General features: G+C 42.8%; 1 protein-coding gene across 1 annotated transcript; it reads right to left on the bottom strand.

Moving 5' to 3' along the window:
* Positions 1 to 31,027: 31,027 nt before the first annotated feature.
* Positions 31,028 to 71,685, bottom strand: C3H8orf89 (chromosome 3 C8orf89 homolog). The gene is made up of 5 exons (XM_066372738.1): positions 71,521 to 71,685; positions 49,870 to 50,033; positions 46,996 to 47,149; positions 43,906 to 43,961; positions 31,028 to 31,215 (listed from the first exon to the last, which is right to left on the bottom strand). Exons 2-5 carry the CDS (start codon positions 50,030 to 50,032, stop codon positions 31,028 to 31,030), a joined length of 561 nt encoding a protein of 186 aa, XP_066228835.1. The 5' UTR covers position 50,033; positions 71,521 to 71,685.
* Positions 71,686 to 72,089: the final 404 nt, after the last annotated feature.

The raw sequence follows: 72,089 nt of genomic DNA, 5'->3' as shown, positions 1-72,089 counted from the left end.
CATAAGAACCACGCTGTGGAGTAAGAGAAACATTGCTTGTTTTCCTGGCTCTGAGTTCCAGGGGACTGGAGAAGCGGCACCCACAAGGAAGAATCTTCTGAGAGATAGTCATCTGAGACCATGTGGAGGAAGTGGTTGAGTTTTTTAACCTGGGAACTGGGGGTCTAACAAGTATAAAAGGAGTCACCCTGGGGGGGGGGAGCCATGGGATATTGGGTCAGATGGACATGAGGGTCTGGAAGATTTGGGCAGATTGGGGAGAAAACTTCAGAATGTGGTGGGAATCAGTTTTAGAAATTGGACCATCTAGTCATGGTGAGACAAAGAGCCAGGGGTAACCTTGAGCCTCATCCCCTCAGGATAGAGCTGGACCTGTTTAAGTCTTTACTGACTCAGGACATGATTGGACTGGGAAGCCAAGTGGGGCTGGGCTCCCAGGTGGCAGATGGGACAGAGGATGTCAGGCAGGCAACAGACTAGGCCTGACACCGTCTCCGCAAGGAAGGCTCTAAAGAGTCCCAAGAGGCCAGTGACCTCAGTAGAATCTTCAAGAACAGAATCTCTCCCCTACTCCCCACCGTCCTCTGTCCTGCAGCCCTCACTCCTCTTGTGAGGGGTCATAAATTGGGGGCAGGGCTCAGCCTTTATTGTAACTGCTGGTCTCATCACGAGTCCCACCTTGGATGTGAGCTCCGTGAGACCAAGGAACAAATCTATTTCTATAGAACAATTTCCAACACAATGCTGTCATTCAATAGACATGTGATGAACGAATGAATAACTGTGGCAGAAAGCATTATCATGCTCAACTGTCCACTTCCTCCTTCCCTATAACACTTTCCTTTGGGTTTGGCCATGTGACTTGCCTCAGCCAGTGAAATACAAGTAGGTATAAGGTAGCCATCTCTGAGCAGCAGGGAAATGAGACTGCAGACATGGCTCAGCTTCTGCTATCTGCCACAAGGTTTCAGGCTGCAGGTTGCAGGTGGGGAGGGCACCTGTGGCTTGAGTCCTAGAACAAGAGGCTGGGAGAAGCTGACTCAGAGTTCACCCATAGCCTGGATCATAGCCGTGACCAATCCACTGCTCTCAAGTAGCATTATGGGCAAATGAATGATCGCTGGTGGAAGCCACTTGGACTTGGGAGTTGTTTGTTTTCGTGGCAAAAGCCCCAAGAGGAATGAGGCATCTCCCACTGAATTTATGCACATGCTGGCACAGCTGCCTCCAGCTCCTCCATCTCGCCAGCAATGGAGCATGTGGCAAACCCGGCTGCCTCGCCATCCTGCCATTGAGTAAGTGGTCTTTCTGCTCGCCTTTCCGAGAGAACACTCAGAGCTTCCTCCAGGCAAGAGAAACCTAATGGTTAACTGTCAAGGCTGCTTACAGTGAAGAGCAAGTTTACATATCATATTTTAAACATTTACACCACGTTAAAACAAATACAAGCCCAAAGCTGGCTCCAGTCCCCTCTCTCCCTCCACCTGCCAGGGAAGCACATTCTCTTCAGTCCTTCAAGAAGCCAGGCTGTAACTCAAGTGAGGGAGCATTGTCTAGAATCTGCCAATGAGCTGATTGGCATATCAAGGCTGTCTCCCTCTGCACCAGTGTCTGATTGATTTTGGGAAGAACCTTGAGGATTAGATGTGCATGGACTTTGTATGCCGATCAAAACAAATCTGTAGTCTTTGCATTCTCTGCTCAGTTCCGCATTACTTCCGAAAGCTGTCTGTATGAATTTCAGCTTTTTTTTTTTTGTATTTTTCCGAAGCTGGAAACGGGGAGAGACAGTCAGACAGACTCCTGCATGCACCCGACCGGGATCCACCCGGCACGCCCACCAGAGGGCAACGCTCTGCCCACCAGGGGGCGATGCTCTGCCCCTTCGGGGTGTCGCTCTGTTGCGACCAGAGCCACTCCAGTGCCTGGGGCAGAGGCCGAGGAGCCATCCCCAGCGCCCGGGCCATCTTTGCTCCAATGGAGCCTCGCTGCAGGAGGGGAAGAGAGAGACAGAGAGGAAGGAGAGGGGGAGGGGTGGAGAAGCAGATGGGCGCTTCTCCTGTGTGCCCTGGCCGGGAATCGAACCCGGGACCCCTTGCATGCCAGGCTGATGCTCTACCACTGAGCCAACCGGCCAGGGCTGAATTTCAGCTTTTGATGAAAGGTGAAAAAAATGCAGACAAATCTATGAGACACCAAAGAGCCAAACATTTGTCAAAAACAAAATGGTTCATATTCTTATCAGAGTCTGTACTGACATCCACCCTCAAGGTCTCAGCCTCCATCAATGGACTGCTAATTCCAAATTCTACATTTACATTTGCAACCTTGACTTTGCTCACAAGGGGCAGATCCTTATAGTCACTTGATTGTCTACATACTTCAAACATCACATATTTAAAATTAAACATTGCTTAACCCTCTAGAGCAGGGGTAGTCAACCTTTTTATACCTACCGCCCACTTTTGTATCTCTGTTAGTAGTAAAATTTTCTAACCACCCACCAGTTCCACAGTGATGGTGATTTATAAAGTAGGCAAGTAACTTTACTTTATAAAATTTATAAAGTAGAATTATAGCAAGTTAAAGCATATAATAATAATTACTTACCAAGTACTTTATGTCGGATTTTAGCTAAGTTTGGCAGAATAAATCTTTATAAAACAACTTACTATAGTTAAATCTATCCTTTTATTTATACTTTGGTTGCTCCGCTACCGCCCACCATGAAAGCTGGAATGCCCACTAGTGGACGGTAGGGACCAGGTTGACTGCCACTGCTCCAGAGCATGGGCCCCTTTCCTTTCATGTCCCTTACTGATCGATAGCACCCCGTCCATTGTAAGGACAAGCCCAAGAGTGGGAATGTTGCTGGGTGCTCTCCTGTCCCTCAACCCCCACATTCATCTGATTAGCAAGCCCTGCAGTGCAACCCCAAACCCTTGGTGGAGGAAAGCTGGCTGTGAACAGTTCATACTTACATATATAAATAAAGGTTCCATTTACAGGACCTCAGAACTTCCCCTAACACTGCTTTCCTCCACCCCCCATCCCACTCAGCAGTCCCACCCTCACCCTCTCGGTTCCCCTCCACCATGGCCAGGACCTTCTAATGGGGCTTTGCATCCAGTGTAGTCACTGCCCAACAACCCACAGTACATCCTTCAGGCCAGAGTTCTTCTCTTCCTAAAGTACAAATCTGATGATGCCGTTCCCTTCCAGATTAGCCCACTGTGGCTTTCCACCAGTTGTAGAATAAAGCTCCAACTTGGCCTGGCCTCTGGGGATTTTCTAGGTTTGACTCCCACAGTGCCCAAACCCTGAGCACTTTGAACACGCTGTGTTCTTCTCCCCTGGGAGCACAGTGTTTGGTGAGGGGATCACTGCTCATCCTCTGTGACTCGGCCCTAGGACCCTGTCCTCTGTGAAGGCTGCTCTGATGCCCCCACACTCCACTGTCCAGAGCTCCGTCAGCCCCAACAGCATTGCTTCTCATGGTGTGTTTACCTGCTTGTCCCTCTATCAAACCGTGAGCGATGTAGGGGTGGCAGCCCTACCTGAGTTACCTCTCTCACCGCAGGACCAGGCACATTACATACACTCTTTCAACATCATTCAATACATGGAAGAATGAATATTGGAATGAATTCTCTAACCATAGCTCAAGTATCCTTAAGTGGATAAAAGACAGTATATGAATTTTCCTATTTGTAAATGGAAACCAGAATGAGAATCAAAAAGTGAGTTTTTTTTTAAAGCAATGCTTTTCTGAATAGAAGGACAAAAATTTATGCTCTCCCAGTATTATTTCTGTAAGGACAATAACATCTGCTTCAAAACTGGAACATGAGAATACTGCTATGTAGACCAGTAGCACAGACATCCCCTGTAGCAGTGTAAATGAGGGGTATTAGGGAGGAAAGTGTTTAGAAGCTCAGCTGTTTCCTTTGCAATGAGAAAGCATAAAAGTTTGGTGGGCAGAGCTCTCCGACTTCTCTTTTGCGGACAGCAGTGACAAGCAGCATGAACTTTGGAGCCAAAACCTAAGGTTTGAATCTCAGCTCCAGCACTTACTAGCTCTGTGACTGTAGGCAAGTAACTCAGCTTCTGTGAGCCTCAATGTTCCTGTCTGAGAAGTTAGTATGTTAAGAGCACTCAACTCATAAGATATTAAAGTTATTATAAGGATTAACTGAATTAATGCACTTAAGACAATACCTGGTATAACATAAGAGCTTGTTAAGCTTTATATTTCCCCAAAATATTAGGATATATTTTCTATATATCAGAGATAGTTAGATCCACTTTACATGGCATTTCTCCTACAGAATCAAGCATGTATGTATTGCTCTGTTTCCTCATCATTAATTACTGCCCAACATTTTACAAAAGCCACACAGTTTTCACAATGTGTATACTAAAGATTAAGAGAGACAGACCCAAGATACAGAGCTGTAGGAAGTTTGTTCCTAGCCCCCTGCCTTGACCATCCCCCAGCTTTTGTTCAGGGACCATCAAGCCAGCAAGGGTGAGTCCAGAAGACCCCAAGCGGCCTCATAATATGTGTACCCAATGTCACTGTGCCATCTAGTGGACACAGGGCTTCGCCACCATTTGAAGCTCTCTCACAACACCACCCCATTCTGTGTATCAGCAAGGCCGGAAATCCCTCTTACAAGCTGACAGCTCTACCGTGAACGCAGCCTGCCCAGCCAGCCTCCATCATAGCCATCAATAGCCGTCATTGCAGAGGCAGGCAGAGAAGAAAGGAATGAAAGTGGATACAACAGTACCTATTAAAATGGGAAGAAGCTGGCCAACATTTACCTATGTTCTAATAAGAATACACCAAACAAGCCAGCCAGCAAGACCTGCCAACCCTTAATGACTTTTTGACCTCCGTTTCTGGCTTCAGTGCATCTTGGCCCAAAGAAGCCTGGAGCTGACAAGAGCTGAGCCGATCGAGGGCCCAGTACCTCTTTATGGAAGTGTTTTTAAGGGAGGCCAACTGCTCTTTGTAGGTGATTAAAAGTTGATCCCCAGAAGGCGAGTAAACACTTCCCCACCAATAACTGAGCTCTGGCAAGCAGGGAAAGGGGTACCGAGTACCATAACACGGAGACAGTGTCCATATAAAACCCAATCAAAGGCAAGGTTTGCCTTGGATGGATGCTTGGAGGCCAATAACCCACCTCGTCTTTATTTTCTATTCAGAATCCTTGGCCACAGTGACCAGGCGGACCAATATTAAACTTGAAGGACAAGGGGTTTGGAGTCAACAACTAACTGAAATCATTTGCTTGGGCCTCTGTTCAATACATTCTGGCAACAGACATATTCACCAATAAGATGGCAACAAGTTTAACCGCATCTTGTCCAAAACACAGGTTCCTTGGGAGATCCGTTTCTTTCTTTCTTTCATTTTTATTTTTTTATTTTTTAAAATCTTCTACACTGCATTTGGAACTGACAAAACATTTAGAAAAAATAAAGTCTCTAGGATACTATTTGTCCCAGACACTTAAGTTTTAATGAAAAGAAAAAATCTAAATGAGGAAGAGAATCCAAGTAGAAAAGATCTAAAAATGTTTCAGAATAAAAGTCTTTTAAGCAAAGCAGTGAGGAGCAAGACTTAGAGTGTGAGGAGAAAGTCTAAACGTGCAAGCAAAATCATATTTCCTTCCCTCTTTGCTAGTTCCTAAATCACAGAGTTCAAGCCTTGTTCTTTTTAGAGGCTAATTAGAGAAAATACACTGAGTCAAGATACTATTTTATTTTTAAAATTGGCAGGAGAAGCAGCTACTGAACGGTCTGGTTTATATGGCAGAGGTTCACAGGAAGGAGATACATGTCATCCCATGTCTTTGGTGACCAGCTGTCCTGAGCCAGGAAGCTGCATTTACGTCAGTAGATGGCCCTATGTGGACACACGTCCTTGAGAGTCTAGAGCTTGGAGAGCAGGATGGCAGGTCACACACCCCAACCCCCAACACTTCACCTCCACCCAACAATGCAGCACCAGAGAGGTCAAGGTCACTTGGCTAGTGACACAGAGCTGGGATTCAAGATTCAAAAGCTCATGTTTGTTCTTCGTGTCACTGCTTCAGCAATCATAACCCACCCATTTTGGGAATTGAATTTACTTATTCATTCATTTATTCTTTCACTTCATTCAAAAAATAACTTTTGAACTCCCACATAATGTAAATAAAATACAGTCCTGCCCCCAATGAGTCTGTCATCCAGCAGAAAGAATAAACAAGAACATCAGCAGTCACAAAGCAGTGTGGTCAGATGCTACAAGTGCATGACAGAGGGCGTCCAAGTCAGTTAAAAAATTTGACACTGGCTTGACCAGACAGTGGCACAGTGGATAGAGCGATGGACTAGGACACAGAGGACCCAGGGTCAAAACCCCGGGGTCGCCGGCTTGAGCATGGGCTCATCCAGCTTGAGCACAGGCTCACCAGTTTGAGTATGGGGTCGCTGACTTGAGCATGGGATCATAGACATGACCCATGGTCGCTGGCTTGAGCCCAGAAGTCACTGGCTTGAAGCCCAAAGTCACTGGTTTGAGCAAGGGGTCACTTGCTCTGCTGTAGCTCTCCAGTCAAGGTATATATGAGAAAGCAGTGAACAACTAAGATGCTGCAATGAAGAATTAATGCTTCTCATCTCACTCTCTCCCTTCTTGCCTGTCTGTCCCTATCAGTTCCTCTTCCTGACTCTCTCTGTCTCTGTCAAAAAGGAAGGAAGGAAGGAAGGAAGGAAGGAAGGAAGGAAGGAAGGAAGGAAGGAAGGAAGGAAGGAAGGAAGGAAGGAAGGAAGGAAAAGAAATTTGACACTGAATCCTAACAACTAAGTAGGAGTTGATCAGAAGACAAAGAGAAAGGTGTTCTAGAGAGGCCTCCTGATAAGGGAGAATATGATAATTTAAGGAACTGCAAATTTTCAATGTGGTTAAAGCAAAGGGTGCCTATATGCACATTGTGTGTGTATGTGTGCACATGCGCACACATGTGGACACTGTGTGGGGAAGGGAGGAGTCAGAGGGGAAGAGATGATGAATCCAATCAGACAGGCTGAAGGCAGATCATAAAGGTATTGAAAGCCATGCTGGGGAGTTTGATTTCAGCCTGAAGGGGGTGGAAAGACCTGCAAGGTTTTATGTTGATGTGATTTTATATGCATTTGCCAAGAGAACGCTAGCAGCAGTGTGGAACTTGAATTGATGGGGAACAGGGTAAAATTGTGAATGGTTTCAAAACAATAGCTTTGTTCCCCGAACTGAAATAGTTTCTCTAAATACTATTATTAGATGTCTTTTATGGGAACAGGGAGAAACGAGGTAAATGGAACCAGCAAACCCTCTTGAGAGCCACACAGCCTCAATGGTGCCAGAGGGTCTTCCCCATGGGCACCCCACTGATGCCAGTGACAACTCATTGCACCAGGGGCAGCATCTGATCTGAACCATGTATCCAGGACCTACAGTGCCACCTGGTTTGTAGTTTGTGGCCAAATTGCCCATCAGAGCCCTGGCTAGTGATACAGTGGATAGAGCATTGCCCTGGAGCACGGGAGCCGCAGGTTCAAACCCAGGGTTGCTGGCTTGAGCCTGAAAGTGCCAGCTTGACTGCAAGGTCGCCAGTTCAAGCCCCACATGAAAAACAATCACATATGAGAAGCACATATGAGAAACAATCAACAGCACAACTGAGCAGAACAATGAGTTGCTGCTTCTCTTTCTCTCTCTTTTCCTTTCTCTTCCTCTTTTCCTCTCTCTCTCTCTCTCTCTCTCTCTCTCTCAAAAACAAACAAACAAAACCCTGCCCATCAGGAATGACATTAGCTGAAAGAGCAGAAGTTGAAAAAAATGGTTCAAATTAAGACAGAGACCGTCTGGTACCAGGGTGAGGGGGCACTAGAAAGAGCTAGGTCTTTCTCTTCCCAAAGCACATCCATCTGGGTGAGCCCAGGTCCTCATGGGTGCTCAACAGACTGGGCCCGAGGGCAGGGGTCTTTTCTTTGTCCTTGTCTCTGTGGTATCTTGACAACATTCTGTTAAGTCAGTGAGTGCCCTTCTGCTCCTGGTAACCACGATGGGTGACAAACACTGGTATCCAGGAGCCAGGCCAAGGCTGAGACTAGCTGCTGCAAACTCAGACTCATCAGCATTTAGGGACTGCTATTTAATCCCCCACTGCGCAGTTTCTAGTCCTGTCTTTGGGAAGAGAGTTATAGGGTCCAGAAGTCCTCATCCTGGCTGACAAGTTTATGGAAAGTGTCACAGAATCACCCTGAGCCAGCTCAGGAAAACTTAGAGCCCATTATAAGCACCAGGGAGGCCACCTGTTGATGCCAGAAACAATAGTCTCCACCCCAGTAACCTCCCTTGGGGCTGTGTGACCTGTTTCAAGGCCACAGGGTGGGGCCTTGCATCTCCTAGGTGTCAGTCTCACTATCTTTATTTTATTTTATATATACTTTTTTATTTTAGTGAGAGGAGGGGAGGCAAGACAGACTCTTGCATGCACCCCAACCGGGTCCACCTGGCAAGCCCACTAGGGGGCGATGCTCTGCCCATCTTGGGCCTTTGCTCCATTGTTACAGGAGCCATTTTTTAGCACCTAAGGCAGAGGCCATGCAGCCATCCTTAGCACCTGGGGCCAACTCATTCTAATCGAGCCATGACTGCAAGAAGAGAGGAGAAGAGAGAGAGAGAGAGAGAGAGAAGCAAGAGGGGAAGGCTAGAGAAGCAGATGGGCACTTCTTCTGTGTGCCCTGACCGGAAATTGAACCCGGGACTTCCACACATTGGGCCAAAGCTCTACCACTGAACCAACCACTCAGGGCCCTATTTTACTTTTATTTATTCATTTTTAGAGAGGAGAGAGAGAGAGAGAGAGAGAGAGAGAGAGAGAGAGAGAGAGAGAAAAGGGGGGCAGACGCAGTAAGCATCAACTTCCATATGTGCCTCCACCGGGCAAGCCAGGGGTTTCAAACTGGCGACCTCGGCCTTCCAGATCGATGCTTTATCTGCTGTGCCACCACAGGCCAGGTTCACCATTTTTCAGTTTCATCGCACTCACTGAGTGTGTACTAGGTGTAGATAGTGCAGAGAAACCATGGAGATGTGCTAAAGAGCTGGAGGCACTTTGTGGAGATGATGGAGACTCAGGAAACACTGCCAACATGTGAGGGTCAAACAAGCATCTGTCGGCACCTATGCTTTTCCAGGCCCTGCTCCAGACCTCTAGCCCCAACCACAGCCCTACGGGGCAGGTATTATAGTACCATTTTACAATCAACAGCAGAGTCTGAGAAGTGAGTTAATTTTTCCTGAATCAAAAACCAATGAGGGTGATTCCAAGATGGTGATGGAGTAGGTGGGCGTTTCAACTGCCACCTCCCAGGACCAAATTGGATTGCAACTAAATTTAAGAATAATCATCTTGAAAAACCAACTCTGGACTAAATGAAGAGGAGTCTACAACCAAGGTTCATAGAAGAAACCACATAGAAGCTGGCAGAAAGGGCTGCCTTGCTCCCAGGAGTGAGCAATAGCAGAGGATCCAGAGGGACTCTCACTGTGGGGTGGTTTGCTCTAAGAAGGGAGGGTCCCGAGTCCCAGGCCGGTGCCCCAGTCTAAAGCCCCAGAGCTTAGAAGAAGTCCCCACACGGCATCTGACAATGGATGCCAAGGTTTCTGTCTGCAAGAAAGAGGTGGAGTTTTCAAAGACCCAAGCTCCATCTTAAAGGACCAGCATAGAAAATCTCATTCACACCCACTTACCTGGGGATCCAGTGGAGCAAGAGCTGAGAGGACTGGAGTTGCAGGAGGAGAGAGTAAAGTCGGAGGCCCAGGGAGAGACACTGTGGAGTACAGCCACCGGAACCCCTATGCTTAGTCATTCTCCAATATTGCAGTTGCCGTCTTTCTTGGGTGGAACAGTCACCTCTGAGAGGCATCAGCCTGGTGAAAAGCAACTGCCCAGCCCTCAGGAATCCCTCTTTCCCTACCCTATGGAGACTGGCTTTTCTGAGAAGTCAGCCAGGAAGCAGGGGGTGCGTCAGTGACTCAGTTTTCTGGCATTGAGGCCAGAGCTTTCCTCACACTCTCCTGAATCTAAGACTGGTGCTTCCACCTCACAGGAGACTCAGAAGAGCTTGTCCATACTGTGGGCAGACCACACCTCTGTGTCTCAGAGGCCACACCCACCGGACTCCTGGGGCCTCACCCTACTGAGGTCTGTAAAAAAAGTCTGGACAGACTGACACCTGGGGCCAAGAGGCAAAGCCACACCCACCACCCTTCTTAATTCCTGAATTGCCACAGGCGCTAGACTATAGCAGAGGTTTTTTCAGTGGCCGAGCCCAACAAGTAACCAGCAGACAGAGGCTACAAGAGGTGGGGCTTAGGGAACCTTGGCCTTTTGCAGACCTTCCACCAGGCCCAGTGTGGATAAAAGCCAGCCTAGGTGTGCAGCTTGGTATTTTCATGTGCACCTGGGCCCAGCAAACGTAGCTACAAATTCTGAATTGCTTGTGCCTCCAAGAAGTTTGCTGAAGGCCATTCATGGGAAGTGTTCTCCACTGGCCTGCACCAAGTTACCTCCAGGGAGTCCCAGGGCCAGCAAATCCAGTGACCAATTTCAGAGAGCATCAGTTCAGGACCTAATGACCCTTGTTGGCAGCAATTCCAAAGAGAGGACTCGTTGGACACTGGGCCCCACTGAGGTGAGCTCTGCTTTCTGTGATCAGCACCAGCGCAGTGGCTCATGCACCCATTAGACAGGGTGGAGCTTCATACTCAGCCAGCCTAGGTCCCAGATAACCTGTCCCACTGGTCTAGGTTCCACAGTAGGAAGAGAGAGAGGCTTGGAGCACGGACATTCAAGGTGTAGGTGTCCTGGAGCCTATTGATGGGTCTGGTTGAGGGACTTAGCCACTTTCTTGTGGGGGGCACAATTAACCCCAGTGGAGGACTCTCTCAGTCTTCCTCCTTGCAACCAGGGGCTCCCCAGTTGGAAGAACTTCTTGCAGAGGAGACTGTCGACCCCACCCAGTCTTAACCTGTTGTTCATCTTGTTGAGGAGAAATAAAATTGGAGTATCCAGCAGTGTCTGAGGGATTAGGCTCTGGAGTAGTGGCCACTTAACCCATACTGAGCTCCTGACCAACAGACCCCTGAAGTAGGGAGTCTCACTAACATTGTATCCCCAACCTCAGTTGCCCTAACACACCAAGCTTGAAACCTGCAGAGAGGTTGGTGGGGTGAGGCCAGTTTGAGCCCACACTATAGTCTTTCTACAGAAGACTTGATAGGAAGAGCAAGCAGTTGCTAGAGGAGGTGGAGCAGCTAAAGAGTGGAGGCAAACATTACAGACCTTGGGTCCATCTATGGAGGTGCTGTCAGCTCTAAGCAGGAGACAGCTGATCCTTATACACAGGTTAGCCCTTCCCACACTACCCTGACACAGAAAACACAGATACAAACAGCAAACAGAGAAAAAGCTCTAGGCAGGTAACCCATGGCAGGTAACAAGCAATGGCTGATGCCAACCCATGCCCAAACCCCTCCCAAGAGGACCCAGAACCAACACAACCAGTAGTGGGTAGCATACTGCAACAATGCTAGACTCAGCTATCTACACAAGCAGCATGGCCAAAAAGGAATCCAACAGGAACCAGACATTGCAGAGAATAAATGCACCCAACAGGATAGACACTGCACAGCATCTAATAAATGTGATCAAGGTTAACTCTTAGCGCTAGCCAGCCTGAAGGGATAACCCCCCATAAAAGGGCCAACTGCATTTAAGACCCACATACAGCAGGGGGGTAACTATAGCCCTCAGGAAGCATTCCTAGAGCAAGGAACTCAGGCAGCCTGGAAGTTGGTATCACTGAGACCATCTTAGTCATAAAGATGTCACAACAAATTTGAAAGTCAGAGCAAAGCTACCTAATACACAGACAAAATGAGAAGACAAAGAAATATGACCCAAATTAATCAACAAAAGAAATCCCCAGTAAAAGAACTAAATGAAATGGAAATAACCAAACTACCAGATGCAGAGTTTAAAATAGTGATTATTAGGATGCTCAAGGATCTTAGAACAACAATGGATGGACATAATGAGCACCTAAATAAAGAGATAGCAAACATCAAAAAGGACATTGAAATTATAAAAAAGAACCAGTCAGAAATGACAAATACAATATCAGAAATAAAGACTGCACTAGAAGGAATTAATAGCAGGCTGGATGAAGCAAAGGATTGACTCAGTGATTTAGAGGACAAGATAAACAAAAGCACAGAAGCAGAGCAGCAAAAAGAAAAGAGGCTCAAAAAGGACTGAGGAAAATTTAAGAGAGCTCTGTGACAACGTGAAGAGAAATAACATCCATATCATAGAGGTTCCTGAAGGAGAAGAGAACAAACAAGAGATAGAGAATTGGTTTGAAGAAATCATAGCTGAAAACTTTCCTAAACTGATGAAGGAGAAAGTCACAGAAGTTCAAGAAGCACGGAGAGTTCCATTAAAGAGGAATTCAAAGAGGCCTACACTAAGACACACCATAATTAAAATGCCAAAGTTAAGGGACAGAGAAAGAATACTAAAAGCTGCAAGAAAAAGCAGTTAACTACCTACAGAGGAGCCACCATAAGGATGACATCCGACTTCTCAATAGAAACACTTGAGGCCAGAAAGGAATGGCAAGAAATATTCAAAGTGATGAAAAACAAGACCCTACAACCATGACTGTTTTATCCAGCAAGGCTATCATTTAAAATTGAAGGAGAAATAAAGAGCTTCCCAGACCAAAAAAAAGTCTCAAGGAGTTCATTACCACCAAACCAGTATGGCAACAAATGTTAAAAGGACTATGATAAGAGGAAAGGAAAGAGAGAGAGAGAGAGAGAGAAAATAAATAAATAAAAAGAAACAGGATTATAGGTTTAAAGAATAAAATGGCAATAAATAAATATATATCAATAATAACCTTAAATGGGAAAAGAAGAAATAAAATTGTCATTAGTTGCTGACAAACATGATACTGTACATAGAAAACCCTAGAGTTTCTGCCAAAAATACTACTAGATCTAATAAATAAATTTGGCTAAGTGGCAGGATACAAAATTAATATTCAGAAATCAGTGGCATTTTTATACACTAACATTAAACTGGCAGAAAGAGAAATTAAGGAAACAATCCCCTTCACTATTACAACAGAAAAATAAAGTACCTATGAATAAATTTAACCAAGGAGGTAAAAGACTTGTACTCAGAAAATGATAAGATGTTGAAAAAAGAAATTGAGGAAGATACAAACAAGTGGTAGCATATACCATGCTCATAAATAGGAAGAATTAACATCATTAAAATGTCCATACTACCCAAAGCAATCTATAGATTCAATGCAAATCCTATTAAAATACCAATGGTGCCCTGGCCGGATAGCTCCATTGGTGGGAGCATCATTCTGATATGTAAAGGTTGCTGGTTTGATCCCCAGTCAGGGCACATACAGAAACAAATCAATGTTTCTCTCTCTCTCTCTCTCTCTCTTCCTTCCTCTCTCTTTGAAATCAATAAATAAAAACTATAAAAAAATACTAGTGGCATACTTCACATATCTAGAACTAATATTCCAAAAATTTATATGGAATCAAAAAGAACCTGAATAGTCTCAGCAATCTTGAAAATGAAGAACAAAACGGGAGATATCACACTTTCTGATATCAAGTTACACTACAAGATCACTTAATCAAAACAGCTTGGGGCCCTGGCCGGTTGGCTCAGTGGTAGAGCATTGGCCTGGCATGCAGAAGACCCAGGTTCGATTCCCGGCCAGGGCACACAGGAGAAGCGCCCATCTGCTTCTCCACCCCTCCCCCTCTCCTTCCTCTCTGTCTCTCTCTTCCCCTCCCGCAGCCGAGGCTCCACTGGAGCAAAGATGGCCTGGGCACTGGGGATGGCTCCTCGGCCTCTGCCCCAGGCGCTAGAGTGGCTCTGGTCTCAACAGAGCGACGCCCCGAGGGGCAGAGCATCGCCCCCTGGTGGGCAGAGCGTCGCCCCCTGGTAGGCGTGCCGGGTGGATCCTGGTCGGGCGCATGCGGGAGTCTGTCTGACTGTCTCTCCCCGTTTCTGGCTTCAGAAAAATACAGGAAAAAAAAAAAAAAAAAAAGCTTGGTATTGGCATAAGAACAGGCATACAGATCAATGAAACACAACAAACAGAGAACCCAGAAATAAACCCTGCCTTTGTGGTCAATTAATATTTGACAAAGGAGGCAAGGATATACAATAGAGTAAACACTGTCTCTTTAATAAATGATTTTGGGAAAATTAGACAGGTACATGAAAAAAAATAAAACTGGACTACCAATTTACCCCATTCACAAAAACAAACTCAAAATGGGGAAAAGAGTTAAATGTAAGTTGCAAAACCATAAAAATCTTGGAAGAAAACATAGGCAGTAGATTCCAATATCTCTTGTAGCAGCAACATTTTTGCCTATATATCTCCATAGGCAGGTGAAATAAAGGACAAAATAAATAAATGGGACTATATCAAACTAAAAAGCTCTTGCACAAGAAAAGACACCATTAACAAAATAAAAAGACAATCACTCAATGGGAGAACATATTCGCTGATACATCTGATAAAGGGTTAATAACCAAAATTTACAAAGAACTATTAAAACTCAACACCAGGAAGGTAAACAAACCAATTAAAAATTGGGCAAAGAGGACATACACATGGTCAATAAGCATATGAAAAAATGCTCAACATCAGTTATTATCAGAGATATGCAAACTAAAACCACAAGTTATCTCACACCAGTCAGAATGGTGCTCACTAACACATCAACACACAGCAAGTGCTGGCGAGGGTGTGGAGAAAAGGGATCCCTCCTGCACTGCTGATGGGAATGCAGACTGGTGCAGCTACTGTGGAAAACAGTATGACGTTTCCTCAAAAAAACTAAAAATGAACTGCCTTATAACCCAGCTATCCCACTTTTAGGAATATATTCCAAAAATCCCAAAACACTAATTCAAAAGAATATATGCACCCCTATGTTTATTGCAGCACTGTTTACAATAGCCAAGATCTGAAAACAGCCCTAGTGTCTGTCAGTGGATGAGTGGATTAAAAAGCTGTGGTACAGCCTGACCTGTGGTGGCGCAGTGGATAAGGCGTTGACCTGGAAAGCTGAGGTCGCCGGTTCAAAATCCTGGGTTTGCCTGGTCAGGGCACATATGAGAGTTGATGCTTCCTGCTTCTCCCCCCTTGTGTCTCCCTTATGTCTCTCTTCTCTCTCTCTCTCTCTCTCTCTCTCTCTCTCTTTCTCCTCTCTTAAATGAATAAATAAAATCTTTTTTAAAAAAGCTGTGGTTCATATACACAATGGAATATTATGTGGCCATGAAAAAGAAGGAAATCTTACCTTTTGCAATGTCATGGATGGACCTGGAGATTATTACGCTAAGTGAAAAAAGCCAGGCAGAGAAAGACAAATATCTTATGATCTCACTTATATGTAGAATTTAATAAAAGTAAACTGAGGAACAAATTAGAAACAGAGGCGGGATCACAAGGAACAGATGGAAAACTGTCAGAGGGAAGGGGGATGAGGGAACGGGATCAAAGAAGGTTAAGTGATTAGCCAAATTATATATACATAACACATAGATATATAAATAGATAACAGGGTAGCAAGTCCCAGAGGGAAAGAGGGTATGGAAGTAGGGCGAGGGGGGCAAAGGGGGTGAAGTGGGAATGGAAAGCGACTTTGCATGGGCATGGGGCAATGATGCAGGGGGTTGAGAGTGTTATATTGAGTGGGACACTTGAAACCATGTTAACACAATAAATTTAAAATAAATAAATTTTCTAAAAAGATGATATGAACAGAAAAGTCTAGGCCAAAGATATCTAGGTATTCATTCATTGAAGTATTTTTAACTTTTCTGTATGTTTAAACAATTTTTAAATGGAAGGTTATGAGAAAAATAAAGAGTAAGAAATCCACGCAAATTTTCTTCAAACTGTTTCTCTGGCTGCCAGCACCAACTCTCGGAGTTTTGATTCCGGTGTTTTCTTGATCTCACCAGATGGATGTCCACAGAGGTTCTCAGACAACAATCATGATACATATTCCTTCCCTTGAATGTCCTCAGGGGTTTGCTCACTAAAGCATCAGTGGTTGCAGCTTTCCAGGCATGTGCCAAGAAATAACCAAATTTGGCTGTTTGCAGGCAACGGCAACTATGTCAGAGCTGCTGTCTGGCTTATGGCCGTTGTAAAAGGAATCCCTGTGTCAAAAGCACTTTAAGATTGGACAGTTGACAGATGTGTGCCACTTGGAAGTTACAGGTCTCCTTGTGGACTGACAGGTTAGGAATCTTGTTCTGTGTCGGCCTTTGTGAACTCAGCGAGCAAGAGTCCTCCCTTGGCCTGCTCAGTTTCTGAAATGGACCATGTGACCCCTTCCAAGGTGCCACCCATCTGGGTGATCCTGCTTGAGTACCAGAGGGTTTTTTTTCCCATTGGCATTTCTGTTGGTTGTCCCTGAAGGTGGCAGGGACCAGCATTGTCTAAACAGAGAGGCGCCAGCCTTGCTGAAAGGGATGTCACACAGCGCATATCCCTTGTAATGCAATGGTAAAGAAGAACAGGAGGCCTCATCCCGATTCTGGTTACACCTTAACGTACCTGGTAGCTGAGAGTGACAATGTCTGCATTGCCTTCTGTTATCTTCAATCCATATTAAGATGAACAATAAAAAAAAAAGTATGAAATTCTATTATTATAAAAACAAAGGTAGCCCTGGCCGGTTGGCTCAGTGGTAGAGCGATGGCCTGGCGTGCAGAAGTCCCGGGTTCGATTCCTATCCAAGGCACACAGGAGAAGCGCCCATCTGCTTCTCCACCCCTCCCCCTCTCCTTCCTCTCTGTCTCTCTCTTCCCCTCCCGCAGCCAAGGCTCCACTGGAGCAAAGTTTTCCCGGGTGCTGAGGATGGCTCTGTGGCCTCTGCCTCAGGTGCTAGAATGGCTCTGATTGCAGCAGAGCGATGCCCCAAGATGGGCAGAGCATCGCCTCCTGGTGGGCATGCTGGGTGGATCCCAGTCGGGCGCATGCAGGAGTCTGTCTGATTGCCTCCCCATTTCCAGCTTCGGAAAAATACAAAAAAAACCAAAAAACACCTAAAAACAAACAAACAAACAAAAAACCCACAAAGGTGTTTGAAAGGACAGATTAGAATAATGATCCCAAAACACCAAAGGAGAAAGGTTGAATTGCAACCGTCTTTCTCTTATTCCAGAAGCTTCTTTTTTCTTGAGGACCCAGTACTAGACAGAACTCACCCTCTGGGAGAGGCTCAGAGACCCCAACCTGAAATTAAAGCTCCAAATTGCTCAAACTCTGTGAGGAGGTGTCCTAAGGGCGGCAGGACCCCTGTTGTTATTTCACCCAGTAATTGTTACCCCAAATTCTGTTCTCAGAATATATATATATATATATATATATATATATATATATATATATATATATATATAAAATAGAGCTATAGTTTCTAACACGCCTAAGCTGTCCTATTACTGGGGTGTCACCTGTGAATTATGAAATGTGTCAAGTACCTTTGGACGTTTGAAGTTCATTATCAAGGTCCATTTGAAAGTTTCCAATTATAAAATCGAGCAACCGTGTAAATAGCTACAAATAATTCTCCAGTGGATTCTTTGCCCAGCACACAATTATTTCATTGTAGTTATGTGGATGATGAGAGTAAAGGAACAAAAACTTACGTGGTTTTACTCTTTTCCCTATTTATTTTATCTTGACAGGTTTTCTTAATTTTTTTATTGTAAGATCAAGAAAATATTCAAAATTCCCACCCTGACCTGCCAGAGACACTTCTTAAGCCACACTAAGTTATCACCAATCTTGTTCTCCCTCATTGTAAAAGGACTATTTCTAGGGTTCTGCTTTAAAAGGGAACTCACTGTCCCAAAATTGACCATGGCCCAAAGGAGTTATTTTGCTCTTGAATATTTGGAAATGTGAACCTTTCTCTAGAAAGAATGGTCATGAAAATTATACTGCAGTGCTTTATTTCCCACTTCTATCATTAAGAAACAGGAAGAGATCGGCCGCATATCTTTGTTATAAACCCTGTTTATGGGGCCTCGACCTTCCTGCTTCTCCACATACGACATCTGAATCTCCATTCACAGATTTCTCACTTTTTGCCGTAACAACACACATGCTCACACCTCCAGGCCATCCTGTTCCCTGGGCTTGAAATGACCCTTTTTTCTCTTGTCTGCTTAGCAAAGCCTCCTGCAAGGAGGAGAAGGTCCTGCAAGTCTCTCAGCACATTAACCCCTCGAATGTCTGTGCTCCCACAGAACCTTCCACCCCCTTCCATTTCTCTATGCATGGACCGCAGTGTTAGAATCAGTTGCCTGTGGGTCTGTCCTTCTCTCAATAAAGAGCCGAAGGGACAGGTCTCTGCATTCCTAATTTGTACCCCAGGGCTTGTCCTGTTATCTTCCATAACACAGCTAGTGGCAAATAGTTCCCTGATGGGAATAAATCAGCAATAACTGGGCCCATGACTTTGCCGCCCCTGGAGAATCTATTCTTCATTCAGTAAAAATGTTGGGATTTGTCTGTGACATCTCACAAGCCAAATCACTCCCTCGTGCCCAGCACACCCTGTCCCAGGCCTCCTCCTCACCTGGTGGTATTACACACCAAGTTCGTCCTTTGTGTTTACAGAGTGGATGGTCACGTCCCCACATAATTACCTTTGGGGAAAGCGTGTCTAAGCCACACAATGGGATGTGAATCTACTAGTGTGACTGGCTCTCCCTCGGATGACAAAGTCAGAGGTTTGGTAAAGCAATGGTGAAACTGCGTTCAAGCTCAGCACCGAGAGACACACCATCCAGTTTGTTCTCAGCTGGAAGCTGCTTGAGAAGAGGGCCTGTCTCCTCTGTAAGCCCACCAAGGGCCCCTGGCCAGAGCGTAGCACAGTGGTTAAGAGCACAGGCTCTGGTGTAAGACAGACAGGGGTTCAAATCTCAATTCTGCCATTATTTAGGGAACCTCAAGAATGATACCTAATCTCTCTGAGCCTCATTGAAAAATGAGGATAATAATGATAACAATAATACCTGAGTCACTGGGCTGTTGTGAGAAATAAATGAAATATTGTTTGTTGACTGCTTAGGACGTGACGTAAATCAGGCAGATGACAATGGTAGTTACTAATCTGTGCCTCTTCTAAATGTCACCTGCTGTGAACCCATCCTCATCTCACAGGTCTGCATGGAAATGTCACATTCCGTCTTAGCAACCTAACAACTCCTATGTTTTACTGGTCTCAGAGTTCTAGTGCTACTTCGTGGACAGCTGGGTGGGGGGTAGACAGTGAAAGTTGCTGTTTTCAAGATGGAGGCAGAATATAGTAAGTTATTCACTGAGGGCTGATTTTGTGTGCTGTGCTCTGTGTGTGTGTGGGGGGGTGTCTCATGCATCGGTGTTAATCATTGGACAGTAAGTCTGAATGAAACACTCAGAGGAAGCAGAAAACCATGGTGGGACTGGCAGAAAGGGTGTAGGAGAGAATCCTAGATTCTGTGCTATTTTCTGGAATCAAAATAGTAAGTACAAGAGTTGAATATTGATGTCCTTTACTTAAAAAGTGAAGGGGAAAGGAATGGGCTAGTGTAAAAATTTATTTAAGAAAACATAGCAATATTTAAACACTAGCATGACCCTTGACTTATTATCTTTCAAAAATAGAGCTAAGGACATACTCATTTTTCTCTAACTCAAAATTGTAAGCTGTCACTACACAATATAAGAAATCAGACCTACTGCCTGGCAGGACAGAGCTCAGAGGACTCAGAAGAGTCCTTCTGAACATACTTGCACCACCACCCCAGGTGAACTTTGGCAGTTATAAAGACTCCCGGCCCGTTTTCTGATGTCTCTGAGGGAAAGCCAAGTCTCGGTGGAGTGCCCCAGGGTGGTCCTTTCACTGTGTGTGGAGTCTGTCATCCAAACCTCAGGTGACCCAGAGACGGCACGGACACACCGTGGTCCCCGTGATTTTGTCGGGAGCTCGCAAGCCCCCTTTCATCTTATTAAAACTATAACTTTTTCTGCTCAGATTGAAAAGAGCACCAGGAACTGATCATTGTGTCCCGCCCAGCCTCCTCCACACTGGGGGACAGCAGCTGCTCAGCGCTTCTCAGGTCACAGTTTAGTCCATGTCCATGAAGGACTTGTGTTTCCTGCACCACCCGACAAGCCAAGGCTTTTGCCTGGAGCTGGGAACCATCCTGAAGGGTTAAAATAACAGAATAAGCACCTGTGGCAGACACATTATTTTGTTCACCTTTCCCAACACCTCCAAGAAGTAGGTGTCGTTATTATTATTCTTTTAAATATCCATGTTCCAGATGACACGTGGGAAGGCAAAGAAACCTGACCACAATCACACAGCTATCACGTTTCAGGGTGGGCATTTCATCGCAAGCAGCCTGGCATCAGAGCTCACGCAGTAAACCTGTGTTCTAGCACGAACTCCTTATAGCCCGGTAAATATACTCACCACGTCACATCACTGTGTTGCTGGAAGATCCATAATAATTCCACATCCACAATTGCTCCGAGAGAGACAGATGTGGGACTTGGCAACCAGCCGATCAGGTAGGGCTACATACTGGAGCCCAAGGTCACCCTCCTTACCTCTGGATTGGATCTCAGGCCATAGCCACACTCCTTGGTCTTCCCAAGTCATGGACAAGCTGGTCTGGGATAAACTTGCCCAGAAATAGGATGGGGCACACGAGGTCAGCTGTAGGGTGGGTGACTGTTTTCAGGCAACTGAGAAGACAGAAGCTGTGTGTTGAGTTTTCATGTCAGTATATGCATAAGACTCTATTTGCTTTCAGCCCTATCCAGGAATTGTTTCAAGTGTGTGTGCCAAATCTTCTGATGGGCAAGTAAGTCAACTTGTGAATATTTTGGATCTGCGAAAATACATTTACATTATACGAAATTGACTTGTCATGAACCAAAGCTGTCTTTTCTTTTTCTTTTTTTCATTGTGGCCAAAACAGCACTCTAGAAGCACAGATGTTAAGTGTGTCAGGTCCTTCAGAAATTGTTCGTTTTAGGGTAAATTCCCTGGTGGCATGATTTCACTAGATCCGGGTTTTGAAAGGTAGGGTTTTGGTCTGTCATCATGTGTGCATGATCTCAGATTATATACTCAGGTTTGTAGAATTGTAGAAAATTAGACTGATATTTCTTCAGTTTCAGACCAAAACATGCACAAGCCACAACACTCTCCGTGAACTGAAAGCATCCTTCTCCTCACCTCTCTATTTCGTGTAGGTATCAGCTTGCCTTCCAAGGAAAGTCAGTTGTGCCCCTAGCTGTGTACTCACACATTTTCTGTGTTTAGTTGAATGTGTTGGAGGAATCACGAGATCCTCGTGGCCATTTCTATACTTCTTTAAACATAAGCATCAATCAGGCTACAGATTGTAAGCATTTTGCAAAAGCCATACATTAAGAGGCAAGAACTGCTGGAGGAATCACAAATATTTATTCTACAGTAGGTCTCAGTTCAGCCTTCCTCTGACTTGGGGCTGTCTGCTGACATCAGTCATTGATTCAACACCCCATCCCTGTTCCAGGAGGAGCCAGCTCCTCATAATTCCCATTGGCAGGCCTCCCTTATTTTCAAGGGAGAAAAATCCAGATAGAAGGCCCTGGCTGGTTGGCTCAGTGGTAGAGTGTCGGCCTGGCGTGCAGAAGTCTCGGGTTCGATTCCCAGCCAGGACACACAGGAGAGGCGCCCATCTGCTTCTCCACCCCTCCCCTTCTCCTTCCTCTCTGTCTCTCTCTTCCCCTCCCACAGCCGAGGCTCCACTGGAGCAAAGATGGCCCGGGCGCTGGGGATGGCTCCTTGGCCTCTGCCCCAGGTGCTAGAGTGGCTCTGGTCGCGGCAGAGCGACACCCTGAAGGGGCAGAGCATCGCCCCCTGGTGGACAGAGCGTTGCCCCAGGTGGGCGTGCCGGGTGGATCCCGGTTGGGCGCATGCGGGAGCCTGTCTGACTGTCTCTCCCCGTTTCCAGCTTCAGAAAAATACAAAAAAAAAAAAAAATCCAGATAGAAAAACCAAATAACTGATAAGCACCTGAAATCATATGGCTGATTATATGAGTTTGCTGTGGACCTCAAGGAGGGACAGGGTGCTGTGGGGAGCTGTCTCTCAGTAACCACGTGGCACCCAAGGGCCCACTTGACTTGGGAGCCCTCTGTTGTCCTTGTGTGTGAAGTAAGTCGTCCATCTGTAACATCCCCAAGTAACCTCATCTTCCAAGGCTCAGATGAAATAGTGTGAGTGAAAGGGCTTGGTAATCCATAAATCACTTTATAGATGTCGGTCATTATGCAGTTTAATTTCCTCCCCCTGAAGCTTCAGGCCCTATCTGGGGTGAAGGAGGAGGAATGAATGACAATTGACTTTGTATCCACAGCTCTGCTCTGTGGCCAACACAACAGCCCATCAGTTAAATGCTGCAGATGGACAAGCCCGAGCAGGGCAGGCGAGGGCCTCTCACGAGCCAGAAACACACTTTTCATACCGAAAGGACATAGCAAGGACATTGTACGTGACAGAGGGCACAGGACTCGAGATTCAGGCAACCCCAGATTCAAACCACATTTCTTTTTATCAGGGGTGGATTTAATGGCGGGCGTACCAGGCGCACGCCCTGGGCCCCGACTTCTGAAGGGCCCCACAAAACCCCAACTTTATACTTTTTTCTAATGACATCAAGTTTGGTCTCATATGTACAATTTTAACATTAATAGTACAAAATATTTTTTATTTAATTAAAAATATGGTTAACGCGTGTTTTTATTTTCCCTGTCTCTCCCTTTTTTTTTTAAGGGGCCCAATATTTTCTTATGTGCCCGGGGCCTCAACCGACCTTAATCTGCCTCTGCTTTTTCTATAAAATGGGAAAAATAAGATCTTCACCTTATTGATCACGGTGAGGATTAAAAACAAGGCTTACATGTAAAGCGTTCGTTTGTGTTCCTGGGGCCACCGAGAGAACGGGGTGGTTTAAAACAGGGACTTACTGCTTCACGGCTCCAGAGAGCGGGAGGCTGAAGTCGAGCGTCCACAGGGCTGCCTCCCTCCAAGGCTCCAGGGAAGAATCGCTGCTGGCCTCCCCGGGCTTCCGCTGGCTCCGGGCCATCCTTGGAGTGTGGCCGCAGAACTCCAGTCTCTGCTCCGATATTCTTTCTCTTGGCGGTCTTCTCTTATGTCACTCTGTATCTGTTATAAGGACCTTTGTCACTGGATTTAGGGCCCCCCCATGGGATAACCAAGGATGATCTCATCTTGAGGTCCTTAAATTAATGGTACCTACAAAGACCCTTTTTCCAAATAATGTCACCTTCACAGGATCCAGGGATGAGGACATGGACATAGCTTTGGGGAGAGGGTGGCCAGCGTTACACACTACAGCATCTAATGCGTACCTGTGTAGAGCAGCCACTCAGTATCAGAGCCACTAGAATAACAGTTGTTATTACTATTTCCAGGGAGGAAGGAGAGATCTTTCATTCTCCCTCTCCCCTTCCTCCCTAGCCTCACTCAGGGTGGGGAGGCGACTGGATCTAAATGACACATCAAAGCAGTGCTATGGGAGTGGTCACATTTACTAAGAGGGCTGTGTCTTGCAGGTGCTCCTCTGTGAAAAACCTAAGAGACCCAGTCTGCTTCCAAAGAGGAATGTTCACAAGCCGCTACCTTCTCATCTTCTCAGGGAAAACACTTGGAGAGGCTTACACTCCCACTCCTAGGAGCAAGCCAAGACAGGGAAGGGCAGAGCTGGGCTGCAGGGATCAAACAGAGAGAAAGGGGCTCCGGTGAGACAGGCGTTCCCAGATGTCCGAATCAAGCCGATGGATGGGAAAAGGAACAAATAAAATTCACCACTGTCATTTGGACTCCATGCGTGTTCATTATCAGACGCTGGTGATTTCTAGGTGACGGGTCATGACCGCCGACCCTGGCATCATCCCCATCCCATCCAACTCCCTCAGTTTAAGGGATCCTGCTCCCACCTTTCCCCTCCTGACATCTCACAGGCTTTCCAGGCTGCCTTCCTCAAGTTCAGCTGTCCAAGTGCCACTCTGGGAGAAGATCTGGTCCTCCACCCAGCTCTGGTGCTGGGACCACCTCGGTAGTGGGAACTGAACAAAAGCAGCAGGGCTTGGTGGGAGCGGAAACGGGTCAGATGGCCTTAGTTCTGTTTGGTGGAGTTCGTGCTTTCTTGGGCTTTCCATTACCCTCCACGCCTTCTTTCCCACTGGCCCTTCCATCGGGACCATTGGCTCCAACTTTTGTTCAACTTTGCCCCTGTACTGAGGGTACAAGCCTCACAGCAGCAACCTACCCAAAACTCAGTTCCATCCCAGGCTCTAGGTCAGCAACAGGCTTGGTCAGTAGAAATGTCCGGAAGGCAGGGCAGAGCAGCTGTTACTCTTTGCCCCAAGTTCTAATCCCTGGAGAGTTTTGATCGTATGTCCTTCTCTGGTGGTTCTCCATTTGATTCCCCCGGATCCACTCTGTTCTCCCTGCTCTGAGCCAAGAGGCTGCCTCCTGGAGACTGCGTCACCGGGCTCTGTTAGCGACTGGCCTTCAGCAGGGTTGGCCGACACGGGACAGTGGGGAGGTGGACAGTGATGGTAAAAAGGGGTTGGGGACTTATCGTGGTGTATCTGCTGGTGTCCCCCATGACTACAGCTCCTGTCCCCACTGGGCTCAGGTGACACTGTTTTCCTCCCTCGTTCTTTGAGTCTCAAAGGTGATGACAGCCGTCCTTGACCCTGCCCATGAAGCCCCGTCACTTGAACTGTTTCTTGGCAGAGCCTCATCAGCACATGCTCGGGGCGCCCTCTTGCTCCACTCCTGGGTGCTGGCCTTCCGTCCCTACCTGGTACTTGGGTTCCCCTGGGGGGAGGGGTAGTGGACACTGTGGTGTGCCATCCAGATCTCCCTGTTGGCCCACAGCACTCATCCCCCAGCTCCGGGGGTGGTCATGGGGACACTGCTCTCAGCTGAGTGCTGCAGGCTTTCCCTCCGCAGGACAGCCCTGTGCCCGGGGCCACAGCCCTTCCCAACCACGGCTCACCACCAGCAATGGACTGACCAGTGGGGAGAGAGGTGGAGCTAAGAGAGGTGAAATCTCCCTGCTGCAGGTTTGACCACTGCGCTCTGCAGCTGCAGCTCCATGTGCGTTGGCCGAGGCCTTCCCTGACACGGCGCTGCTGTCCAGTTCCTGCGCCCATGCCTGGGCTCTCCCTCCCTCCTCGGGCCTCTCCTGACAGCACCACCCGTCAACCCTCATGCTCGCTTCCATCTCACTGTGCTTTTTGAGGATTTGTCCTGAGACAATGAGCTCATCACCAACCAGGCTATTGACTTCAGGCTGCTAGCTTTGAAGACAGGGCCCACTGAACTAGACCCGGTTTCTGTCTCTCAGGTGCTAACCAAGTTTGCCACTCACTTGTCAAGATCTCCTGCCTGTTCCCACTCCTCAGAAGTCTTGTCGGTGATCCTGTCTCCCCTTTGTTGATGAAAAAGTCCAATGGCTCTGCTCTGAACCGTCTCATCATCAACTGACCTCTAGCTCTGCATTCTTTCTTACAAAATGATCAAGTGTTTCTGGGGTCCTGTGACGTGCGGGGCACAGTGCCAGCTACCAGGGTGGTAGAATGGATAAGGAGTTCTGCCTCTAAGGTGCAAATCCCAGATATGCCACTGCACTAGCTGTCTGACCTTGTCCAGGAGACCGAAAAGTGGCTGGCACAGTTGTGAGAGGAGACGCATGAAGAGGCGGGTCATAAGAGGCGGCGTGTGGGTGTGAGACAGGAGATTCTGCAGCAAGCTTTTATGCTGGTGGGATAATTGCATCAAGTGGAAACATGGTGGTTTGGGGTTCCATCTGCTGGAATGAGAGGAGACAGAGCTGCATCTGTGCACAGTGGGGGCTGCTCTCAGGGGAATGGCAGGAGGTACAGGAGCACAGAGCAAAGCAGGTTCTCACAGGACTGGATGCAAGTTCTCCTCTGACGGAGCCTATACTCTCCAGGAAACAAGGAGGAAGGCCATTAGCTAAAAGGGAGAGGCTGGGAAAGGCACCGAAAAACTGAAGAGGAAAGAAAAGGTATGTTGTCTCCCAGGAGAATGGAGTGAGAATAAGCTGACAAGAGGTTGTCAAGTTGGGTTGTTGGAATGATTCAATAAGATATTAGATGAGCCTGACCTGTGGTGGTGCAGTAGATGAAGTGTCGACTTGGAACACTGAGGTCACCAGTTTAAAACCCTGGGCTTGCCTGGTCAAGGCATATACAAGAAGCAACTGCTATGAGTTGATGTTTCCCATTCCTCACCCCACCCTGCTTCTCTCTAAAATCAATAAATAAAATCTTTTAAAAATATATATTAGATGAAAAGCGTTTAGCACAGTGCCCTGTGCATAGTGAACATGTAAACAATTCAGTTATTATTGTCATCCAGGGAAGGAATCTGCTCTTTGCTGACTTATCTACTCAGGAATCTAAATTCCATATTAGAGGCTTGTCTGATGAGCTTAGAATTAGAGAAGACAGTGAGTCTTAGAAAACTTCTTTGAAGCTATTCATCCTTCACTGAAGTAACTACACAGTAAAGAACTGTTTTCTCATCCTAAAATCAGGACTCAGTCTTACTATCCTAAATATTTATCATAAGGTACAGTTTCTCAAAATTATGATTGATGTGACTTACACAGGTGGCATGTCTAAATTACAGATGCAAAAAGATCATTTCTGGCAAGACTGTCTTTAACCCCAAACATAAATCTAATATCCTTGGCAGCTATAGCATCAGAACTTGGCACTTCATCCTTATCTCCTCATTGTGGGTTTATCTAACTGGGGGTGATCTGAGCCTTCTGTGTACTAAACGCATGCTGCTTTTTTCTAAAAAGTCCACAAGGAACAAAAAGAGTAAGTACAATGCAAGAAAGTGGAGCTTGTGGGTTAAAAAAAAAAAAAGATTTAATGAAAAACATAAGTTAAATTAAATTTAACCCAAGGCTAAAAAGGTGATTAATTATTGTCAGCATATCTCATTTATTAAACAGAAATAAACATTCCAATCCTTTCTTGAATTGACTTCAGTTGAACTGCTTCATGGGGGGATGGGGGAGGGGTGCTTTCTGTTCTACTGCTATAAATGCTCCAAGATGTGTTGGCATCATGAGTCAGGAACTCAACGTTATGAGATATTTTCCTCTGTGCAAATACTACCCTCCCCTAAATTTTAAGTAACTAAACCATTGTAAGGCCAGTGGCTGCCGCCGTGGCCATGTAGATACAGGTTCTCATTGGATTTGGGCAGACAGTAAAGGAACAGTGGAGCCAGAAATTGGTGAGCCATTCTGTTTATTCAAGTCTCCTAACGGAGGACGAGCAAACAGGCAGGGTTCCCAAGCCCCTCAGCATTCTGGACTCACGCGGACTCACAGGCCCCCGCCGGCCTCAGCACTCCCCAGCCAACAGGCTGGTCTGAACTCTCAGGGATCCCAAGCCCCTCAGTGCTTTTGCTAGCGTGCTCTCTCTCTCTCTCTCTCTCTCTCTCTGTATCTCCCCCCCCCCCCCAAAAAAAATGGCTGGGGGAAAAAACCCTTCTCTGGCAAACAATAGCAAACAATGGCCCCTCCCCAAGCAGGGAGGCAGTCTGCAATTCGCAATCTGCCACCCTGAGGGCCAGCACCGCAGCCTTCCACAGACCACATGCACATGGGGCTGCCCCACACAAGCGAGCAAACCAGGCAGTGGTGCAGTGGATGGAGCAGGGGTCCCCAAACTATGGCCCCGCGGGCCGCATGCGGCCCCCTGAGACCATTTATCCGGCCCCCACCGCACTTCCAGAAGGGGCATCTCTTTCATTGGTGGTCAGTTAGAGGAGCATAGTTCCCATTGAAATATTGGTCTGTTTGTTGATTTAAATTTACTTGTTCTTTATTTTAAATATTGTATTTGTTCCTGTTTTGTTTTTTTACTTTAAAATAAGATATGTGCAGTGTGCATAGGGATTTGTTCATAGTTTTTTTTATAGTCCGGCCCTCCAATGGTCTGAGGGACAGCGAACTGGCCCCATGTGTAAAAAGTTTGGGGACCCCTGGGACAGAGCATTGGACTAGGACACAGAGGACCCAGGTTCAAAACCCCAAGCTCGCTGGCCCAAGCGCGGGCTCATCTGGTTTGAACACAGCTCACCAACTTGAACCCAAGGTGGCTGGCTTGAGCAAGGGGTTACTCGCTCTGCTGTAGCCTCCCAGTCAAGGCACATGAGAAAGTAATCAATGAACAACTAAGGTGCTGCAACAAAGAATTGATGCTTCTCATCTCTCTCCCTTTCTGTCTGTCTGTCCCTCTCTCTGTCTCTGTCACAAAAAGGAAAAAGAAACAAACACTTGTTTACCCAACAACCATAATGTATCAACTAAGCTCATGTTTTTAAAAAGTTATTATTCCAGTAAGTTTATATACATGGGCTTCACAGCTTAGTGGGTGAAACTTTTGTTCTCCTATTTTCTAGCTCAAGACCCAGTGTAAAATGAAGACCCTTTGTTTACTTCATTTATAAAGCAGGAATAATGTCACCTACTGACTTTTTAGGGTGCTTGCAAGGTTTACAAATAATGTTAAATGTTGAGAGTATACAGTAGGAGCTTACTAGATGGAACTCATTTGACAAAGGTATTTAGAAGTGCTCATGAAATATAGACTTCATCAAATTTTTGAGAGGAACTTTTCTCCTGTTTCCCATTTCTTAAATCACTGACCATACTCAGAGTGGGCAGCTAGAAGAGAGAAAAGATCTGGGTACTATCTAAACTATTCTCAACCAAAATTCAGATGTAAGTTTATATGATTACACCCTAGGAATTAATGCATTGTGATAATGCATTCAAATGCATACATATTAATAGTGTATTTTATACATGAACATAAAGCATGCAAAAACATGAAATGTGTTCATTCCCTTATATCTGTGATGCTATTTTTTTCTTCTTCTGCCTTTGTCTTCTTCCTATTTCCTCCCTTCTCTTATGAATCTGGGCTCTCTTCTTTCTCTACATTTTTAACAGAAAACCTCAGCCTTTGCAATGCACATTTTTCCAAGTTCTCAGTCTAGTCAAGTACCTTTCCCCGGAACTGTACACCTCCTTTCAACTACCTGTTTGGCATCTCTGTATGGATGGACCTCCTGGTGGTGCCTTAAACTGAATGTACTCAAAGTTGACGTCACCCTGTTATTTCACAAAACTAGCATCTCCTCCTCAGACTCTCGTGTCTAAAACTGGACATGAGCTGGTTTTGATTCTCCCTATCTTGACATCCTATGTCCAGTCAGTTGACCTTAGGTTCTTTGCCTTGACATCCTGTTTCTACCTTTCTACTGAGTCTTCCCTTAACTTCTGTAAACACCTCTCCACTGGTTTCCCTTCTCCCAGTCTCCTCCCATCACAGTCTAGCCTCATAATTACCCCTGGGTGACCACAGCCTTCGTCTCATTGGTGTCACTCCCCATGGTACTTGGCTTGGTGGCTGTGGCATGTGAATTCTGCCACCTGCCCTCTGCTTCCCAGTTCATTCATGTGCATCAGCCACAACGCACAGTGTACCTCTGCTATGTTACCCCGTGTTCTGGAAACGCCCTCTCCCTCCACCATTCCTGCCTTTAAGGTCCATTTCAAACACTGCATCTTCCATGAAGCCTTTCCGCTGGACACCACTGCCTTGCTCCTGAACTTCTAGAGCACTCTGCGGTTCTCCTACAGCTCGTATGCCACTCTCCCTGGTCACAGGCATTGGCGTCCTGTTTTCTCCCGGTCCCACAGGGAGGGTCCTGACAAGCACTTCTCCCCACCCCTCAGGCTTTCTAGAGAAGGGCTATCTAGACCTGATCTAGACCTTCTTCCTGCTTCCCACTGCCTTCCCCCTCAGGGACCTACCAGCTTGTCTATGCAGTAGAGAAGTTGCGTTGTGCTTGGCCGAGAAGGCCCTGACTTGGCAAGTGAGCCCAAACCACCAGCACTACCCGGGTTTGTGCATTGGCCCAAGTCTTAAGTTCAGTGTTAGGAGGCTGCCACTTATCTAAACCAGGATTTCAAATTCAAGCAGGAAAAAGGAGGGGTTTTAATTGGGTGCTTTCTAACCCCAACAAAAAGTGCTCACTCTTTCTTGAATCTTCCACAGTTCCCAGGGAAGGTTATTGTGCAGACAGGTACTCTAAAAACATTTCTCGAGTTGAGTCAAAAAATAGAATCAATGTGCATAAAATTCAGGAAATATAATTTGTCTTATGCTTATGTCTGCATAAACTATAACTTAAATGTCTCTTTGTAATGTTAACAAAACACAAAATTATTCTGTATGTCACATAAAATATTTATTTCCTATTTACATTTTCATTGTTACATATATCATTGCATATCACATATCAAAAAGAAAGAAAAAGGGCCCTGGCCGGTTGGCTCAGGGGTAGAGCGTCGGCCTAGCGTGCGGAGGACCCGGGTTCGATTCCCGGCCAGGGCACACAGGAGAAGCGCCCATTTGCTTCTCCACCCCTCCGCCGCGCTTTCCTCTCTCTGTCTCTCTCTTCCCCTCCCGCAGCCAAGGCTCCACTGGAGCAAAGATGGCCCGGGCGCTGGGGATGGCTCTGTGGCCTCTGCCTCAGGCGCTAGAGTGGCTCTGGTTGCAACATGGCGGCGCCCAGGATGGGCAGATTATCACCCCCTGGTGGGCAGAGCGTCGCCCCATGGTGGGCGTGCCGGGAAATAAAAAAATAAAAAAATAAAAAAGAAAAAAAAAGAAAGAAAAAGGAAAAGAAACGAAAAAAGTATAAGCCTTAAAAGCTAGTGAAGGCAGCATTACACCGTGTGAGTGACCGGAAGTCTCGCAGCTGTTGCTTCCGACCCTTTTTGGACTTTCTGATTGTTTCTTGGCGGATGGTATCATACTCCAGTATGGCCATTTTGGAAAGTCTCTGTAAGTACTGAGATGGTGCTCCGGCAAGAGGATTGCTGAAGCCAGAACCTGTGAGAAAAAAACCAGCTACTAAAATTCAAATAATCACATGTTAATGACCATCTAAAATATAGTGCAAACAAAATGCCTGTTCCTCAAATGACCATCAAACACTGTCAGTCCTCTGAAGCAGAACCGTAACTGCTTACTTTCTAAAGTGATTGTGATAAGTCATCTCCAAAAATATTTAACAGGCCCTGGTCAGTTGGCTCAGCAATAGAGTGTCGGGCCAGAGTAGAAGTCCCTGGTTTGATTCCCAGTCAGGGCACATAAGAGAAGCAACCATCTGCTTCTCCACACCTCCTTGTCCTCTCTATCTCTCTCCCCTCCTCCCACAGCCATGCCTTGAATGGTTTGAGCAAGTTGGCCCCAGGTGTTAAGGATGGCTCAGATGGCCCTGCTTCAGGTGCTGAAATAGCTCAGTTGCCAAGCAATGGAGCAGCAGCCCCAGATGGGGCTTGCCAGATGGATCCCAATCAAAGCACATGTGGAAGCCTTTCTTTCTGCCTCCCTGCCTCTCCACCTCTCACTTAATTAAAAAAATACATATATATTTAACTAAAAAGTCTGCAATGATTGCATTTAGTTATATAAAACTAAATCTGTGTCTGTGACATGTTTCTTAAAACATGGGATGGCTGTGGAATTTATTCTCTATAAATAATTATAAAAAATTTAGTCTCTATAAAAAACTTATCTCTTTAATTATCTCATTTAAGATTTTATATGCTTATTAAGTTATTTTCTCCAAATAAAACCATTTTTCACATATACTAAGCGAAGTGACATAGTAAAACTGTAAAGTAAACTTAGTCCTTCTCTAACTGAAGCATTAGTCAAGCCTCTATTATAGATGGTAGTAATAATGACAGCAGGTTAACACTAACTGAGTGATCTCTCTACATCAAGTACTTCTTTCATCCTTTTTCATCCATACAACACTATGAAGTAGGTAACTCATACTAGCTTGGATTATAATTTTTTTTCCTTCTTTTCCCAAGTTGGGAGGAGGGGAGATAGAGAGACAGACTTCTGTATGCGCCTTGAGCAGGATCCACCCAGCAACTCCCATCTGGGTCAATGTCCTGTCCATCTGGGGAGATGCTCTCATTGGAGCTATCTTTAGCATCTGAGGCTGGGGCTCAACAGAGCTATCTTCAGTGCTCCGGGCTGATGTGCTGAAACCAATCAAGCTATGGTTGCGGGAGAGGAAGAGAGAAAGAGAGAGAGAGAAAGAGAGGGAAGGGAGAAGGGTAGAGAAGCAGATGGCCACTTCTCCTGTGTGCCCTGACCAGGAATCAAACCTGGAACATCTACATCCCAGGCTGATGAGCATTGAGCCAACTGGCCATCTACATCCCAGGCTGATGCTCTACCATTGAGCCAACTGGCCAGGGCCTTGGATTATAGAGTTAAAAAAAATTTAGTGAGGCTAAAATACTTGCCTGATGGCAAATACCTAGCAACTGCTAGGGGCAGGATTTGAACCTACTTTCATCAAATTCAAAGTTTCCATGTAATCACTACATATTGCCCTAAATATATAAATATGTACAAATACTTCTATTTAGAAACATACAAGTCTTTGAAAATAATAAATGAATTTTTTGAAAATACTATTATTTCATTTCAAACAGTTTCAAGCATCAAAATAGCTGTCTTCAAACCTCCAAGATGGTTGGGTTTTTTGTTTGCTTTGTTTTTGGTTGTGTGTGTAACATTAGTGGGGAGTTCAAAGAGAAAGCAGAGGGCAAGAATACAATCAGCATTCCTATTCTTAGTACTGCAATGGGCTTAATCTTAGAATGTCCCTCTGGCTACAAATTAACTAGACTCTAAGTATTAAGCAATATTCAAAAAACTTCAAAGAACTGTTATCCTACAGACCAATAAAATTAAATTGAAGTTGTTGACAATAAAATAAATTAAAAATTCTCAACTACTTGGAAATTATACATACATTCTAAATTATTCATCAAAAAGAAATCATAATAAACATTTGACCAGATTATAAATAAAGTATTACAAAACTTATGTGATAAAGCAAAAGAGAAATGTTAGGGGCCATGACCAGTTGGCTCAGTGAATAGAGCATCAGCCCTGCATGCAAATGTCCCAGGTTCAATCCTGGTCCGAGGGCACAGAAGAAGCGACCATCTGCTTCTCTCCTCCTCCCACTCCCCCTTGTTTCTCTCTTCCCCTCTTGCAGCCAGTGGCTCAATTGGGTCAAGCATCAGCCCCAGGTACTGAGGATGGCTTGGTTGGTCTGAGCATTGGCTCCAGATAGGGGTTGCCGGGTGGATCCTGGTCGGGCATATACAGAAGTCTGTCTCTATCTTTCCTCCTCTCACTTAAAGAGAGAGAGAGAGAGAGAGAGAAATGTTAGGTATAAACCCATCTATGGTTCTAAAATTCCAGTGCTAGCAAAGAAGGCTAAAAATAAGCCAGGTATAAGATATACATTAGGAAAAGAATAAACCTAAAGAATGTGGGAGAAAAGATAATATGGAAAAGAGGAGAAATTAATAAAGTAGAAAACAAACATACAATAGGAAGGATTTGTAAAAAAGACAAGAGTTCTTCACTGAATAAAAGTAACAGACAAGGAAAGCCTCTGGTGAGACTAGTCAGGAAAACAGTCCAAAAGAACAAATAAATAGTATTAGGAGAAGAGGAACAGAAGTACAGACAGAGCAAACACTCAACTTTGGGCCTATGAATTTCAAAACTTAGACAAAATGCAAAAATATTCTAGAAAATATAACTTACCAAAATTGATTGAAGAATTAGAATGCCTTAAGAGTCCTAAAATTAAAATGATTGAATCAATATTAAAAGACTCCTCTAAAGAAAACAAGTGACCCAAACAATGTACCTGTTTATCTCATAGTTTTCCAGAGAGATTCCATTTCTCTCTGACGGCCATCCACTTTAATCTGGTCCAGGGTGGATGAGAGCCAGGCTCTCCTTGGTGTGCCTGTATAGCGGGTGGCTGTCAGGAGTTTTAGCCGAGAGCCTGGATGTTTACTAAGGGCTCTCCTGGAAACCTGGAACTCCCCGCTCTGTCTCCCCAGCAAATGCTAAGTTACTGAAACCTCTGCTTACTTCTTTAGCCTGCAGAAGCTGTTTTCTGCTTGAGGTCCTGAAATAGTACCCAGCAGACATGCCACCCCGAAAGAGGCAAACACCTGTGGGGAGAACTGCTCACAGAATTCTGGGCTCAGTTCACTGCAGTTATTTCTCCAGTATCTCAGCCTCTCAAGTCCCATTGGAAATGATAGCTCTTGATACCTTAAAGCATTTGTATTTTTAATTTTATTATTTTATATTACATATAATAATATACAATATATTACTTCTATATTATTTTTTATAAAAATAATTTTTATTATATTTTTATAACTATTTCTTATGCTAATTCTTGGTGGTAAAGTTGTCTGATAGAAGCTATTTCATCGTAGCCAGAGGTGGAAGTTGTATGGGTCATTTTTTTATAATAGTGTAACTACTGAAATCGACGACAGTTGCCAAATGATTCTTTAAATACTTAAATCACATTAAAATCATTCCTTTGTTAACATTCTTCAGTGGCTCCTCATATCGATCAGAGGTAGATACAACGTCCCTTCCAAGGCCCTACAAGGTGAGACGTCACCTCCGTTACCTGGTCTTCCACACTGAGATTAGCCACACCAATTCCTGGTTTCTTCCGACAGGCCAGGTGCCATCCCACCTTGAGATCTTTGCTGGCTCCAAGAGAATGACTGTTTCCTAGGAGTTTAACTACTTCATCTCTTTCAAGTCTTGGCTCAAATGTCACCCTCTCCATTAAACCTGTTCTGACTCCATATGTCCTGGTTTCCTGTCCCTATTCTATTTTGTTGTTTCTATTTTACTTCTACCTCCTGATATATGAGGTGATGGACTTCTTTATTATATTTAATATTGGTCGGCTCTATTTCTCACTAGAATGTAAGCTCCACAAGAGCAGAGACTTCCGTATTATTGAGGGATGCAGCCCAAGCCCAAGCACTGAGAACAACGCTTGGTGCTGAGGAGATTCTCAGTTCTCATGACTTGTGTGACTGAAGAAAAATCAACAAGTATTCACTGAACACTCAGTCTGTTGCAGAAACTGGTGTAGGCATGGCAGGGCATAAAGCTGAATAATAAGTAAGTTTCTAAAAACCTTAAACTAGTAAAGAAAAAATCATTACACACGGGTAAAGAAGGAAACTTGGTCTGAAGAACCATACATTTGGCCTATTAGAAAAGAGGCAGGCAAGTGTTCATTTGGGCCAAGATGTAAAACAAATGCCTTTTGCTTCAATTAACATTTATATTTTAATTTTATGCTTCCTGTAAATCACACAAGTTGTTTATAGTGTATGGAAATTAGAGAAAGGACATATTCAAGGTCACGTTAATGAACATTTAAACCTTATGAACGTCCTGAGACTGAACTTGCAAAGCTCCCAACAAGTCAATTCTGACTGCTCCCAACAACGTCAATAAAGATCTTGGTGTTTCTGGTTTGTTTGGAGGTGTTCTATTAACTCCATTAGTCCATAAGTGCAAGATGAAAGTGATGAAGATAACTCTGATTACCAAAAAATAACAAAGTTTCTAAAAACTTTAAACTAGTAAAGAAAAAAATCATTACACATGGGTAAAGAAGAAAACATCTGATTGTCTAAAAGACAAAATAATAAATAACATATAATGCTGAAAATGGCATACTTAATCCTATGGTTCTCAATTGGGAGTGAATTGGACACCTGATGACCTCTGGCAATGTCTGGAGACATTTCTGGGGACCACACTGGGGGGTGCTAGTGTATCCAGTGAGTAAAGGCCAGGGACGCTGCCAAACATCCTTCAATGCAAAGGACAGTCCCACAGCAAAGAATTAATAAATCCAAACTGTTAATACTGTTTTTGCTGAAAAACCCTGTCTTACATAACAATCAACAAAAGACAAAAAAGAGGGAAACTTTTCACTTACATGGGCCAAGAACGTTTACCATTAACTGTGGGTAAAATTACTTCAGGAAATGACTGAGAATTTACTGGAGAACTTAAACGCTAGGCATATGCATTATGTCGTAAGCTATATTTAGTTCTCTTGGTCTAAAGCCCCCAGGAATCTGTAACATGTGAGAATTAGGGATGAGATGGTAAGTCTAGATCCACAGCTGCCAGGAAATTCTCCATAATCTTGTGTACATCATTAAAAGTGTAATTACCTGGTTTAACTGATTTTTCAGTGTCTCTTCTCGAAAAACAAAATTCTGACCAAATATGTCAGAAATATAGAGGTGAGCACACCTAAATTTTAAAGCTTCAAAGAGTAAACTTACACTCCAAATAGGTAAAAATGCAGTTTGGTGCTATAAACTCTCTTAGCCACCAAGGACTTGGGAATAAATCAATTTTATAAGTAGGTGTTTTGAATCCAAACTGTTGGCATCTAGACATGTTTCTGTAGTTGGATGTTAAAGATACACAGGGGAAAAAATTAATTAGAAGATAAGGCCAGACAGGAGATTAGGGTAAGCTGGTGAAGGGTTCAGTGTTCAGGTAAGAGTTCATACTTTATCTGTCGGTCATGAGGAGGTCTTATTTTTGAAGAAGGGGGTAATGTGATTGGAGGCCAAGGTTTTAGGCTTTTGCTGCAGTGTTCAAGGATTTCAAAGGTCAGAGATTCCAAGCCAAACTTGTTTACATGCTATTGCAATGGCCCATGTGTGAATGAAGAGAGCCTACCCCAGGGTCCTGAGATAATAAAGGGGTATGGAATGCAATATCACTACATTTATAATATAAAGCTTCAAAGAAGCATTAACAAAACAAAGACAATTATGTTGGTGGTAAAAAAAGGAAGTTTTAAAAACAGGTAAGTATTACAACCAAGATACCAGATGTAGAGTTTAAAATAATGTTTGTTAGGATGCTCAAGGATATTAGAGCAACAATGGATGGAATAATGAGCACCTAAATAAAGAGATAGCAAGCATCAAAAAAAGTATTGAAATCATAAAAAAGAATAAGACAGAAATGACAAATACAATATCAGAAATGAAAACTACACTAGAAGGAATTAAAAGCAGGCTGGATGAGGCAGAGGATTGAATCAGTGATTTAGAGGACAAGATAAAAGCACAGAAGCAGAGCAGCAAAAAGAAAAGAAGACCAAAAACTCTGAGGAAACTCTAAGAGAGCTCTGTGACAACATGAAGAGAAACAACATCCGCATATCAGGGCCATGATGGCGAACCTTTTTATAAAAACCACCCACTTTTGTAGTGCTGGTCAACCTGGCCCCACCCACCCACTAGTGGGAGTTCCAGCTTTCATGGTGGGCAGTAGCAGAGCAACCAAACAGTGCCGCAATTGGCCCACCATGAAAGCTGGAATGCCCACTAGTGGACGGGAGGGACCAGGTTGACCAGCACTGCAAAAGTGGGCGGTTTTTATAAAAAGGTTCGCCATCATGATCATAGGCGTTCCTGAAGGAGAAGAGAAAGAACAAGATATAGAGAACCCAATTGAAGAAATCATAGCTGAATAATTCTCTAAATTGATGAAGAAAAAAGTCACACAAGTTCAAGAAGCACAGAGAGTCCCATTAAAGAGGAACCCAAAGAGGCCTATACCAAGACACATCATAATTAAAATACCAAAGTTAAGAGATAAAGAAAGAATACTAAAAACTTCAAGAAAAAAGCAGTCAATCACCTAAAAAGAAGCCCCCATAAGGATGACATCCAACTTTTCAACAGAAACACTTGAGGCCAGAAAGGAATGGCAAGAAATATTCAAAGTAATGCAAAACAAGAGCCTACAACCAAGACTTCTTTATCCATCAAAGCTATCATTTAAAACTAAAGGAGAAATAAAAAACTTCCCAGACAAAAAAATACTCAAGGAATTCATTACAACCAAACCAATGCTGCAAGAAATGTTAAGGGGCCTGTTGTAAACAGAACAAAGGGGAAAATAAATATAGAAACACAGGAATGAAGATTTAAAGAATAAAATGGCAATAAACAATTACACATCAATAATAACCTTAAATGTAAATGAATTAAATGCTCCAATCAAAAGACATAGGGTAGCTGTGCAGATAAGAAAACAGAACCTGTACATAAGCTGTCTACAAGAGACTCACCTCAAAATAAAAGATACACACAGACTGAAAGTGAAGAGATGGAAAAAAATATTTCATACAAATAGAAATGAAAAAAAGGCTGGGATAGTAATACTTATATCTGACAAAATAGACTTTAAAACAAAGGCTATAGTAAGGTATAAAGAAGGTCACTACATAATGATAAAGGGAGCAATCCAACAGAAAGATATAATTATTATAAATATCTATGTGTCTAATATAGGAGCACCTAAATAAAGTGTGTCCGTAAAGTCATGGTGCACTTTTGACCAGTCACAGGAAAGCAACAAAAGACGATAGAAATGTGAAATCTGCACCATATTAAAAGGAAAACCGCCTGACCGGTGGTGGTGCAGTGGGATAAAGCTTCAACCTGGAATGCTGAGGTCGCCTGTTCAATACCCTGGGCTTGCCTGGTCAAGGCACATATGGGAGTTGATGCTTCCTGCTCCTCCCTTTCTCTCTCTCTCTCTCTCTCTCTCTCTCTCTCTCTCTCTCCTCTCTGAAAATTGAATAAATAAAATCTTTAAAAAAAAAAAAAAAAAAAAAAAAAAAAGGAAAACCCTCCCAGTTTCATACCTAATCAGTGCAGTTCGATGTGGGCTCCATTTGTTGCCCTACACACATCCAAACAATAGTGAAGTTCTTGCCACACATGGGTAAGGACGTCTGGTGTAACAGAGTGAATAATGTCTGTGATTCTCTGTTTTAAGTGATTAATGTTGTGGTGCTTCATTATAAATGTGCTGATATTCACATTGCACTTTTGTCACGGATTTGAATTTAGCGAGCCACAGAACACACTGGACTTTCCTCTGTACCGTCCACATCTCGACTGGCATGGCCATGGGCTGCTCCGCTGTATACATGGTGTTACGTCATCATCTGCACATGCGCATATGCTGCCACATCATCCTACAGAAATTGGGAGGGTTTTCCTTTTATGAGGTGCAGATTTCACATTTCTATTGTCTTTAGTTGCTTTCCTGTGACCAGTCAAAAGTGCACCATGACTTTACAAACACACTGTATATAAAGCATATTTTAATGGACATAAAGGGTGAGATCAACAGCAATACTATAATAGTAGGGGATTTTAATACCTCACTAACATCAATAAATAGATCCTCCAGACAGAAAATTAACAATGAAACAGCAGCCTTAAAAAACACACTAGATTGACTGGTTTTAATAGATATCTTCAGGACCTTTTACCGTAAAGCAACAGAATGTACATTCTTTTCAAGTGCTCATGGTACATTCTCTAGGATAGATGACATGTTAGGACACAAAACAAGTCTCAATAAATTTAAGAAGATTGAAATCATATCAAGTATCTTCTCTGATCACAATGGCATGAAACTAGAAATCAACTACAATAGAAAAACTGAAAAACATTCAAACACTTGGAAACTAAATAGCATGGTATTAAATAATGAATGGGTTAACCATGAGATCAAGGAAGAAATAAAAAATTTTTATGAAACAAATGAAAAAGAACATACAACAACTCAATATTTATAGGACACAGCCAAAGCAGTCCTGAGAGGGAAGTTTATAGCATTACAGGCATACCTTAAGAAGCTAGAAAAAGCTCAAACAACTTAACCCTGAATTTAAAAGAACTAGAAAAAGAACAGCAAGTAAAGCCCAGAGGAAGTAGAAGGAAGGAAATAATAAAATCAGAGTGGAAATAAATGACATAGAGGCTAAAAAAACAATACAGAAGACCAATGAAACCAAGAGCTGGTTCTCTGAAAAGGTAAACAAGATTGACGAACCTTTAACCAGACTCACCAAGAAAAAAAGAGAGAGGACTCAAATAAATAAAATTAGAAATAAGAGTGGAGAAGTAACAACTGACACAGCAGAAATACAAAGGATTGTAGGAAAATACAGTACTATGAAGAACTGTATGCCAAAAAATTAGACAACCTAGGTGAAATGGACAAATTCCTTGAAACATATAATCTTTCAAAAATCAATCTGGAAGAATCAGAAAATCTAAACAGACCGATCACAACAAATGAGATTGAAACAGTTATCAAAAAACTCTCAACAAACAAAAGTCCTGGGCCAGATGGCTTCACAGGCGAATTCTACCAAATATTCTAAGAAGAACTAACTCCTATCCTTCTCAAACTATTTCAAAAAATTCAGGAGGAGGGAAGACTTCCAAGCTCCTTTTATGAGGCGAGCATAATCCTTATTCCAAAACCAGGCAAAGACACTACAAAGAAAGAACACTATAGGCCAATATCCCTGATGAATTTAAATGCTAAAATTCTCAACAAAATATTAGCAAACTGGATCCAGCAATACATGAAAAAAATCATACATCATGATCAAGTGGGATTTATTCTGGGAGGCAAGGCTGGTACAATATTTGCAAATCAATCAACATGATTCATCACATAAACAAAAGGAAGGAGAAAAAATCACATGATAATATCAATAGATGCAGAAAAAGTATTTGATAAAATTCAGCACCCATTTATGATCAAAACTCTCAGCAAAGTGGGAATGCAGGGAACATACCTCAACATGATAAAGGCCATCTATGACAAACCCACAGTCAACATCATACTAAATGGGCAAAAGTTAAAAGCAATCCCCTTAAGATCAGGAACAAGGCAGGGGTGCCCCATTTCACCACTCTTATTCAACATAGTTCTGGAAGTTCTAGCCACAGCAATCAGACAAGAAGAAGAAATAAAAGGCATCCAAATTGGAAAAAAAGAAGTAAAACTATCATTATTTGCTGATGATATAATACTGTAGATAGAAAATCCTAAAGTCTCAGTCAAAAAACTACTGGACCTGATAAATGAATTCAGCAAGGTGGCAGGATATAAAATTAATATTCAGAGAAAATCAGAGACATTTTTATATACCAACAATGAAGTGTCTGAAAGAGAAATTAAGAAAACAATCCCCTTCACTATTGCAACAACAACAAAAAAAGTACCTAGGAGTAAATTTAACCAAGGAGGTTAAAGACTTATACTCAGAAAATTATAAAACATTGATAAAAGAAATCAAGTAAGATACAAACAAGTGGAAGCATATACCGTGCTCATGGATAGGAAGAATAAACATCATTAAAATGTCTATATTACCCAAAGCGATTTATAAATTCAATGCAATTCCTATTAAAATACCAATGACATACTTCAAATATATAGAACAAATATTCCAAAAATTTATATGGAACCAAAAAAGAACACGAATAGCCTCAGCAGTCTTGAAAAAGAAAAATAAAGTGAGTGGTATCACACTTCCTGATATCAAGTTATACTACATGGCCATTGTACTCAAAACAGCTTGGTACTAGTATAAAAACAGGCATATAGAAGATCAGTGGAACAGAACAGAGAACGCAGAAAAAACCCCCACAGCTTTATGGACAATTGAATTTGACAAAGGAGGTAAAAGCATACAATGGAGTAAAGATAGTCTCCTTAACAAATGGTTTTGGGAAAATTGGACAGGTACTTGCCAATAAATGAAACTAGACCACCAACTTACACCATTCACAAGAATAAACTCAAAATGGATAAAAGACTTAAATGTAAGACATGAAACCATAATCATCTTGGAAGAAAATATAGGCAGACATCTCTCACAGCAGTTTTTGCTGATTTATCTCCACGGGAAAGTGAAATAAAGAACAGGATGAACAAATGGGACTATATCAAACTAAAAAGCTTTTGCACAGCTAAAGACAATATGAACAGAATAAAAGGACAAACCACACATTGGGAGAACATATTCAACAATATGTCTGATAAGGGGTTAATAACCAAAATTTATAAAGAAGTTGTAAAACTTAACACCAGGAAGGTAAACAATCCAATCAAAAACTGGGCAAAAGAAATGAATAGACACTTCTCCAAAGAGGACATACAGATGGCCAACAGGCATATGAAAAAATGTTCAACATCACTAATCATTAGAGCAGGCTTCCCCACACTGCGGTCCCCTGAGGCCATTTATCCGGCCCCCCACCACACTTCCAGAAGGGGCACCTCTTTCATTGGTGGTCAGTGAGATGAGCACTGTATGTGGCAGCCCTCCAATGGTCTGAGGGATAGTGAACTGGTCCCCTGTGTAAAAAGTTTGGGGACCCCTGCATTAGAGAAATGCAAATTAAAACCACAATGAGATACTACCTCACACCTGTCAGAATGGCGCTCATTAACAAAACAACACATAATAAGTGCTGGAGAGTATGTGGAGAAAAGGGAACCCTCCTGCACAGCTGGTGGGAATGCAGACTGGTGCAGCCACTGTAGAAAACAGTAGGGAGATTCCTTAAAAAATCAAAAATGGTACTGCCTTTTGACCCAGCTATCTCACTTTTAGGAATATATCCCAAGAATACCAAATCACTGATTCAAAAGAAGAAATACAGTCCTATGTTTATGGCAGCATTGTTTACAATAGCCAAGATCTGGAAATAGCCCAAGTGTCCATCAGTGGATGAGTGGATTAAAAAGTGGTGTTACATACACACTATGGGGCCATGAAAAAGATGAAACTCTTACCTTTAGTGACAACATGGATGGACCTGGAAACTATTATGTTAAGTGAAATAAACCAGGCAAAGAAAGAAAAATGTCATATGACCTCACTCATTTGAGGAGTCTAATGAACAATGTGAACTGAAGAACGAAATAGAGGCAGAGGAGAAATCAAAGGGACCAGAGGGAAAGCAGACAGAGGGAAAGGGGATGAGAGGATGGAATCAGAGAAGGGAAAGAGATAAATGAAATTATACATACGTAACACAGCGTTATAGAGAGCAGGACAGCAAATCCTGGAGGGAAGGAGGGGAAGCACTGGGGGGAGGGGGCTAGGGGGGTGTCGAGAGAAACACGGGGGTGGGAGGATGTATTCAGTGGGACACTTGAATCTATGTAAACACAATAAATTAAAATCATTTAAAATTAAAAAAAAAAAAACCCTAAACAAGGAGTTCTGAGAACTATCCACTGGCTTTAGCAACACCAAGGTCATTGCTGTCTTGAAGAGAGCAATGTGATATTCATTTTTAAGTAATATGTTCTTAACGAACAGATAGCATATTAATAAATAGATATTTAGACAAACTTGATTTTGTTGGTGAGCTTTTGTTCACAGCCCCCACTGAAGGACTCTGAAGGCAGACGTGTGAACCACACTGATGGACAAAATGATTCTGACAGTCCCCGAAGAGGGAACCGATGCTTTAGCAGCAGCTGAAATAAGGCAGCACTTAAATGCACCCTCTTCCAATGCTGTAAAGATAAACGCTATTTTACCAAATTAGAGCAAAGTAACTCAGAAATATTGAGACCATATGGCTTTTAAGGTGCAGGGCTAAATTCAAATCCAGTTTTGACCCTAAAGTCCATGCCATTTCAACTACCCTATGCTGTCCAACAATAAAATAAAATAGAATGATTAAAGACACAAAAAACAAAACAAACCAGTAAGTACTGGGCAGCCTAGCAGGCCCTGTGGAGGGGAAAGGACGGGCCGCGCACCTTTCCCTCGCTCCTGAGGGGGCGCCACGGGGCGGGGCTCCTTGGTCTTCTTTACCCTGAAATGACATATTATCACAAATTACTTATTTGTAAGTCCAGGGGACATTAATTTTTCAAAACACGGTAAGAGACAAGAAGCATGCTTTCAGTGAAACTCACTTGTTGAAGGACATCACATGGAAGTTAAATAAACACTAAAGTAATCAAACTCCTTCCATCATAACCAATCTAATCAGAAGCATATATGAGCCAACTTAATATCTCAGTTTTTGCTAATAAATTTCACCAGTGGATGACTGTTATGTGTAACTTTCCCCATCTTTATTTCCATTTATCTTTATCTTAACTCTCACTAATCATGATTCCGGGAATGCTAAGAGGAAGAGATTCAAGATTAGATTAACAGGTATCTAATATGCCAGCTAATGAACTCATGTATTTTTGCCTATTTATCACTGCAGTCTGAACTCTGACATAATTAACTTTTGTTCCTTCTGGAACAGACCTCGATAATAAGTAGGTTATTAGAGGAAACATATCATGATTGAATCTGCTGTGGGTGAGATGCTCCATAATTCCAAATTTCTTGCAACTGCATTAAACTTTAGAAGTCAGCCAAAACTTTTAAATATTCTTTATCGCTAGGCTCACCATTATCAATTATATTACTAGTGTGCCTTGAGATACACTTAAAATTTTTAATTATCACTAAAGATAGTTGAAAAACATTAAACCTTTACCAGCATTTTAAAAATCAAATATTTACATATAAAGAGGGAAAAAGAGGTAAGAGCTTGTACACAAAACAAAAACGAGTGCTTCCCTGCTTTGGCAAGACTGTTCCGACACAGGGCAATAAACATAGGAGAATAAAACACTTGGGAGCAACTTGACGTGGTCTCATCAGAATGGCTACAATAAAGACACTCAAAGACAGGCAAGAGAACTAATATTTATGCTTGCCATGCACTTCATTAACGTTATGGCACTTTGCCCTGGCCAGAGAGCTTGGTTGGTTATTTAGAGCATCAATCCCAAGCTCAGAGGTTGCTGGTCTGATCCTCGGACAAGGCTCATACAGGAACAGTTTAATGTTCTCTCTCTGTTCTTTCCTCTCTCTCTCTAAAATCAATAAATAAAAATTAAAAAAGAAAACATTATGGCACTTAGCCCCACTCTTCTACTTTGTATATGAAAAACACTTGTCATAACACAATTGTGACATATTCAAATTATCCTTCATTGACTTAAGTAAATTCACCCTCAAGCCAATGTGATATGTTGATGAATCATCTCACAAACAGCCAAATTGCAAATGAATAAAAGAATAAACTGAAATAGAGTGAAACAGTAGAAGCAACATAAAGGTTGAAAATTTAGAGGCAGAATGGGTTGATTCCGGGGGTGCTTTCTGGGCTTCCGGTTTCTTTAAGGCATTCGCATCTACTGAAAGAAGGGTAAGAAGACTAGTCTGTACTGCGACAAGTGCATTACCATAAGCAATCCTCCACACTCTTACTCATCAAGGGCTGTGACTCCCGGGGACATAACAGGAATCAGCTGAGTACCAGGGATACAGCTGTCTTGGTGATGTGAACTCACTGACCTGAGGTTTTATACTCAGGTGCCCACTGGGCCCTCTTCTTTCTACAACCTGGCTACCCTGCCTTCTTCACTCCTCCCATCTACTCTACTAGCAGCTCACTCTCTCCCACCACCTCCGAGCTTGCCTATTTCACTGTAATCACACTTCAGAAGGAGCAATTCTGCTTTGTATGTTTTCAGGGCTCAGCAATCTGTCCTCAGATAATATTTAAAACAATGGAAAAGGCTCTATGTGTGTTATTTTTTCATTGCAGTGTGACTTACAAAAGTGACAAAGTCAAAGTAAATTAAAAGTCCAAAGATAGGAACTTTTAAATAACCTATGTTATAAATACAATTAAAGAAACTATGGATCCATCAATGAGCTATACTGTAGACAGTAACTGAAAATCATATAGTAAGATAAATATATATGTGGGTATACATATATGTCAAAAAGGCAGAAAAAAATTGTAAGTAGACTAAAATAAAATATGAAAATAAAGAAGGATAGAAGAGAACACCCAACAATAAAAACGGATATGTTAAGATGGGTAAATTTTCTTTTCCCAAATTTTCTGCAAAGTTCTTATTTATTTTCATAATTTAGATATAAACTAATCACAACCTTTTATTTTTAGTATGTCCTAGGTTTCTATTTCTATTACCAGGATTTATTTCAAGAGTAATTAACAAGAACAATAAAACTAGTGGAAAACTCAAGAAATAGATTCTGAAATAATACTTGTGTACTATGTATAACTGGTTGACTTTAAATCTCATTACAGCAAAATATAAATATACATAAACATATAAATCCTCCCCTAAAGAGAGTTGCAAATCAGACTACTTATAAATGCTTCATCTTTTTTTAAATTTTACACTGGCCAATCAATATGTATCTGGTAAATAAATAAATAGACCAAAGCAGCAACCAAACTAAACAGAAGACTGTCTTACCAATATGCCATGCCTCTGAAGAAAGGGGGTTTCTTTTACTGTCAGTCTGATTCCCAGTTGGAAAGGGTATTTATAACAATGTTTTTAAATGTCAGGACTCTGGCTGACACACTCATTTCTGATAGTCAGTGCAGGGTCCTCATTAGGCTGAATCTCGTTCAGCATCTCCCCCTACACAACTTCAAACAAGAAATGAAACACAAGGTTCTGTATTCTGGGTAAGAAAACCTGTTAATATTGCAGAGTTCATTTATTTTTATTACTAAAAATTCCAATATCCTCATGAGAAATCTATACTAGGGGCAATAAAGATTTTTAAAAGAAAGTCCTTATATCCTTTCTGGCAATGTCACTTAAAAACTAAGAAAAGCGGCTACTTGTCAAATTGAGTAAAATCACTAACTTAGATTTACAAAATTAAATTCTTTATGGAAAAAATTAGTAAGCAAGAAAGAATTGGAGTCACTGGCCAGAGAGACCTCTACAAGCGGAATTATTACTACAGATAAATACGCAACAAAAGCAAGCTGAATAGGCATGATCTACCTGACTGGAAGCACCTGGGTGTCAGCACAGCGCCATCTGTTAGGAACCTCTGGTGGAGATGAATTCACACTTTTGGGACAACTTTGCAATCCTGGTAAATATGGCATTTTGACCCGTTCTTTGAGCTCTTCTAGACCAAATGTTTTGCTGTATTCTAATTAAAAACAGTATCATAACCATCTTCATTATTTTTTGATTAAATGTATATAACTTCTTTTCCTACATACTACAATGCACAATAATACTAAACCAGTCATTAAGTAAAGAAAATGAGGCTAGCATCTTTCTCAAGAGAATACCTGGATTCTTGGTACACAGACTGTCGGGAAGAGTGATTAAGGTGCAGCTTAGGAATTTGAACAAAGAAAAAAAACAGCCTGACCAGATGGTGGTGCAGTGGATAGAGCGTCATCAAACTGGGATGCATAGGACCCAGGTTCGAAACACTGAGGTCACCAGCTTGAGTGCAGGCTCATCCAGCTTGAGCACAGGGTCGCTGGCTTGAGCATGGGATCATAGACCTGACCCAATGGTCGCTGGCTTGGGCCCAAGATCACTGGCTTGAGCAAGGGGTCACTCGTTCTGCTGGAGAAAGCAATCAATGAACAACTAAGCTGCCGCAAGGAAGGACTGATGTTTCTCATCTCTCTCCCTTCCTTTCTGTCTGTCCCTATCTGTCCCTCTCTGTTTCTTTGTCTTTGTCACACAAAAAAAACAAACAAAAAACAAGAAAGAAAAAAAAATATGCCTGATTAGAGCATCAGCCTGGAACGCAGAGGGCCCAGGTTCAAAATCCTGAGGTCGCCAGTTTAAGCATGGGCTCATCCAGCTTGAGCATCAGCTTACCAACTTGAGCACAGGGTTGCTGGCTTGAACATGGGATAATAGACATGACCCCATGGTCACTGGCTTGAGCCCAAGGTTACTGGCTTAAGCAAGGGGTCACTGGCTCAGCTGCCCCCACACCGTCAAGGCACATATGAGAAAGCAATCAATGAACAACTAAGGTGCCACAATGAAGAATTGATGCTTCTCATCTACCTCCTTTCCTGTCTGTCTGTCCCTCTCTCTGTCTCTCTCTCTCTTCTCAAAAAAATGAAAGAAAGAAAAGGAAAGGAAAGGAAAGGAAAGGGAAAAGGAAAAGGGAAGGAAGGAAGAAAGGAAGGAAGGAAGGAAGGAAGGAAGGAAGGAAGGAAGGAAGGAAGGAAGGAAGGAAATAAGGAAGGAAGGAAGGAAAAGGAAAAAACAGCTTCACAGCTATTCCCTAGTTTTCACTGTCATCTGTCTTCATGATTTTATATAACTAAAATTCTCAGAATATTAAATACATTCACACTGAAAAAAGTTTAAAAGCATTTTCTCATAAGTCTTATGTTATCTGCTACTTTAAATCTTTCCACTTTCCTGCTTCTATGTAAAAAAGCAAGATGTATAAATACATGATCACCTGAGCTAACAATGAGACATAAAAGAATTCTACTTTCCGGCCTTGATTTTAATGATCTCCCTGCAAAATTCCACACCAAATCTACAGACAACATTGAAGTGCCAAGCTTTCTCCTACTGCTCTCACGTAACATTGGACAAAGAGAATATCAAATTATTTTTTAAATTTTTCAAAAAGAAGGCTATAAAAGGAAAAAAAAACTGATAAAGAGATTAAATGTTTAGGATGATCATTATACTAAGTACAGAGACTTGTTTTTAAAAGCTTTCTCTACCAAGCAAGTCTAACCCAGCAATAAAAAAAGGGGGGTATTTAATGGAACTCTAGTTATATTAAATAATCAAAATACTATTTGGCAAGCTTTGATTTTATTTTTCCTTTTTGTAAAACAAAATAGTTTCTCTTTATCAAAAAATATACGGGTTGTCTTTTCAGCAATTAAATGTGGGGGTAGAGGGACAGATAAACGGATGTCTTTTGCTAGTGCAACAGTTAAAAAATTGTAGCAATACATTCAAAACCAAAAGTGCTGAAATGGTTAGGGAGTTTGAAATTTGCCATCATCAAGAGTTAAGTCTCCATCAAAAAAACTGATGGAAGAATTCAGGATAAATAAAAAAAGTATGACTATAATTTGAAATTGTGGGGGAAAGCTATGAAGACACTATAAGATATAAGATACTTGTACAGAAAAGGAAGGGAGACAATTTTGGTTAAAATTATTAATACAAAAAGGTACACTTAAAGATTTGGGGTTTTTGTTTGTTTTGGGTTTTGTTTTTTCCCAGCGGTTAGCTTTTCTTTTTTTTCTTTTTTATTGAATATATTGAGGTAACAATAGTTTATATAAAATTCTATAGGTTTCAGGCATACAATTCTATAATACTTAATCTGTTCCGGGGCAGGCAAAAGTAGGCTTACAGTTGTTTGTATGGAAAATAATACAATAATTAATAAATAATGACATAAGAATAAACTGTTTTGCATACTCCCAACTGTAAACTTGCTTTTGCCCGCCCTGTCTATTGCATTGTTTGTTCACCCCCCCAAGTCAAACCTCCTTCCATCACCCCTTATCCCCCTCTACCCTCTCTACTTACCCCCTTTCCCTAGATTTGAGGGTTTTTTTAATATAAAGACCAACTTCAGGTATTTAAAAACAAACACTATCATAAAAAGCAGTATGATCCAACAAAACGAGTACTACACTAGTATCAAGATAAGTAGTTTTTAAAAAAAAAATTTTTTTTTACCATGAATTACAGAATAACATTAAGTGAATTTTAATTTGCTTCCATTTTCTTTTCTGTAAGCTTAAGATATTATCTATACTTAAATGTCACAAAAATATAAAATATCTCTACTTGTAAATTCAAATTCACTCTTCCTATATTTTCTTAGTAAAATAAGAGTAAAACTGAAGTTACCATTCCTCAACTTCCGTGTTTCTACAACCGCTCTCCTCCAGCCACTGGCAAAAGGGAAGCAGCTGTCAAGGGGACTTCTGGTGACACTGGAAGTCTCAAATTTGATTCCAGAAGATATCACTGGCATTTTCTCTCCTTTCAACAGTGCTGATGAAAGTGACATGCTGATCCAGATTCAGGAAACAAAAAAACAAAAAAGTTTTTAAAAAAGAGTATTTCAGAGATAAGAGATAGATATTTTTTTCTCATTTGTTTTCCATCATACAGATTAAGTGCTAACATAGACTTAAATGAAAAGTTTACTTATATTATATATGTAAATACTTACTTTTGGTATTTTAAAACAAGAGATCTTTAAGAATATAGCTAAAATATGTTGTAAGAATTTTTTTCTTTTATATATTTTAATAAATTATTTCAAATTCCAGGTTATAGATATTTGACAATATATTAAAAAAAATAAGTCCAACAGCAAGTTATTATGTACAAGACAAGAAAATACTTAGGATTCTTTCAAATAATTACCATTATACACCATGACCAAGTGGGATTTATCTCTGGGAAGCAAGGATGGTTCAATATTCAAAAATATGTTAATTGATATAGCACATAACAGAATGAAGGATAAAAATAACCACATGATCATCCCAACAGATACAGAAAAATATTCAATAAAGTTCAACACCCTTTCATGATTAAAAAACAACAACAAACTTTCAACAAACTAGGAATACAGAGAAATTATGTCAATATAATAAAAACTATATATGAAAAGCCTGCAGCTAACATCATACTAATTGGTGAAAAATTAAAAGCTCCTCCTCTAAAGTCAGAAACAAGGCAATGATGCCCACTCTTGCCATTTCTATTCAACATAGTACTATAGTATTCCAAATCCTAGGTAGAGAAATCAGAAAAGAAAAAGGAATATAAGGCATCCAGATTGAACAGGAAGAAGCAAAATTATTCCTGTTTATAGAGAACATGATCTTAATGTACACAGAATGCCCTAACTCCATCAAAAAGATAAAAATTAGAATAAAGGAATTCAGTCACGTTTCAGGATACAAAATCAACAAACAAAAGCCACTTTTTTTTTTTTTTTTTTACTTATTTATTGATTTTAGAGAGACAGAAACGCCAATCTGTTCCTATATGTACTGTGACTGGGGATCAAACTCACAACCTTTGCATGCCAGGATGATGCTCGAACAAACCACCTATCTGGCTAGGGCCAAAATCAATTGTATTCAATATTTCTATACATTAACAACAACCTATGTGAAAAAGAAATTAGGAAAACAACCCAATTTACAATAGCATTATTTTAATAAAATACTTAGGAATAAACAATGAGTGAAAGACATATATACTGAAAAACCACAAAACATTGATGAAAGAAATTAAAAAAACAAAACAAATGGAAATACATTCCATGTTTACAGATTAAAAAACTTAATATTGCTAAAATATCTATACTATCCAAAATGATCTACAAACTCACTGTAATCTTTACCATTACCACAATCACTGTTATTTTTTTAAAAAAAATAGTAAAAACAATTTAAAAATTCACATAAAACCATAAAGGACCCTAGACAGCCAAAACAATCTTGAGAAAGATGATCAAAGCTGGCAGCATCAAACTTCCAAAATATATTACAAAGTTTGAGTAATTAAAATAACATGATACTGTCATAAAGACAGACATATAAACCAATGGAACAGTACACAGGCCATAAATAAATCCACACATATATAGTCAACTGATCTTTGACAAGGGTGCCAAGAACACACAATAGGGAGAGGATAGTCTCTTCAACAAACAGAATTAAGGAAACTAGATGTCCACATGCAACAGAATGAAATTGAACCCTTTCCTTACACCACTCACAAAAATAAACTCAAAGTGGATTAAACACTTACATCTAAAACTTGAAACTATAAAACTCCTGGAAGTAAACATAAGGGAAAAGCTTCATGACATTGGTTTTGGCAATGATTTCATGACTCTAACACCAAAAGCACAGGAAACAAAAGCAAACACAGACAAGTGGACTACATCAAACTAAAGGCTCTGCCCAGCAAAGGAAACAAAGAGTGAAAAAGCAACCTACAGAATGGAAGCAAATATTTGTCAATCATGTATCAGATAAGCGGATAATATCCAAAACATTTAAAGAACTCATTCAACTCCCTAGTAAAAAAACAAAACAAAAAAAACCCCTTTTTAGTGAAAAAAGGGGAGACAGAGACAGATTCCTGCATGTGCCCTGACTGGGATCCACCCAGCAAGCCCACTAGGGGGCGATGCTCTGCACATCTAGGCCCTTGCTCAGTTACAACCGGAGCCACTTTTTTTTTAGTGCCTGAGGCGGAGGCCATGGAGCCATCCTCAGTGCCTGGGGCCAAATTGCTCTAATCAAGCCTTGGCTACTGGATGGGGAGGAGAAGAAAGAGAGTGAGAAACGAGAGGGGGAGGGGTGGAGAAGCAGATGGGGCTTCTCCAGTGTGCCCTGACCTGAAATTGAACCAAGACATTCAAAACGCCCACCGATGCTCTACCACCAAGCCAACCAGCCAGAGGCAAAAAAAATCTAAAATATACAGGCTAAGGACTTGAATTGACATTTCTCCGAAAAGTACACACAAACGGCCAACTGGCAAATGAAAAGATGTTCAACATCACTAACAATCAGGGAAACGCAAATCAAAACCACAATGTGATATCACCTCACACCCATTATGAAGGCTATTTAAAAAAATTTTTTTTTATGAGTGGTGTAAGGCCAGTAGCCGCCATCATGGCCATTCATATGCAGGTTCTCATAGGATTCGGACAGACAGTAATGAAACAATGGAGCCAAAAACTGGTGAGCCATCATCTTTAATCCTAGCTTGCACCCAGCAGGCAAGTAAAAACACACAAAACCCACTCATTCAGCACTCACAAAGCTACTGACTTATCCGAGTTTCCTAGAATCAAAGGTTTCTACAATAGTTCACCAGACTTATTCACCTCTGTTCCCCATCTCCTCTCTGCATAAACTCTACACAAACTGGCTTTTCTTTCAGCACTCCGCCACCTAAGCTACTTCTCCTCTCCTCCACGTGGCCTCTCTCTGCTCTCCTCTCTGCTCTCTCCTCTAATGCTAATCTCAGGAACCAAGAGAGAGTAAGCTCCCAGTCTGCCCCACTTTATAGTGTAGAAACCAAAACCTTTAATCCAATTTACAAACACGGAAGTCTCTGATACAAAGTTACTTATCTGAGGCATAATGGGATTCCTCATGAGAGTGCACCACCCTACATCAAAAAGGGTGGGAAAGGCTTAGTCCCAAAACCAAGTCCCAGGCTACAAGGATCCTGCCTGCCCACAGCCCGCCCCCAACACACATTAATATAATCACACCCATCCCAAGAAGGGCAACTAATATCACCTGGGCAATGGGCTTCCATGTGGGCAGTGCCATCTTTAACAAAGTGAGCATAATATATTTTATCTGCCCAACAAGTGGGAAAGGCAAGGGTGTGAATTAGTGTCCTGATTTTTCTCTAGCCCTCATTGCCCACAGTCTGAGGGTATGGGTGGGGACTCCTCGGTTGGTGGGGAAAATAGAGCTGCTTCTAATTGTAGAAGTCAGTGGGGTCATTTGCCATTTGCTGCTGAGTGTAATTTGAACTCTTTTTTCTTTGGCACTTGATTTACCATCCAGACCTTCCCAATTAGAGAAAACAGCTCTATGGGCACACTGCTTAACAGCTGCTCCAAAAGACTTGCTTAATTTTGGGTTGTTGGTTTCTACACACCATCAGTGTTTCACTTTGGTTTCAAACTTCTGTAGAGAGTTTGACTTTAACTTGCATGAGAGTTGCTCTTGCTTCACTAACATTTACTAATACACATACTTCCTATCCCACTCTCTATCAGAATTTGGGATTAGGTGGCTTGTTATTTTCCTTTTATTCTTAATGCCATAAACCCTTCCTGTCATAAATTCTTGAGTGTCAAGGAAATGCCAACATTTAACAATATGTCTTGTGTTAAATTATTGATAAAGATGGTAGAATATTTCTACTTTTTCTAAGAGTATCTGTAGAAAGTGTTTAAAGGAGAAAAATGAAAAAGCTGGCAAGAATTAATAATGTGACAATTTTAAACATGTAAACACAATCTCTGTAAAATAAATTCTCTGTTATAAATACAACCAAATGATTTAATGTCATATTTAATAAAACATTAAGCTATGCAAGTTTTTTGGTCAAATAAGTTTGTAAAATATGATTTTTATGTTTGCTCATTTATAGTTTGCATTGGGGACTGGGCAGCACCAGGTATATGTGGTCTGTGAAATTGCAAATTATCTTCCTGCTTGGGAAGAGCCACCGTCTTGCTAATGTTTGCTGGAGGAGAGGTTTTCTTGCCAGGAAGTTTTAAAAAGAGAGAGTAGAAGGAAAGAGGCAGAAATAAGCCATGTTTGCAGAGTGAGAGAAGAGAGAATGCAGAGTGCTGAAGAAGAAGCCATGTTGGCAGGGAAAGAGAAGGTGTGAGGATGGGGAACCAGAGCTGAGGGGCTTTGTGAGCTTCGCTAAGACTGGTGGGGCCTTTGATTCTAGGAGAAACTGGAGAAGATTCTCCTGGTTGTGGAACTAGAAAATGTGTCAGTGGCTTTGGGAGCCCAGAGTGAAAGGGAAGTGTTTTCCCTGCCTGTTTGCTCATCAGCCAGTGCGAGACTTTAATAAAGGAATGGGCCTGACCAGGCGATGGCACAGTGGATAGAGCATCGGACTGGGATGCGGAGGACCCAGGTTCGAGACCCCGAGGTTGCCAGCTTGAGCGCAGGCTCATCTGGTTTGAACAAAAAGCTCACCAGCTTGGACCCAAGGTTGCTGGCTCCAGCAAGGGGTTACTCAATCTGCTGAAGGCCCACGGTCAAGGCACATATGAGAAAGCAATCAATGAACAACTAAAGTGTCACAATGAAAAACTGATGATTGATGCTTCTCATCTCTCTCAGTTCCTGTCTGTCCCTATTTATCCCTCTCTTTGAATCTCTCTCTGTGTCCCTGTAAAAAAAGAAAACAAACAAAAAATAAAATAAAATAAAAACTCTTTAAAAAATAAAATAAAGGAATGGCCCACCATATTTTTGCTCCACTGTTTCTTTACTGTCTGTTCAACATCAGTGAGAACCTGCATGTGAATGGCCATGAGGGCAGCAGTCCCTGGCCTTACAGAGTTGTCTTACTTTTTTTTAACTGCCTGGTGGGAACTATACATGTGAAGCCAGTATCCACGGCCACCATCACAGCCGCCTGGCCCATGCAGGTTCGCATTGGATTCGGACAGATGGTAATGAAACAACGGAGCCAAGAACTGGTGGGCCATCATCTTTAATCCTAGCTTGCACCTGGCAGGCAAGTAAAAACACACACTGGGCTCCAAAACCCACTCATTCAGTGCTCACAAAGCTACTGACTTATCTGAGTTTCCTAGAATTAAAGGTGTCTACCTCACCAGCTTTATTCTCCTCTGTTCCCCATCTTCTCTCTGCACAAACTCTGCACTAACTGGCTTCTCACTCAGCACTCTACCATCTTGGCTGCTTCTCCTGGCCTCCTCCACGTGGCCTTTCTCTGCTCTGCTCTCTAACGCTAATCTCAGGAACTGAGAGAGAGCAAGCTCCCAGTCTGCCCCACTTTATAGTGCAGAAATCGAAACCTTTAATCCAATAAACAAAATAGGGAAGTCTCTAATACAAAGTCACTTATCTGAGGCATGATGGGATTGTATCACCCCACATCAAAAAGGGTGGGAAAGGCTTAGTCCTAAAACCAAGACCCAGGCTATAAGGATCCTGCCTGCCCACAGCCCACCCCCAACACACATTAGTATCACCTGGGCGATGGGCTTCCATGCGGGCAGCACCATCTTTAACAAAGTGAGCATAATATATTTTATCTGCCCAACAATATACTATTCAGGATTCCCTTCAGCATACTCATTATTTGACACTGTGTTATACCTGAAGTCATTGTTTTAATAGGTCTCACTTCAAAAAATAAGTTGGTGAAAAAATCAGTGAGATTTAAGAATTATTACAATTTTTCAGTCATGAAAAAAAGGAGGGGGAAGGCACTGACTACAGGGTGGCTGGCTGCAGGCGGGGCCATGGGGAAGGAGGATTCCCAGACGCTGGGCCTGGCCCTTGGCGACAGACCAGGAGATGAAACAGACCACCCCCCACCAGGTGGGGTGCTACTACTTGACAAGAACAAGGAGCCCTGCACCAAGTTCAAGGGTATCGCAGAGGCCTACGAGTGCTTAGCTGCCCAAGCTCGAGACCTGAGACCAGAGGCTCTCAAATGTTTTGAAGTCAGGGGCATTGAAAATCCTACAAATTGTAGGCGCACTATATACAAATTTCTGAGAAATATGTTATAATAATTAAGTCAAATATTAAAGAAAAAATATATAAAGTCCAAGCATGCTTTTGTGGTTATTAAATGAAATAAATGACAAAATTAAATTTATTCTGACATTAAAAATATTTTTGTTACATTTTTTGAGTTATGCTTTTCAGAATTTATAAAAAAGAGGGGTTAAAAAATTAAAAAATGACAAAAAAGTTATCTTTTTATATATATAGATACATTCTTAGTAAGATTTAATAAATTCGACAGGTCCTGGTAGGAATGTGTTAAGTTTTTTCATTCTTGTGTTTATGAGAAACATGAGCCTGATGTGTCCTAGTGATTTCTTCAATGTTTGGGCATATATTTGAAAGGCAAATTCTCATTTCCTCATCAATACATTGAAGAATTCCTCTCTTTTTCTTTTTTCTTTTTTTTTTATAATTTTATTTTTTTAATGGGGCGATGTTGGGCAGATAAAATGTATTATGCTCACTTTGTTAAAGAGGCCGTTGCCCAGGTGATATTAATGTGTGTTGGGGTGGGCTAAAGGCAGGCAGAATCCTTGTAGCCTGGGGCTTGGTTTTGGGATTAAGCCTTTCCTACCATTTTTGGTGTAAGGTGGTACAATCCTATCATGCCTCAGAGAAGTGACTTTGTATTAAGAGACTTCCCTATTATGTATATTGGATTAAGGGTTTGGATTTCTACACTATAAAAGGGAGGCAAAACGGGACTCGGCTCTTGGTCCCTGAGGTTAGCATGAGAGAGCGGAGAGAGTAGAGCCAGCAGCTAAAGGAGGCCACGTGGAGGAGGCCAGGAGAAGCAGCCAAGATGGCGAAGTGCTGAGTGAGATGCCAGTTTGTGTAGAGTTTGTATCTGGGATAAGGAAGGAGATGGGGAACTGAGGAGAAGAAGGCTGGTGAGCTAGAAACCTTTGATTCTAGGAAACTTGGATAAGTCAGTGGCTTTGTGAGCACTGAGTGTGACTGGGTTTTGGAGCCCAGTGTGTATTTTTACTTGCCCGCCGGGTACAAGGTAGGATTAAAGGCTATGGCCCATCAGTTTTTGGCTCCGCTGTTTCTTTACCGACTGTCCGAATCCAATGCGAACCTGCAGGGGCCGGGCTGCTGTGATAGTGGCCCTGGCCCTGATTGCTGGCTTTACAGGCGACATCAATAAATCAGGATACATATATTCAAAGATAACATATCCAGGTTATCTTGTCATTCAATTATGTTGGATACCTGTTGGGCAGATAAAATGTATTATGCTCACTTTGTTAAAGAGGCCGTTGCCCAGGTGATATTAATGTGTGTTGAGAATTGTTATAGCCTGAGGCTTGGTTTGGGGATTAAGCCTGTCCCACCCTTTTTGATGTGGGGTGGTACAATCCAATCATGCCTCAGAGAAGTGACTGTATTAGAGACTTCCCTATTTTGTATATTGGATTAGAGGTTTTGAAGCTACAATATAAAATGGGGACGAAGCGGGAACTTGCGCTCTTGGTTCCTGAGATTATCATTAGAAGAGAGAAGAGAGGAGAGCAGAGAAAGGCCACGTGGAGGAGGCCAGGAAAAGCAGCCAAGATGGTGGAGTGCTGAGTAAGATGCCAGTTTGTGTAGAGTTTGTATCTGGGATAAGGAAGGAGATGGGGAACTGAGGAGAATAAGGCTGGTGAGCTAGAAACCTTTGATTCTAGGAAATTCGGATAAGTCAGTGGCTTTGTGAGCACTGAATGTGACTGGGTTTTGGAGCCCAGTGTGTATTTTTACTTGTCCGCCAGGTGCAAGCTAGGATTAAAGAATATGGCCCACCAGTTTGTGGCTCCATTGTTTCTCTACCGACTGTCCGAATCCAATGCGAACCTGCATGGGCCAGGAGGCTGCTGTGATAGTGGCCCTGGCCATGCCTGCTGGCTTTACAATACCCATCACCCAAAGTCAGATTGTCCTCTGTTACCTTCTATCTAGTTTTCTTTGTGCCCCTCCCCCTCCCCCTTTTCCTCTCCCTCTCCCCTCTCCCCCTGTAATCACCACACTCTTATCAATGTCTCTTAGTCTCACTTTTATGTCCCACCTACGTATGGAATAATGCAGTTCCTGTTTTTTTCTGATTTACTTATTTCACTTCGTATAATATTATCAAGATCCCACCATTTTGCTGTAAATGATCCGATGTCATCATTTCTTATAGCTGAGTAGTATTCCATAGTGTATATGTGCCACATATTCTTTATCCAGTCATCTATTGACGGGCTTTTTGGTTGTTTCCATGTCCTGGCCACTGTGAACAATGCTGCAATGAACATGGGGCTGCATGTGTCTTTACGTATCAATGTTTCTGAGTTTTGGGGGTATATACCCAGTAGAGGGATTGCTGGGTCATAAGGTAGTTCTATTTTCAGTTTTTTGAGGAACCACTATACTTTCTTCCATAATGGTTGTACTACTTTACATTCCCACCAACAGTGTATGAGGGTTCCTTTTTCTCCACAGCCTCTCCAACATTTGCTATTACCTGTCTTGTTAATAATAGCTAATCTAACAGGTGTGAGGCGGTATCTCATTGTAGTTTTGACTTGCATTTCTCTAATAACTAAAGAAGATGAGCATCTTTTCATATATCTGTTGGCCATTTGTCTTTCTTCCTGGGAGAAGTGTCTGTTCATGTCCTCTTCCCATTTTTTTATTGGATTGTTTGTTTGTTTGTTGTTGAGTTTTATGAGTTCTTTGTATATTTTGGATATTAGGCCCTTATCTGAGCTGTTGTTTGAAAATATCATTTCCCATTTAGTTGGCTGTTTATTTTGTTATCAGTTTCTCTTGCTGAGCAAAAACTTCTTAGTCTGATGTAGTCCCATTCATTAATTTTTGCCTTCACTTCTCTTGCCTTTGGAGTCAAATTCATAAAATGCTCTTTAAAACCGAGGTCCATGAGTTGAGTACCTATGTCTTCTTCTATGTACTTTATTGTTTCAGGGAAGAATTCCTCTCTTTTTACTCTTAATTGTGTTGAGTGCAGAAAACCCCCACCATACATATCATCTTAACTTTACACCAAAGGATAGCAGAAACTTCCCTCCAGTCTTTCTAGGAAACATGGGGGTAGTGTAAACAATCCAGCACCACAGTTTAACAGCTTTTTGCAACCTAATCAGGCAAGCGAGGTGGGGGGTTAGGCAGACTGTCAGCTTATAGCCAATTCCCCACACCTCTGTCCCCCAAAAATTTAAACTCCAAAAACCCTGTTGGTTTTTTGGTCCCGTAGGCACTTTTTTCTCTGGAATACCATAGGGTGCACCTGGAAATCTTCTAGGGTGCACCAATGCTCCCTGGCGCACACTTTGAGAACCATTGCCTTAGACCATTATGGAGAGGGAGGCCTAAGGGCAGCGGCCCCAGGGGTGGGAGCTGAGGTGACACTAACAATACCTCCTTTGGCCACACATTCCATGGAGATCCTCATGCCATGTTTGCTGAGTTCTCTGGTGGCCGAAATCCCTTTGACACCTTTATTGGACAGCAGAACGGGAGGAAGGCATGGACATGGATGACCCATTCTCTGGCTTCCCCATGGGCATGGGTGGCTTCACCAACATGAACTTTGAAACACGGAAAGAAACAAGGCCTTTCTGTCACCCAGGACCTTAGGGCCTCCCTTGAAGAGATCCACAATGCTTGTTCCAAGAAGACTATTTCCCATAAATGGCGGAACCCCAATGGGAAGGGCGTTCACAATGAAGATAAAATCTTGACCATTGGAGCAAAATGGGTAGAAAGAAGGGACCAAAATCACCTTTCCCTCAGAGGGAGATCAGAACTCTAGCAACATTCTAGCTGGCCTCATCTTTGTTTTAAAGGTAATGCCACACAATATCTTTAAGAGAGATGGCTCTGATATCAATTACCCAGCGGGATCACCCTTGAGGAGCTCTCTGTGGCTGTATTGTGAATGTCTCCACCTCACACTTGTTAAGATGGCTACTATTTAAAAAAAATTTTTTTAAGACAAGTATTGGTGAAGATGTAGAGGAATTGGAACCCTTGTACACTATTAGTAGAAATGCAAAATAGTGCAGCCACTATGTAAAACATTGTGGAATTCCCTCAAAAAAGTAAAAATAGAGCTGCTATTTGATCCAGCACTCCCACTTCTGTATACTTACCCAAAAGAACTGAAATCAGTATCTCAACAAGACATTAGCACATCGATGTTCACTGCAGCACTATTCACAACAGCCATGACATGGAAAAAACCTAAATCTCCATCTCTAGATGAAGGGATTTAAAAAAAAGAGGTACAGATAAACAATGGAATATTATTCCGACATAGAAAAGAAGGAAAGCTTGAAATAGACAGCATGGATAGACCTTAAGGACATTACGCTAAGTGAAATAAGACAGTCACAGAAGGAGCAAATACTGCATGATTCCACCTAAATGAGGTATCTGAAATGGTCAAACTCATAAAAGCATAGATTGGTGGTTGCCAAGGGTTGGGCTGGAGTTTAGGGGAAATAGGGAGTTGTTAATTGGCGGGTATAAAGCTTCAGTGAAGCAAGATGATAAGATCTAGAGATCTACTGTATGACTCTATGCCTGAAGACAGTAATACCGTACATTACACCTGAAAATCTTATGTTAAGAGGATAAATTTCATGTTAAGTGTTCTTATCACAATAAAATATACTTTAAAAGTATTACCATTATAGCCTGACCAGGCGGTGGCACAGTGGATAGAACATCGGACTGGGATGTGGAAGGACCCAGGTTCGAGACCCCGAGGTTGCCAGCTTGAGTGTGGGCTCATCTGGTTTGAGCAAAGCTCACCAGCTTGGACCCAAGGTCTCTGGCTTGAGCAAGGGGTTACTCGATCTGCTGAAGGCCTGCGGTCAAGGCACATGTGAGAAAGCAATCAATGAACAACTGAGGTGTCGCAATGTGCAACGAAAAATTAATGATTGATGCTTCTCACCTCTCCGTTCCTGTCTGTCTGTCCCTGTCTATCCCTCTCTCTGACTCTCTGTCTCTGTAAAAAATTTTAAAAAGTATTACCATTATAAAATGCATTCATGTCTGAAAACGAAAAAAGACAATTTCTATGCTCCATGGGAAATAAACACAACTTCAAGATAGCCATTACTTTTATTCTAAACATGGACACAGAAAAATATTTCATCATGCATGCAGCTAATTTACTATATATTTTTATTCAATCATAGATATTAGTGTCTGCTTTGCGCAAGGCATGAGTAACCTCTGAAAAGGGTCTAACCACGAGCAAGTGGGGCCCCCACTCAAGACAAGGGCCACAAGCACTGCCCTTACGATTCTCTGGCTGCCTCATTATTCCATGCTCCCTGCCTGGCATTTTACATTCATTTTCTCCAGTATTCCCAACAAAAGGATTACAGATACACTACCTAGATCCAGCTGTGCTCATTTATTCTACAAAATATTTACTGAGGATTGATTCTGTGCAAGGCATTGGAGAAACACAATAAACAAAACAGTCCCTGCCCTTGAGGAGCTCAGAGTCCAGCAAATACAGACAAGGAAACAGTGATGCGGTAGTAAGTGCTTTACAGGGAAAACAAGACAAGGTCTCAGTAGAAGAAATGCAAGTGAAAAGATATGAGAGACAACGTGGCATGTGTGCATCCCCACACATAGGTGCACAGCAAGAAGCAGGGGGAAGAGGAGAAGGTGGGAAAGGAGGGGGAGAAGAGGGGAGGAGGAAGAGGAGAAGAGACAGGAAGGAGGAGAGACACAAAGGTTGTCTCAGAGATGAGGGAGCAGTAAGAGGTGTCCAAATCCTGGAGAGGTTACTTACTAAAACATGAGACATGGAATGAGAATAAAGGGAGGAAAGTCTGGATTTGGTGATGAAACCTTGGGTCTCTCTGCAATGGCAGAGCTGGAGTTAAAAGTCAGCATAGAAACCAGACAGTTATGGGCCACAGGATGGGGTGAAGAGCATTAGGAAGTACAGGGACAACCTCAGCACCATGCCAAGGGCCCACATGGGCACCTCCAATGGGACCTGCCCAGTCTCTGCTTTGAGCCACCCTCCTTCCCTGCAGTGGACTCAGAGGCTCATACTGCTTCCTTTATCTTCTGGTGCAGCCACCACCCTCTCTACACCTGGGTTCGCTATCCCTCCCAGCAGCAGTGAAAGAAGAGGGGCTCATTCTTTCTCTGATGCTCTTGAACTCTCTTGGTTTCCAAGGGTTCACTGTTAAAGACTTGAGAAAACAAGACAACCATAGGGCAAGAATAATAAAAATGACAACAAATCTGAACCAAATTAGGGAGTAAATTAAATTTCCAAAGTGTTAGAAGTTGGCTAGAATCCCAAGCCAGACTCCATTCTAACAAATTCTTTTCCTTTTCCTTGTAAAGGTGAAGATGGCCTGACAGCTTTGGTTTTGCTCCAAGGCAGACCCCCTTCTCCCTCTCAGAAGCCTTCCTCCCTGGACAGAGCACCACTGGGGGTTAATGAATGCCTTCTGGCATTGTATCAAACCAGGTCAAGAGAAAGTTTCTTAAATCTAAACATTTTGGAAAAGTTCACACAATAATATATGAGGGCCCATTATACTATTATCTCCACATTTCTGTGTATGTTTGAAATTTTCCACAATAAAAAGTTAGGAGGAAGAAATGTTAAGGGGGAAAAACCCACAGCTACAGGAATGTACAACTTAAGGAGTGTGCTGAAATAACTTAAAAAGCAAAATATTTTTGATCTGATGTTTCCTGAAAACAATGGCACCACCTAATTCTGGTGGAAAAGAAAAATTAAGGGTACTTAATAGGACCAAAAAAAAAAATTGTTAAAAAAAGAACAAAGTACCCATGTTCTAGGGCAGGCATAAAAAACACTCAAACAAATGCTCTCTCAAAGGAACAGTAAAGAGACTCGTGATTGAGATAAACTAATTGTTTAAACTGAGGAGCTGTAAAATAGTTACCATCTTTTCAATGGCACACCAAAATATGGTACATTTAAACATTTCTATATTAAAAATATTCCAAATATTTAAAAATTGTCTTTTTTCACCTAGTTTAGAACTAGAAGAAAATGTTAGTTAAATGTTCTCTATTCATTATTTAGTCACACATTCATTTATTCATTTAACAGAAATGTATTAAATGACAATCATATGTCATACAATAAGGATATAAGACTGAACCAGCCTGTCCTGTGGTGGTGCAGTGGGTAGACTGTCGATCTGGGACACTGAGGTCCCTGGTTAGAAACTGCAAGGTTGCCGGCTTGAGTGTGGGGTTGCTGGCTTGAGCCTGGGATCATCAACATGATCCTAGAGTCACTGGCTTGAGCCCAAAGGCCACTCCCTTAAAGCCCAAGGTCACTGGCTTGAGCAAGGGGTCACTGGTTCAGCAGGAGCTCCCTGGTCAAGTCACATATCAGTAGCAATCAACAACTAAAATTGCAACTAAAGATGCAGCTATGAGTTGATGCTTTTCATTTCTGTCCCTTCCTATCTTGCTCTGTCTTCTCAAATAAATAAATAAATAAATAATCAGATAAGGTCCTTGTTCTCCTAAAAGTTAGGTAAAGAGAGATAGACATTAAGTAAAAAAAAAAAAAAAAAAAATTAACGAAGTTTATTTCAAATAAAATGAAAGTCAATTCTCATTATTCACGACAGGTACATTAAAGAAAGTTGACGTTAACACTGAATTAGTGAATACTGAACTATTGCACCCCCAAACTCTAATCCGGGAGTCAGCAAACTATAGTTCCCAGGACAGACCCAGCCTGCAACCTGTTTTAGTAAAGTAATTTGCATTGGAACACAGAAGCAAATGCCCATTTGTTTACCTATTTTTTATAGCTTCCTTTGGCTACAGAGTTGAGTAGTTGCTATAGAGACAATGGCCCCCAAAACCTCAGATATTTACTATGTTTTACTGAAGTTTGCCCCTGATCCAATTTGTTCAGTGAGCTCCTATTGAGCACTTGCGAGATGTTAAGCTAGGTGTAATTTCTCAAATTTAAAATACTACATATGTAATATGAACTGACTTTCTTTCCCAATGTATCTTATCTTGAGGCTCATGCAGCATATTTTGGAGACCATACTCATGAATAATGGAAGCTAAGGAAGGATGAAACCTAAGATTTTATAACATTGTTTTAACTTCAGCAATGTTGAAAGACAGATGGGCCAAGGAGGCAAATCAGCAGACTATTGCAATCTACTAGGTGAATGGTAGCGAGAGGACAAAGCAGACAGAGAGCCACACTGGACAGCAGTTAACGAAGTGGCACCCGGAGGATCCGGGAGCCATACAAGACTGTACACTGTGCCGTTCACAATGTGAGGAAAGGGGATGAGGAGCTTGAAGAGGCTCCAACTGAACAAAGATGACAGTATGAACATTAATAAGAATATTAACTGTGCCTGACCAGGCAGTGGCGCAGTGAATAGAGCATCGGACTGGGATGCGGAAGGACCCAGGTTCGAGAACCGGAGGTTGCCAGTTTGAGCGCAGGCTCATCTGGCTTGAGCAAAAAGCTCGCCAGCTTGGACCCAAGGTCGCTGGCTCGAGCAAGGGGTTACTCAGTCTGCTGAAGGCCTGCGGTCAAGGCACATATGAGAAAGCAATCAATGTGGTAGAGCGTCGGCCTAGCGTGCGGAGGACCCGGGTTCGATTCCCGGCCAGGGCACATAGGAGAAGCGCCCATTTGCTTCTCCACCCCTCCGCCGCGCTTTCCTCTCTGTCTCTCTCTTCCCCTCCCGCAGCCAAGGCCCCATTGGAGCAAAGATGGCCCGGGCGCTGGGCATGGCTCTGTGGCCTCTGCCTCAGGCGCTAGAGTGGCTCTGGTCGCAATATGGCGACGCCCAGGATGGGCAGAGCATCGCCCCCTGGGGGGCAGAGCACCGCCCCTGGTGGGCGTGCCAGGTGGATCCCGGTCGGGCGCATGCGGGAGTCTGTCTGACTGTCTCTCCCTGTTTCCAGCTTCAGAAAAATGAAAAAAAAAAAAAAAAGAAAGCAATCAATGAACAACTAAGGTGTCGCAAGGAAAAACTGATGATTGATGCTTCTCATCTCTCTCCATTCCTGTCCCTATCTATCCCTCTCTCTGTCCCTGTAAAAAAAAACAAAAAAAAAAAACACACAAAAAAATGAATGAAAAGAAGAAATGTGTAAATGGTCAGTAAGATTATTAAAATATATATATTAACTGCAATGAATTAAAATGTTAAATATGCACAATACATAAATGTATTGTGATTATTTAAGAAAACACTTCCATGATCATCCTTAGAGAATACTAAAGAATCAACTTGATTTGAAACCTGCTACATATAAGAAACAAATCTTTATTCAAATGAATGTTGGGAAGTTCTCCTTCACAGAGTATCCCAGATAATAAATGAAGGACTAATAGTATTAAAATATCATCATTTTGCAAACTTTAATTATGTGATTAATAGATTTTAGCAACTGTGATGGTTAATTTGATATGTTAGATTGGTTCGGGTCTGGTACCCAGCTATTCAGTTAAACACTAATCTAGGTGTTGCTGTGAAGGTATTTTGTAGATATAGTGAATATCTACAGTCAGATAACTTTAAGTAAAGGAGATTACCCTCAAAACCTGTGGAGGGGGCGTATCTAATCAGTTGAAGGCCTTAAGAACAAAACTAGGTTTTCCTGAGGAAGGAAATTCTACCTCAAAACTCTAGCAACAACTCCTGCCTGAGAGTTTCCAACCTGCTGGCCTGGCCTTCAAATTTTGGATTTATCAGCCAGCCCCCACAATTGCATAAGCCAATTCCTCAAAATAAAAATATATATACACTGGTCTGTTTCTCTGGAGAAACCTGACTGACATGGTGATGATCATCAGTGGCAGCTCAGATCAACGATGTGATATACTTCCTGACAGAGCAATGCTTATTAAGTATTCTTGCAAAAAAAAAGCCATCAGACTCAACTTTGATCAAGCCTTTAGATCTAATTACCAATTTAGAGGACATACGGAGGAGAAGGGAACATTCTACATGCCATCATAGGAATGTGACCAGCAAAATCAGACTGTGCAACCCTGGACCTCCCATTCTTTTTTATACTGCCCTGATCTTGCCTCAAAATTTCCACTCTCATTCATATCCTTGAATATTATAAATTTAACTTTTTTCCATTGTGTTCTTTTATTTTTTAGTTTTGGGATACAAATCTCCCATTTGCTAAATCTGTAGTCTCCTTTCTTGTGATACATTTCCTTTTGTGATTTGTAATCTTGACTGTGAGCTCATCTTTACAGAGATGGCTAACTACAGGAGTCAGTGTTCCCTGAGCTACAGAAACTTTGTTGTACAGAGAGATTTTCCGTTCACCTCTGCCTGGACCTGGGGTTCAGGCTGCCAGACTAGTTAACATGGCGATTCCTTGGATTATGGTTCCTGAACCATGAAGTAATGTGAATTCAGACCTCAGACTTGAGCTGTGGAGGGTATGAAGATCTAATGCAGGGGTCCCCAAACTTTTTACACAGGGGGCCAGTTCACTGTCTCTCAGACCATTGGAGGGCCGGACTATAAAAAAAACTATGGACAAATCCTTATGCACACTGCACATATCTTATTTTAAAGTAAAAAAACAAAATAGGAACAAATACAACATTTAAAATAAGGAACAAGTAAATTTAAATCAACAAACTGACCAGTATTTCAATGGGAACTATGGGCCTGCTTTTGGCTAATGGGATGGTCAATGTCCGGTTCCATATTTGTCACTGCTGGCCGTAAGAAGTGATATGATGCGCTTCCGGAGCTGTGACGCGTCCGTCCTGCGTCACCAGAAGTAGCACTGTACGTGAGCAACACCGCGCTTTGCATCCGCATCCTGTGCTCTTCTCACTGACCACCAATGAAAGAGGTGTGCCTTCCGGAAGTGTGGCTGGGACCGGATAAAAGGCCTCAGGGGGCCACATGCGGCCCCTGGGCCGTAGTTTGGGGACCCCTGCTCTAATGTCTAGTGGCTGGTTCTCTCCCTAGTTCAAGTGGATGGCTAGCTTCCTCGCATACTGCTCAGACCAATAGAGATGGTCTTTCTAGTTATTAGCTCAGTGCCGGGGCTCTTGTGGTGAGTTATACTTTTCAAAAAATGTACTAAAACATATTCCATTCCCACATGCTCTTCCTTCAATGTAATGTTGCCACTTCCCTCACAAAGTGAAGTTCCTGTTTCCCTCACTGAAACTTAACTTCCTCAGTCAATAAGACCCAGAAGGGCTTGTGTGATTTCCAAGGCCAGGTCATAAAACGTGATACAACTTCTCTTGGCTCTCTCTCTTGGGATACTCACCCTTCCTTTGAGACCCAGCCACCATTTTGTGAGGAAGCCAGGTAACAGGAAGAGTCTGCCATGTAAAAGTTCCAGCCAACGCCCACAGCCAGCACCAACCACCAGACATGGGAGTGAAGAAGCCTGTAAGAGCTGCAGCCCCAAGCCTCCGTCTTCCATCAGAGCCCCACGCATGGTGAAGTGGAGACAAGTTGTCCCTGCTTTGCACTGTCCTAATTCCTAACCCACAGAATCCATGGGCACAATCAGTGGTTGTTTTCTGTGACTACTGTGTTGAAGAAATTTGTGATGCAGTCATAGTAACGATAACAGTACTCTTTGTGACTTCCAGCTTCCAGCGGATGCTCCTCAGTGGCTTCCTATATGAGCATTCCTTGGTTCCTGGCACCTGGGCATTTCCTTCTCTTCTCTTCCAGCTCAGCTGCATAGCCATAAATCACCTTATCATATTGTGGCCTCATTGGAAATACAATAAAGCAAAATGGAGTCCCTTTCATGTCATCTCACTGCCCAGAAGCACCCAGAGTAACTTTTCAAATGAAGACATGAAGAACTGAATAACTTAATTTCTTTTATGTACAAAGATACTTAGAAATCAAAATAAAAACGAACCCTATAGAGATTGTATTCATTAAAGAACAGATACCTTGCCCGACCAGGCGGTGGTGCAGTGGATAGAGCATAGGACTGGGATGCGGAGGACCCAGGTTCTAGACCCCAGGGTTGTCAGCTTGAGCGCGGACTCATCTGCTTTGAGCAAAGCTCATCAGCTTGGACCTAAGGTTGCTGGCTCGAGCAAGGGGTTACTCCGTCTGCTGTAGCCCCATGGTCAAGGCACATATGAGAAAGCAATCAATGAACAACTGAGGTGTCACAACGAAAAACTAATGATTGATGCTTCTCATCTCTCTCCGTTCCTGTCTGTCTGTCCCTATCTATCCCTCTCTCTGACTCCCTCTCTGTCTCTGTAAAAAAAAGTAAAATAAATAAAATAAATAAAAAAAGAACAGATACCTCATTATAGAAAAAAATACAAATGGTCAATAAAGTTCATCCTCACAAGTACTCCAATAAAAGCAACATAATGAGCTATGGCTTTCCCCAATCAAATGACAAGGATCAACAGTTAAGTGGAAGCTGTTGTTTTGTTTTAAAATAATGGTAAACGCGCGTCACTGAACCTGGTCCCGGAATCGGGTCTTTGCATCTACGTCGTCCTCACCCACGGCAGGACTTGTCCACAACTGGCACCCAACGTTGGGCAGGGACCTAACCGGAATTCAAGGGACGGGAAGACCCACTAAAATGTCTGAGTTAATGGGGAAAGCTGAAATGTGGCTCATTTGAACCTATTGGAATTTTGAATTTCCTCACCCACTTTTGCCACATTTTGAATTTGTTGGAGGGCTCCACTGCAAGCCTGCTAAACCTCTGCCTGAGGAAATGGAAGAGTTTGCCCAGAGCTCTGGAGAACATGGCATTGTGGTGTTCACCCTGGGCTCCATGGTCACAAACATGACAAAAGAAAGAGCCAATGTGACTGCATCAGCCCTTGCCCAGATTCCTCAAAAGGTTAAAGTACTGCAGAGCAGAAATGAATAAATGTGCTAAAATCTATAAAGGGTCAGATTACAGAAATTTCTATATAAAAGGCAAACTATTCTGATAGCTCCAGTTTACCTCACCTATCAATTAAATAAACAAAACAAAAAATAAAATAAAATGGTAAACGTGGACTTTTCTAAACACAGCCTGTTGATGGGAATGTCAACCAGTAAAGACTTTTTGGAAGGCCAGAGCTCACCAAAATTTTTAATGTATATACACTTGACCCAGCAACTCCACTTCAAATAATTCATTTTGTAGAACTATTCCCAGGTGTAAGAATGTTCATTGTTGCATTGTATGTGATAAGGGAAAATTGGAACCAATCTTAATGCAAGATGGTTACATAAATTATGGTACATCTGTACCATATGATCACACCTGTACGATGCATCTGTGAAATGTTCATTGCAGACTTAGGTAAACCGATATGATAGGTATTAGTCTTATCATCTTCATGAAAAAGGCAATTTTTTGGAAGAATCCATATATGATTCCACTGATGATCAAGAATTTAAAAAAAGAGAATGGAAGGATAAACATTAAATTAACTTGAATAAGTGTTATTAAATTAACTCAAATAAATGTTATAAAGACTAGAAAGGAGAGAGGGCTTTCACCTCAAACTCTATATACTTCTGTGCTGCTTGAATGAGAGAAGTACTGATATATCATAAAGTAATTTCAAAAATTTAAGAACTTAAAATAGGAAATGTTGGGAAGTATTTTTTGAAGAAATGCCATTGTAACTCACCATTAGGAATGTACAGAAAGTCAATTAAGAAGAGCAGGAACTCAGTTCTTTGGGGAACAATACCCAAAAAACAGATGCTAAATTGCCTTTGTCTAGAGAGCTGCTCCAGTTTTCATGTCCACAGCCCCAAAAAGGTTGAAGGAGAAATGACCAGTACATTAGAACAGAAGACATGCATCACACAAATCTTTTCTAGTATTTTTAATCCCTCATGAAAACAGAAACACACAAATTACAGGTAAATCAGAAAGGTTTAGAGCAGGGGTCCCCAAACTATGGCCCGCGGGCCACATGCGGACCCCTGAGGCCATTTATCTGGCCCCGCCGCACTTCCGGAAGGGGCACCTCTTTCATTGGTGGTCAGTGAGAGGAGCATAGTTCCCATTGAAATATTGGTCAGTTTGTTGATTTAAATTTACTTGTTCTTTATTTTAAATATTGTATTTGTTCCCGTTTTGTTTTTTTACTTTAAAATAAGATATGTGCCCTGGCCGGTTGGCTCAGCGGTAGAGCGTCGGCCTAGCGTGCGGAGGACCCGGGTTCCATTCCCGGCCAGGGCACACAGGAGAAGCGCCCATTTGCTTCTCCACCCCTCCGCCGCGCTTTCCTCTGTCTCTCTCTTCCCCTCCCGCAGCCAAGGCTCCATTGGAGCAAAGATGGCCCGGGCGCTGGGCATGGCTCTGTGGCCTCTGCCTCAGGCGCTAGAGTGGCTCTGGTCGCAACATGGCAACACCCAGGATGGGCAGAGCATCGCCCCCTGGTGGGCAGAGCTTCGCTCCTGGTGGGCGTGCCAGGTGGATCCCGGTCGGGGGCATGCGGGAGTCTGTCTGACTGTCTCTCCCTGTTTCCAGCTTCAGAAAAATGAAAAAATAAATAAATAAAAAAAATAAAATAAGATATGTGCAGTGTGCATAGGAATTTGTTCATAGTTTTTTTTATAGTCCAGCCCTCCAACGGTCTGAGGGACAGTGAACTGGACCCCTGTGTAAAAAGTTTGGGGACCCCTGGTATAGAGAAATGTTGACCATGAAAACAGGGCCAGGCTTATCTACTTAACAAGGTCAGCGTCCTAGGCCTGTTCCATCCACATGGCTGGGTACAAGTGTGTGCGGGGAGGGGGGGGGGGTGAGTAAACACTCCCCCTCCCCCTCAGTGAAACCCTGCAGGGGTGTGACCACTGGAGGGATGGCTGTGGGCACTAGCCTGTAACAGAACGGGAAGGGCGGTGGCGGGGGTGGGGGGGGGGGTGGGGGGGTGGTGGTAAGTATGCAGTAAGTATGCAAAGGTGCAGAACTGGCGGAGGCCCTCCCCTGGTTCCACTCTTCCACTCCCATCTCCTCCTCCCCTGACCCCACCTACCGGCCTGGGTCATCCTCAGCCCTGGCCTCCTACCAGGTCCCCTCGAAGAAAACACTTGCAGTGACCCATGTGCCTCGCTGGGGTAGTTTCCCCTTCCTGGACGGGCCTCGCCTACAAGCCCTGCCCGGGCAAAATCCCTGATCCCCCGGGCCGGACCGCAGCCGCACTCACTGTCCCCACAGCTTCACAGTGGAGGGGGAAGGGCTCCTTCGCGATCTGGGCCAGGGTGGAGGCAGGCAGCGGTACCGAGCCCCCTGCCTAGGCTGCCTGGGGGGCGGGGCAGGACGCGGCAGTAGCCGGAAAGGGCAAGCGGTCTTGTGCTCGCTCCAGCGCTGCTCTCGGGGTCGGAGTGAACATGCTCACAGCGCGGCCTCCGCGGCTGCCACCCTGACTCGCACTCGCACCGGTTGCCAGGTGCCCAGGGCTTCCGGTTGCCCTCGCCGTCGCCGACACACCCCTCTGGGAAAGGGCCAAGTCAGGTTACCACTCTGGTCAGCGGTTGGGCGGCGAGGAGACACCGTCCCCCGCCCACCCCAAGGACTCACTCTAGGTGCGGCAGCCACCTTCGGAGTTGGGGCGAGGACGTGCTGAAACAAAGCTGGCGGACCAGAGTCAGTGGTTCCAGTGTCAGAGGGGCACAAAAGGTACGCCAAACACGGGTGGGTGGTGGGCAGGTGGGCAGAGCTGGCGATGTACAGTTCTGAGTTGCATTTAAGATTCAAACTAGCCAAGGTCTCCAG

This window comes from Saccopteryx leptura, chromosome 3, assembly GCF_036850995.1.
Source record: "Saccopteryx leptura isolate mSacLep1 chromosome 3, mSacLep1_pri_phased_curated, whole genome shotgun sequence".
In the NCBI taxonomy this organism is placed as follows: Eukaryota; Metazoa; Chordata; class Mammalia; order Chiroptera; family Emballonuridae; genus Saccopteryx; species Saccopteryx leptura.
The sequence above is the reverse complement of the archived record's forward strand: the minus strand, read 5'-3'. Positions and strand labels throughout refer to the sequence as shown.

Excerpts from the sequence above, each read along its gene's own strand:
- C3H8orf89 (XM_066372738.1), bottom strand. The coding sequence starts at position 50,032 with ATGTCACTTTCATCAGCACTGTTGAAAGGAGAGAAAATGCCAGTGATA. Across the intron at positions 43,962-46,995 it reads ACCCAGGTGCTTCCAGTCAG|GGTAAAGAAGACCAAGGAGC; the intron begins GTAGATCATGCC and ends ATGTCATTTCAG. Across the intron at positions 31,216-43,905 it reads CCCTCAGGAGCGAGGGAAAG|GTTCTGGCTTCAGCAATCCT; the intron begins GTGCGCGGCCCG and ends TTTTTCTCACAG.